At 36.9% G+C, this 72,089-nt stretch overlaps 4 protein-coding genes across 8 annotated transcripts; 3 read left to right on the top strand and 1 right to left on the bottom strand.

Annotated features, from left to right (window-relative positions):
* The first annotated feature begins 27,307 nt into the window (after nt 1-27,307).
* On the top strand, nt 27,308-31,572 carry LOC122007154 (mitogen-activated protein kinase 17-like). Its single transcript, XM_042562957.1, has 11 exons — nt 27,308-27,550; nt 27,635-28,034; nt 28,114-28,241; nt 28,955-29,014; nt 29,474-29,623; nt 29,998-30,153; nt 30,281-30,418; nt 30,498-30,571; nt 30,652-30,756; nt 30,976-31,195; nt 31,267-31,572. Exons 1-11 carry the CDS (start codon nt 27,533-27,535, stop codon nt 31,336-31,338), a joined length of 1,521 nt encoding a protein of 506 aa, XP_042418891.1. The 5' UTR covers nt 27,308-27,532; the 3' UTR covers nt 31,339-31,572.
* A 634-nt stretch (nt 31,573-32,206) lies between these two features.
* On the bottom strand, nt 32,207-33,152 carry LOC122007155 (myb-related protein Hv33-like). Its single transcript, XM_042562958.1, has 3 exons — nt 32,937-33,152; nt 32,731-32,860; nt 32,207-32,662 (listed from the first exon to the last, which is right to left on the bottom strand). The coding sequence occupies exons 1-3, from the start codon at nt 33,121-33,123 to the stop codon at nt 32,242-32,244; spliced, it is 738 nt and encodes a 245-aa protein (XP_042418892.1). The 5' UTR covers nt 33,124-33,152; the 3' UTR covers nt 32,207-32,241.
* A 10,581-nt stretch (nt 33,153-43,733) lies between these two features.
* On the top strand, nt 43,734-69,957 carry LOC122007150 (protein ENHANCED DOWNY MILDEW 2-like). Of its 5 annotated transcripts, none has more exons than XM_042562952.1 (21): nt 43,735-43,846; nt 44,233-44,286; nt 44,383-44,672; nt 44,761-44,857; nt 49,324-49,371; nt 49,475-49,653; nt 52,371-52,470; nt 52,563-52,661; nt 54,588-54,835; nt 54,922-55,005; nt 55,095-55,511; nt 55,768-55,921; nt 56,014-56,115; nt 57,611-57,703; nt 63,452-63,493; nt 64,515-64,625; nt 66,038-66,109; nt 68,052-68,170; nt 68,757-68,820; nt 68,908-69,445; nt 69,549-69,957. In XM_042562952.1, the coding sequence occupies exons 2-21, from the start codon at nt 44,254-44,256 to the stop codon at nt 69,770-69,772; spliced, it is 3,114 nt and encodes a 1,037-aa protein (XP_042418886.1). In that variant the 5' UTR covers nt 43,735-43,846; nt 44,233-44,253; the 3' UTR covers nt 69,773-69,957. The 5 variants fall into 5 exon arrangements, with proteins under 5 accessions (XP_042418884.1, XP_042418886.1, XP_042418885.1 ...); XM_042562953.1 differs by having other exon boundaries at nt 43,798-43,846; nt 44,242-44,286; XM_042562950.1 differs by having other exon boundaries at nt 43,734-43,846; nt 44,233-44,672.
* A 1,262-nt stretch (nt 69,958-71,219) lies between these two features.
* LOC122004737 (disease resistance protein Pik-1-like) lies at nt 71,220-71,645 on the top strand. The gene is made up of 2 exons (XM_042559578.1): nt 71,220-71,292; nt 71,335-71,645. Exons 1-2 carry the CDS (start codon nt 71,220-71,222, stop codon nt 71,643-71,645), a joined length of 384 nt encoding a protein of 127 aa, XP_042415512.1.
* The last annotated feature ends 444 nt before the right edge of the window (nt 71,646-72,089 follow it).

Here is a 72,089-nt window from a genome sequence, read left to right as displayed (position 1 = left end):
TTCAGTCTTTTTTTTTAAAAAAATACCTTCAACCATCTATTTTATTTTATTATTATTATTTTTTTTTGACAAAATTTGAGCTGTAAAGGATGATAACAAACATTACCAGTGCTTTTGTCCTCAGAACCGATAATTAATAATGATGTGGTATTGAGTATTGACCCTCGGATTGACACAGTCCCTGACCAATGATGATTGTTGTTGAATTATAAAGTGGTGTTTCTATAAGACTAAATAATTTTAGCTTACTACTTAGTTTTAAGAAGAGTTGTTTATGGATTCGTATTGTTTAGGTGATGATCTTGTCTGAATCGTCGAACCAAAGGATGCTGGGCACGTGGCGCGCTCCTAGTCGATGGAGTAGGCCTCCGAAGCTCCGGCGAACCTGCACAGAAGTCGGGCCGGGAAGGGATTCCCGACGGCGACCCTCCGACGCTCAAGTCAGGCGAAGCTCAATAGAAAGAAAGTGACTCCGAGACTCGTAGAATACGTACCTCCGGCGAAGAATGAGGGCCTTTATATAGGGCAGTGAAGAAGTGAGTGTACACCTACCGAGGTGTACACGTGTCCATGGCCCATACCCCAGTAAGGGCTTGTCAGTGAGCTTCCCTAACCCATACTGCTATAGTCTCAGCATGTCCTCGATGGGACGTCGGAATCCCTTGTCACAAGATTTGGAACATGGTCTACACGTGAAACATACCTGCTGTCAGAAAAAGACCTCCTTTGTCCTTTTCCCCTTTGCGCCAGATCTAGCGTCCGGGCGGACAGCTCCCTCAACATCCGGCCGAACATATGCGGTGGTTTACTTGGGAAGGTCCCCCACCACGTGCTTTGTGGAGACTATTAGCAGTGTTACCTTATGGCTTTGGTCGAGCGTACAGTCCGCTCGGCCCTGCGACCTTTTCCAATGAGCGCCGGAACCCTAATTTCGATAGGGCGCCTTTAACCATCAGCCGAACATCGTCCGGTCGGCCAGCCGATCGGACCCATCCCTCCGGACGTTCGATTCCACCGGACGGCCGGTCGGACGTCCGGTCGGGCCCGTCCCTTTCCGGATGGACAACTGCCGCTTTGACTTCCACGTGGCGTTGACTTCATAGGGCTGGGTCCCCTGTTCTCACTACCGGATCAGGTGATTTTAATGCATTGTTATTTTTTAAGAAAATTTACTTCTAATTATTTGATAGATGTGAGTCTTATATCTTTGTAATGGTTATCAAAATTATCTTCTAGTTAAAAGATGCTAAGGCAGAATTTATTTTGAAGAGATCTATTTCTCATGAAATATTTGAGCATATAATCGGATGTGGGTATGCTCGTGAAATTTGGCAAACTCTCGATTGATTATTCGATAAGAGGAATGAGACTCAGTTGCAAATGCTCGAAAACAAATTGGCAGCTGCGAAGCAAGATGGTATCTCGATTTCTGAGTATTTTCTCAAAGTAAAAAATTTATGTTCGGAAATTTCTCTTCTAAATCCCGAAGAGCGAATCTCAGAAGTAAGAAAGAAGCGATATATTATCCGTGGTCTTCAACCTGAGTATACTCCATTTATCACTTCGATTCAAGAATGGACTCAACAACCATCACTAGAAGATTTGAAAATCTTCTCTCGTATAGAAGTCGTTGGCCAAGCAAATGGCTACAACGAACATTAAAGATGAGTCTAAGAGTGCCTTATTTAGGCAAAGGTAAGATGGAAGAAGGTATTCCAGATTATTCTAAAGCATCTAAGAAGACGTTTAAATGTTACAAGTGCGGCAAACTCGGTCATATTAGAAAGAATTGTCAAGTTAAATTGAAGTCGGAAAATTACACAAATCTGGTCAATGTGGTTGAGAAGTCTGAACAGCCAAACAATCATGATTGGAAGAATTGATTTCTTACTGATATTGTTGATGGAAAAGCTCAACGGGGAAACATGCTTAATGGCTAAAGGAGCTTCTCACATAAAGCATTCAACCAACAATGAATGGCTTGTGGACTCTGGTGGTGGTCATCATCTTACCGGAGACGAATCAATTTTTTCGTGTTCTCGGTTACGTGATAGCGACAACGGTATTATCACCGCTGATAATACGGTTCATAAAATTCAGAAAGAAGGCACCGTTGTCATCGACAACAATCATGGAGAATCAATCACGCTAAAAAGTGTATATCACGCCCTAGGGATACAAAAGAATCTTTTCTTAGTCACAAATGCAGTGTATGCTGGAAATTTTGTGCTCTTCGGCCCACGCGATGTGAAGTTTCTTTGGAACGTCAAAGAAATTGAAGTCGACATTGTTCATACTGGTACACATGTGAATGATTTATTTGTTCTATCTGCATCAAATTCATACATTGAGAAGATGAGTAAAAATGATACTACCTCTTTTGTGGCATGCAAGACTTGGTCATCTAAACATGACTAAGCTGAAGGTTATGGTTCAAAGAAAATTAGTTGATGATCTGCCTTATTTATCAAAGTTTGAGGATGAAAGAATTTGTAAAGGCTATGTTTGGAAAGGCACATAGACTTCCTTTCGAGAGCTCAAATTCACGGTGCACAGTCCCTTTGGAACGAATCCACAGTGATTTGTTGAGTCCTACTCGAACCACTTCTTATTCTGGATCTAACTATATATTGTTATTTGTGGATGATTATACACAGTTCACATGGGTTTATTTTGTGAAACACAAATCAGAGGTATTTTCAAGATTTCTTGAATTCAAGGGAATTGTAGAAGGAGAATTGTGTAGAAAGATCAATATTTTATGGACAGATAACGGAGGGGAATTCTGTTCAAATGAATTTTTCTCATTTTGTCGAAAAAATGGCATTAAAAGAGAAATGTCTTGTCCGAAGACACTGTTAGGACCAAAAGTAGCTAGAGGGGGGGGGGGGGTTAATAGCTCGTCGCGTGCTCGTTGCTCGGCGTTGCTCGTTTCTTCTAAGATGTGCAGCGGAAAATACAGAAACAAATCACACAACGCTAACAAGGTTGGTTTACTTGGTATCCACCTCACAAGAGGTGACTAGTCCAAGGATCCACACCACGCACGCACCCTCCACTATGAAAACACTCCTTTTCGGTAACTACCGAGGGCGGAGAAGCCCTACAAGACTCTCAGTACAAGAAGAAAGGAAAGGGAAACAAAACACAAGCGCAAAGCTTACAATGAGTACAGAAAACCCTAACCCTAGCTTCTCTTCTTGCCTTTGATCCGCCTCTTGACTTGGAAAGCTTCCAAGATCCTTCAAGAACTGGCGATCTGATCTTTGAGAGCGCTGTGGAGAAGTTGGCGAGAGATCTGGAGTGAATCGGTGAAGAGATACCGCAGCCATCGCACGCCTGCAGCTTAAATCGACGCCAACGGTCGGAACCCGATCGATTCAAATGTTCCCAATCGATCGGGGAGGCTTTGGATCGATCCACGGATCGATCCAGAGCGCCTCTGTGCTCTAGGAAAAATGCCTGGATCGATCCACGGATCGATCCAGCGCTTATCGCGCGAAGCAGGCGCGTCCCAATCGATCCACTGATCGATTGGGACATCTGGATCGATCCACGGATCGATCCAGAGGCTTTCTGTTCGCTGGGAAAAGCCTGGACCGATCCACTGATCGATCCAGCTCCTGGATCGATCCCCTAATCGATCCAGTACTTGGTTTTTGCCCAAAACCAAGTTCCAAGACTCCCAAACCAACATCCGGTCATCCTTGACCTGTTGGTACATCATGCCTAGCATCTGGTCACTCCCTTGACCTGCCAGGACTTTCCTATTCAGATGTCTAGTCAATCCCTTTGACCTATCTGTATTTCCTCGTGCCAAGTATCCAGTCAATCCTTTGACCTACTTGGACTTCCCAACACCAGATGTCCGATCATCCTTGATCCATCTGGATTTTCCCTTGCCTGGCTTCACTCACCAGGACTTTCACCTAGCTTCACTCACTAGGGTTTTCCATCTGCCTAGCTTCACTCACTAGGTCTTTCACCTGGCTTCACTCACCAGGATTTTCCTTCTGCCTAACATCCCAATTAGGACTTCCCAGTCAAGTATTCGGTCAACCTTGACCTACTTGACTCTTCTTCAATTAACATCTTATTGTCAAACATCTAAACTCAAACCAAGACTCAGCTTGGTCAACCAGGTCAACCTTGACCTGAGGGATGTTGCACCAACAATCTCCCCCTTTTTGATGTTTGACAATACCACAATAACACTTACAATACCACATGTAAGTTAGGCTAATCCCATAGCCTCATTCTTCATGCCACTAGGTAATGAAGGCATAAGTTAAGCTCTTCATTCTCCCCCTAAGAGGGCAAACTCCCTCTTAGATAATGAAAGCCTAACTGACTCCCTTTCACTAGTCTTTTCATTCTCCCCCTATTGGCACACATCAAACTCCCCTGTAGGGCACACTCAACCCATCTTTAGGCACACATCAACCCATGCCTCAATTTCGGGTATACTTCAACAAATCCATTGTTGAAAGACTCTCCCCCTGAAGAGTTGCTCATCGTTGTTCACAACATCACTCGTTGTGATCAACACGATAAAGAAGGTCCCATACCCTTCATTTATCCTTAACTTCTCCCTCATTGTAGACAAATACTCAACCTTGAGCATTTTCTAACCACGTGAGTTCCTACTTGAAATAATGAGGATATCCACTCCCCATTTCAAGTTCAAAAGCTCATACAAGAGCATTTTCTTTAAAGAAGGTTAACCACATTCCAAGGTTCATGAAAAATAATTTTTCATGTCTTTAAAGAGTCCCTCCCCCTAAAGACATGGTGGTAACTTCTGTCATTGCACCAACAATGACTTGGAATCCCTAAACCTTTAGGAAACCCAAATTTAGAAGTTTTGAGGTTCAAATTTTCAAAATTTGAAACAAACCTCAACCTAAACTTCAACTTAGCCTTCCTTAACCAATCCATCCTTGTTTTCCACACGAAAACACCCGTTTTATGTATACAAATGTATTTTTAGGGGTTTGGAATGGTTACCTAGACTCAATTAGGTTTAGAGTGCTGAAATCAGACATTCCCAGCCAAAATCAGCATCCTGGATCGATTGGAGTTGGATTCCAATCGATTCAACCTATTTGAATCGATCCACTGATCGATTCAGGATGTGTGGATCGATCGGCTGATCGATCCAGCGAGCTTCTGCTCGCAAGAGTTGCCTTCTGAATCGATCCACGGATCGATTCAGGAACTCCAATCGATCCACGGATCGATCGGAGCCTCTGATAGTTGCTGAATTTCAAATCCAGCCAACTTCAGAAACCCCTAGAAAATTCTACAAAAATCCAAAAATCATGAAATTTTGTGTAGACATTATTTAGGGCATACTTAATCATGGAAAAATAGTTTTCTATGAAAATACATCATATTTTCAAAGATTGACACAAACTTGAAAACTTGCAAAAACTTTAGTGTTTTCTTCAAGTTTGTGTCTAACTATTCAATGGTGATTACTATCAAAAGACAGCCTTCACCAAGGTTTTCAAAAAACATTTAAAAACATTTTCAAAACCAATATCCCATCATGTTCCTTGGGCATAATGCACATGACTTGTACATTAGCTTTCCCAATGATGGGAAAACACATAACTATGTGTTTTGATGAACCTAAAACTCAAAAGAATGCACTAAATCAACATCTTGAGTTTTGTTCATCTTCCTAACATCTCACTTGTATCTAATGTACACTAAAACACGTACAAGTCACCTTATAGTCCTTGTGAGATGTGAGATTTTGGTTTTGCCCTAATCTGGGGATCATGCATGTCTATATAGGCATTTTAAAGATATTAGACATCCACCTAGGATGTCACTTATTAATAAGTGTTGTTAAACGCCATTAGTCCTTAATTACAAGGAAATAAACTAATGCATGATAATGTTATGGCATACATCAAAATAAAATAACTTTCAAAAGAAAGATTTCTATAACTACATGATGTATGAATGTCATGACATGGTATTTTTGGATTTTGCATAATAAACCATGAATGCAAAAATAGACATGATGTCATTGTTAGGACCAAAAGTAGCTAGAGGGGGGTGAATAGCTCGTCGCGTGCTCGGTGTGCTTCGTTGCTTGTTTCTTGAAGGATATGCAGCGGAAATACAAAGAAACAATCACACAACGCTAACACGGTTGGTTTACTTGGTATTCACCTCACAAGAGGTGACTAGTCCAAGGATCCACACCTACGCACACACCCTCCACTAAAGAAACTCTCCTTTATGGTAACTACCAAGGGCGGAGAAGCCCTACAAGACTTAATACAAGAAGAAGAAAGGGTAGTAAAGAAATACAAGCTTACAAGCTTACAATGAAAGCACAAACCCTAACCCTAGTTTCTTCTTCTTGCTTTGATCCGCCTCTTGACTTGGAAGAGCCTCCAAGAACCTTCAAGAACTGGCGATCTCGAGCTTGAGAAGAGTTGTGGAGGAGCTGGCGAAGATCTGAGTTGAATCGGTGAAGAGATGCCGAAGGAAATGAACGCCTGCGGCTTAAATCGACGCTAACGGTCGAATCCCGATCGATTGGAATGCTCCCAATCGATCGGGGAGGCTTTGGATCGATCCACGGATCGATCCAGAGCGCCTCTGTGCTCTGGAAAAACTTCTGGATCGATCCAGCGCTTATCGCGCGAAGCAGCAGCGTCCCAATCGATCCACTGATCGATTGGGACCTCTGGATCGATCCACGGATCGATCCAAAGGGGTTCTGTTCGCGGGGACTCACCGGATCGATCGGTGGATCGATCCAGACCTGCTGGATCAATCCACGGATCAATCCAAACTTGCTGGATCAATCCACGGATCAATCCAAACCTGGTTTTTGCCCAAAACCACGCCCAAAGCCCCCTAAACCAACATCTAGTCAACCATGACTTGTTGGTACATAAGACCTAGCATCCGGTCACCCTTGACCAGCTAGGACTCTCTCACCAAGTGTCTGGTCAATCCCTTTGACCCACTTGGACTTTTCTCTTCTTGCCAAGTATTCAGTCAATCCCTCTGACCTACTTGGACTTTTCTTCCACGTGCCAAGTATCCGGTCAATCCCTTTGACCTACTTGGACTCTCACCAGATGTCTGGTCAACCTTGACCCATCTGGATTTCTCATGCCTGGCTTCACTCACCAGGACTTTCCCAATTGCCTAGCTTCACTCACTAGGTCTTTCACCTGGCTTCACTCACCAGGATTTTCCTCCTGCCTAGCTTCACTCACTAGGACTTCCTTCTGCCTGGCTTCACTCACCAGGACTTCCTTCTGCCTGGCTTCACTCACCAGGACTTTCTTCTGCCTGGCTTCACTCACCAGGACTTTCAGTCAAATATCCAGTCAATCTTGACCTACTTGACTTTCTTCAATCAACCTTGCATTGTCAAACATCGAAACCCAAACCAAGACTCAAGCTTGGTCAACCAGGTCAACCTTGACCTGAGGGATGTTGCACCAACAATCTCCCCCTTTTTGATGTTTGATAATACCAACATTATCACTTACAATACCACATGTAAGTTAGGCTAATCCCATAGCCTAAACCTTCTTCATGCCACTAGGTAATGAATACATAAGTTAAGCCCTTCATTCTCCCCCTAAGAGGGCAAACTCCCTCTAGGTAATAAAAGCCTAACTTACTCCCTTTCATTCTCCCCCTATTGGCACACATCAAACCATGCCCCATTTTTGGGCACACATCAACAAATTCACTTGTTGAAAACTCTCCCCCTGAAGAGTTGCTCATCGTTGTTCACAACTTCACTCGTTGTGATCAACACGATAAGGAAGGTCCCATACCCTTCATTGTCCTAAACCCTGCATTCTCCCCAAATGTAGGCAAATGCCCATTCTTGAGCATTATCCACTTGAAACCACTTGAACAATGAGGATATCCACTCCCTATTAAGGTTCAAACACTCAACCTTGAGCATGTTCTTAACGGAAGGTTAACCACCTTCCAAGGTTCATGAAAAAAAAAAAAAATTAATTTTCATGTCTTTAAAGAGTCCCTCCCCCTAAAAACATGGTGGTAACTTTTGTCATTGCACCAACAATGACTTGGAATCCCCAAAACTTTAGAAAACCCAATTTTAGAAGTTTTGAGGTTCAAATATTCAAAATTTGAAACAAACCTCAACCTAAACTTCAACTTAGCCTTCCTTAACCAATCCATCCTTGTTTTCAACATGAAAACACCCTTTTTATGTATACAAATGTATTTTGAGGGGTTAGGAATGGTTACCTAGACTAAAATATGTTCAAAATGCTGAAAATAAGCTTTCCCAGCCAAAATCAGCATCTTCAATCGATTGGAGTTGGGTTCTAATCGATTGAACCCTGCTGAATCGATCCACTGATCGATTCAGTCTTCTTGGATCGATCGGCTGATCGATCCAGCGAGCTTCTGCTCGCGAGAATTGCCTTCTCAATCGATCGGCTGATCGATTGAGGCACTCCAATCGATCCACTGATCGATTGGAGGCCTGAAATTACTGAAATTCAATTTCAGCCAATTTCAGAAACCCTTAGAAAATTCTACAAAATTCTAAAAATTATGAAATTTCGTGTAGACATTATTTAGGGTATATACTATCAAGGAAAAATAGTTTTCTATGAAAATACTTCATATTTTCAAAGATTGACACAAACTTGAAAGTTTGTAAAAACTTTAGCGTTTTCTTCAAGTTTGTGTCTAACTATTCAATGGTGATTACTATCAAAAGATAGCCTTCACCAAGGTTTTCCAAAATCACTTTGAAAACATTTTCAAAACCAATATCCCACCATGTTCCTTGGGCTTAATGCACATGACTTGTACATTAGCTTTCCCAATGATGAGAAAACACATAACTATGTGTTTTGATGAACTTAAAACTCAAAAGAATGTACTAAATCAACATCTTGAGTTTTGTTCATCATCCTAATATCTCACTTGTATCTGATGTGCACTAAAACACATACAAGTCATCTTATAGTCCTCGTGAGATGTATATTTTGGTTTTGCCCTAATCTAGGGTTCATGCATATTTATCTAGGCATTTTGAGTGGTAAACATCCAACAAGGATGTTACTTGTTGATTCACTTGTTAAACAAATGCCACTTGTTTAACTAATGCCATATGTCCTTAATTTTAAGGAAATAAACATAATGCATGATAATGTTATGGCATACATCAAAATGAAATAGCTTTCAAAAGAAAGTTCCTATACTACATGATGTATGTATGACATGACATGGTATTTTTTGTATTTTTCATGATAAGTCATGAATGCAAAATACAAATAAAATATGATGTCATGGCATGTTATGGGCAAACAATCATGGCAAAGTTTAGCATGAATAAAAATATACTTAGATTACCTATCTAAGTATCCTTAATCACTTAGCTAACTCAAAATATACTACTTGTTTTTAACTTAAAAACGTTAAACCTAGATTGCCCTAAATGCTCCAAAGAAATGCCAAAACCTAAATTGACATTTCCATTTCTCTTGATTTGTTTATGCCACTTAAAAATTAAGCAAGTCCTCAATTGTGGGCATATTCCATTTTTCTTCAAGAGTAATCTCATAAATCAAGGCCCGGATTGCCTTAAATTTCCAAGAGAATACCAAAATCCCAACTTGGTATTTCTCAAGGTTTTCCTAATTTGTGTAATTTTAAGATAAAATCAATTTTTCACCACTAGGCACATTTTACTCTTTCAAGGAGTAAATAATAATTCCATTCCATTTTCAAAGGTTAACAAAAACCTTGAAAATGCTCCTTGAGTGTCAATTTCCTCAAAGTTGGGTTAACTACCCTTCTAATCGGAGTTGACACTCTCTAACCCATCTATGGGGTAGAGAAGATGCTCCTAGGAACCCAACACCTATTGGTGCTCCTTGGATGCTCTAGGTATTCACTAGGGATTACTTCCCTAGATACCTTCCTAGTGACTTTGTTGGGCTTCTTAAAAGCCTTGGTCACTTTTTCTAGGTTAACTCTAGGGATAGCCTCCCTTGTGACCTTGTTGGTGACTTTCTTAGACTTCTTAGAAGCCTTAGTCACTTTTATTGCAAAAACACTCTTAGGGATGACCTCCCTAGTATTTTTGACTTGACCACTAGACCTAGGGTTTGTTCCATAACTGTATGGAACTCTATGGTAAGAGGGAGCATCCTTCTTAACCTTTGGTTTGTATCCCAAACCTCTATGGCCATTGGATGACCTTTGTGCTCCTAGCCCTAGGTATTGCTCATTTTGCCCTTTTAGGATATTTTCCATCCTTTTTAGGGCCTTTTCCATTTTATCAAGTCTTGACCTCAAGACTTGATTTTCTATCATTAAATCCTTAGGTTTTGGTCCATGAGCATTTTTGATCTTGGGCATGTATCTATTTTCCTTAGTGTTCCCGCCCAAGTGTCTATCTACCTTCCTAACCTTAGGTTGGGTAGTTTTGGCATGTAGGGCCACATGCTTTTCCTTAAAGCCTTCATGCTTTCTATTCTTATGGTAAATTGCATTAAAATGATAAAAATTAGAACTATCATGCTTTTTACCATAATGTAAAGGGGTAGGCTCAATAAAAGATACCTTCTTCTTTACCTTGGAGGCTCCCCCTTGACTAGTGCCTCCTTGAGCCTTGACCACCTTCTTCCCCTTGGGGCATTGACTTCGGTAATGCCCCTTTTGATTGCAAGAGAAGCATATAATATGCTCCTTGCTCTTCTTTGTGTTGGGGATGATCTCCTTGGGCTTCACCTTGCCCTTTTGTGCCACTTGACCCTTCTTCTTGGCCAATTTAGGGCACTTGCTCTTGTAGTGCCCATGTTCCCTACATTCAAAGCATATAATATGATTTTTATTATTAATTAAAATATTTATACCTTTGCTTGTAGGGGTGGCATCTTTTCCTTTGGATCCGGAGGTAGAAGCTTCCTCTTGATCCAAACTTGATACTCCTCCATTTGATTTTGCTTGACTTGTGGAGGTGGACGCTTCTTCATCCTCTTCTTCTCTTGACCCGGATGTGGAGGATTCTCCTTCTTCTTGATCCGGTGTCAATGAAGATTGCTCCCCCTCAATCCTAGAGGTGGAGGCTTCTCCTTCTTCTTCATCCTCTTGTACATGAAACAAGGAATATACTACTTCCTTGCTCTTTTGATTGCACTCCTTTGAGGATGAAGCTTCCTCTTGGACTTCTTCTTCGGAAGTTGAGCATCTCTCAACTTCGGAGTCCTCCTCTTGATCTTGATCCATTGAGTCGCCCTCTTTGGATTCCTCTTGATTCGGTACAGTGGAGGGGATCTCATGGATTAATGCCAACTTGCTCCAAAGCTCCTTGGCATCCTTGAATTCTCCAACTTGAGCCAAAATATTGCTTGGCAATAAGTTGACCAAAAGCTTGGTCACTTTATCGTTTGCCTTGCTCCTTTGAACTTGCTCTTGACCCCATTTGCTTTTCTTGAGAGGCTTGCCCTTGGAGTTTGTTGGAGCTTCAAATCCTTCCATGAGAGCAAACCATTGCTCTATCTCTATCATAAGGAAATTTTCGATTCTTGATTTCCAAGAATCGAAACTCGTGGAAGTGTATGGTGGAGCCACCCTTGTGTCAAATCCAAGTCCATCTTGGAATTGCATCTTGAAGTTAAGCTTCTTGAAATCTTTGACTTTTGATGATTTTGCTTCAACTTCTTCACCCTCTAGCTCTTCTTGTTATGCTTGACCCTTCCGGCGATGATTCCGGTGAAGAGCGGCCTTGCTCTGATACCACTTGTTAGGACCAAAAGTAGCTAGAGGGGGGGGGGGGGGGGAATAGCTCGTCGCGTGCTCGGTGTGCTTCGTTGCTTGTTTCTTGAAGGATATGCAGCGGAAATACAAAGAAACAATCACACAACGCTAACACGGTTGGTTTACTTGGTATCCACCTCACAAGAGGTGACTAGTCCAAGGATCCACACCTACGCACACACCCTCCACTAAAGAAACTCTCCTTTATGGTAACTACCAAGGGCGGAGAAGCCCTACAAGACTTAATACAAGAAGAAGAAAGGGTAGTAAAGAAATACAAGCTTACAATGAAAGCACAAACCCTAACCCTAGTTTCTTCTTCTTGCTTTGATCCGCCTCTTGACTTGGAAGAGCCTCCAAGAACCTTCAAGAACTGGCGATCTCGAGCTTGAGAAGAGTTGTGGAGGAGCTGGCGAAGATCTGAGTTGAATCGGTGAAGAGATGCCGAAGGAAATGAACGCCTGCGGCTTAAATCGACGCTAACGGTCGAATCCCGATCGATTGGAATGCTCCCAATCGATCGGGGAGGCTTTGGATCGATCCACGGATCGATCCAGAGCGCCTCTGTGCTCTGGAAAAACTTCTGGATCGATCCACGGATCGATCCAGCGCTTATCGTGCGAAGCAGCAGCGTCCCAATCGATCCACTGATCGATTGGGACCTCTGGATCGATCCACGGATCGATCCAAAGGGGTTCTGTTCGCGGGGACTCACCGGATCGATCGGTGGATCGATCCAGCAGATCTGGATCAATCCAAACCTGCTGGATCAATCCACGGATCAATCCAAACTTGCTGGATCAATCCACGGATCAATCCAAACCTGGTTTTTGCCCAAAACCACGCCCAAAGCCCCCTAAACCAACATCTAGTCAACCATGACTTGTTGGTACATAAGACCTAGCATCCGGTCACCCTTGACCAGCTAGGACTCTCTCACCAAGTGTCTGGTCAATCCCTTTGACCCACTTGGACTTTTCTCTTCTTGCCAAGTATTCGGTCAATCCCTCTGACCTACTTGGACTTTTCTTCCACGTGCCAAGTATCCGGTCAATCCCTTTGACCTACTTGGACTCTCACCAGATGTCTGGTCAACCTTGACCCATCTGGATTTCTCATGTCTGGCTTTACTCACCAGGACTTTCCCAATTGCCTAGCTTCACTCACTAGGTCTTTCACCTGGCTTCACTCACCAGGATTTTCCTCCTGCCTAGCTTCACTCACTAGGACTTCCTTCTGCCTGGCTTCACTCACCAGGACTTCCTTCTGCCTGGCTTCACTCACCAGGACTTTCTTCTGCCTGGCTTCACTCACCAGGACTTTCAGTCAAGTATCCAGTCAATCTTGACCTACTTGACTTTCTTCAATCAACCTTGCATTGTCAAACATCGAAACCCAAACCAAGACTCAAGCTTGGTCAACCAGGTCAACCTTGACCTGAGGGATGTTGCACCAACAGTCATGGCATATTATGGGCAAACACTCATGGCAAGGTTTAGCATAAATAAAATACCTAGATCAACTATCTAAGTATCCTTAAAATCTTAGCTGAACTTACAACTTAAACCTAGATTGCCCTAAAGTGCTTCATGAAAATGCCAAAGTCTAAATTGGTATTTCTACTTCCCTTGATTAATTTATGCCAGTCGAAATTAAGCATATCCTCAAATGTTGGCATATTTCATTTTTCACAAGAGTAGCACTTTTAAATTAAGGCCCGGATTGCCTTAAATTTCCTAAGAACATACCAAACTCCCAACTTGGTAGTTCTTATGAATTTCCCAATATGTGCCATTTTAAGATAAAATCAGTTTTTCACCACTAGGCACATTTTACTCTTTCAAGGAGTAAATAATAATTTCATTTCATTTTCAAAGGTTAACAAAAACCTTGAAAATGCTCCTTGAGTGTCAATTTCCTCAAAGTTGGGTTAACTACCCTTCTAATCGGAGTTGACACTCTCTAACCCATCTATGGGGTAGAGAAGATGCTCCTAGGAACCCAACACCTATTGGTGCTCCTTGGATGCTCTAGGTACTCACTAGGGATAACTTCCCTAGATACCTTCCTAGTGACCTTGTTGGGCTTAGCTTCTTAGAAGCCTTGGTCACATTTTCTAGGTCAACTCTAGGGATAGCCTCCCTTGTGACCTTGTTAGTGACTTTCTTAGACTTCTTAGAGGTCTTAGTCACTTTGGTTGCAAAAATACTTCTAGGGATATATTCCCTTGTATCTTTGACTTGACCTCTAGACTTAGGGTTTGTTCCATAGCTATATGGAACCCTATGATAACTCGGCACATCCTTTTTAGCTTTGGGTTTGTATCCCAAACCTCTATGGCCATTGGATGACTTTTGTACCCCTAAACCTAGGCTATGCTCATTTTGCCCTAATAGGATATTTTCCATCCTTTTTAGGGTCTTTTCCATTTTATCAAGTCTTGACCTTAAGACTTGATTTTCCATCACTAAGTCCTTAGTTTTTGGTTTTCCATTAAGTCCATGAGCATTTTTGTTTCTAGGCTTGTAGCTACAATCCTTAGAGTTCTTGCCTAGACTTTTACCTACATTCCTAGCCTTAGGTGTAGTAGTTTTGGCATGTAGGGCCACATGCTTTTCCTTAAAGCCCTCATGCTTCCTATTCTTATGGTAAATCGCATTAAAATGATAAAAATTAGAACTATCATGCTTTTTACCATAATGTAAAGGAGTAGGCTCAATAAATGTTACCTTCTTCTTTACCTTGGAGGCTCCCCCTTGACTAATGCCTCCTTGAGCCTTGACCATCTTCTTCCCCTTGAGGCATTGACTCCGGTAATGCCCCTTTTGATTGCAAGAGAAGCATATGATATGCTCCTTGCTCTTCTTTGTTCCGGGAATGGTCTCCTCGGGCTTCTCCTTGCCCTTCTTCGTCACTTGACCCTTCTTCTTGGCCAAGTTGGGACACTTGCTCTTGTAGTGCCCACTTTCCCTACACTCAAAACATATTATATGATTTTTATTTTTAATTGAAACATTTATACCTTCTTGTGTAGGGATGACACTTGCTCCTCTATTTGCTATTTCTTGAATTTCGGAGGTGGCACCATCTTCTTCTTCTTCACTTGACCCGGATGTAGAAGCTTCTCCTTCTTCTTGATCCGGCGTCAAGGATTGCTTCCCCTCAATCCTAGAGGTGGAGGCTTCATCATCTTGAACATGAAACAAGGAGTATGCTCCTCCTTGTTCCCTTCGTTGCATTCCCTTGAGGATGAAGCTTCTTGGATTTCCTCTTCTTCGGAGGTTGAGCATCTCTCAACCTCGGAGTCCTCCTCTTGGTCTTGCTCCAAAGAGTCACCCTCTCTGGATTCTTCATGATCTTGTACAGTGGAGGGGATCTCTTCATGAAGCTTGGCCAATTTGCTCCATAGCTCCTTTGCATCTTCAAACTCTCCAATTTTGCAAAGGATGGTGCTTGGTAATAAATTGACCAAAAGCTTGGTCACTTTGTCATTTGCCTTGCACCTTTGGACTTGCTCCGGGCTCCATTTGCTTTTCTTTAGAACTTTGCCCTTTGAATTTCTTGGAGCCTTGAAGCCTTCCATTAGAGCAAACCATTGCTCTATCTCCATCATAAGAAAATTTTCGATTCTTGATTTCCAAGAATCGAAACTCGTAGAAGTGTATGGTGGAGCCACCCTTGTGTCAAATTCAAGCCCATCTTGGAATTGCATCTTGAAGTTGAGCTTGATAAAGTCTTGAACTTGAAGAATTTGCTCCAACTTCTTCACCCTCTAGCTTTTCTTGATATGCTTGACCCTTCCGGCGATGATTCCGGTGAAGAGCGGCCTCGCTCTGATACCACTTGTTAGGACCAAAAGTAGCTAGAGGGGGGGGGGGTGAATAGCTCGTCGCGTGCTCGTTGCTCGGCGTTGCTCGTTTCTTCTAAGATGTGCAGCGGAAAATACAGAAACAAATCACACAACGCTAATAAGGTTGGTTTACTTGGTATCCACCTCACAAGAGGTGACTAGTCCAAGGATCCACACCACGCACGCACCCTCCACTATGAAAACACTCCTTTTCGGTAACTACCGAGGGCGGAGAAGCCCTACAAGACTCTCAGTACAAGAAGAAAGGAAAGGGAAACAAAACAAAAGCGCAAAGCTTACAATGAGTACAGAAAACCCTAACCCTAGCTTCTCTTCTTGCCTTTGATCCGCCTCTTGACTTGGAAAGCTTCCAAGATCCTTCAAGAACTGGCGATCTGATCTTTGAGAGCGCTGTGGAGAAGTTGGCGAGAGATCTGGAGTGAATCGGTGAAGAGATACCGCAGCCATCGCACGCCTGCAGCTTAAATCGACGCCAACGGTCGGAACCCGATCGATTCAAATGTTCCCAATCGATCGGGGAGGCTTTGGATCGATCCACGGATTGATCTAGAGCGCCTCTGTGCTCTAGGAAAAACGCCTGGATCGATCCACGGATCGATCCAGCGCTTATCGCGCGAAGCAGGCGTGTCCCAATCGATCCACTGATCGATTGGGACATCTGGATCGATCCACGGATCGATCCAGAGGCTTTCTGTTCGCTGGGAAAAGCCTGGACCGATCCACTGATCGATCCAGCTCCTGGATCGATCCCCTGATCGATCCAGCACTTGGTTTTTGCCCAAAACCAAGTTCCAAGACTCCCAAACCAACATCCGGTCATCCTTGACCTGTTGGTACATCATGCCTAGCATCTGGTCACTCCCTTGACCTGCCAGGACTTTCCTATTCAGATGTCTGGTCAATCCCTTTGACCTATCTGTATTTCCTCGTGCCAAGTATCCAGTCAATCCTTTGACCTACTTGGACTTCCCAACACCAGATGTCCGATCATCCTTGATCCATCTGGATTTTCCCTTGCCTGGCTTCACTCACCAGGACTTTCACCTAGCTTCACTCACTAGGGTTTTCCATCTGCCTAGCTTCACTCACTAGGTCTTTCACCTGGCTTCACTCACCAGGATTTTCCTTCTGCCTAACATCCCAGTTAGGACTTCCCAGTCAAGTATTCGGTCAACCTTGACCTACTTGACTCTTCTTCAATTAACATCTTATTGTCAAACATCTAAACTCAAACCAAGACTCAGCTTGGTCAACCAGGTCAACCTTGACCTGAGGGATGTTGCACCAACAGACACCATAGCAAAATGACGTGGCTGAGCGAAAAATTAGACATCTTGTGGAGACCTACAAATGTTGGTTGCATGCAAAGAATTTGCCCAAAACATTGTGGGCAGAGGGCATGAAATGTGCAATTTAATTATGTGATTAACTGGGTGTCGCTTAGTCTGACCAATAACAAGACACCTTATGAATTGCTCTTTAGTGTAAAACCAAATGTGAAGTATCTTCGAGTATTTGGTTCAATCTGCTATATATGTTCATGAGTCTGATTCTCAAAGGAGTAAGTTGGATGCTAAGGCAATTAAATGCATTTTCGTCGATTACGATAAACAAAGAAAGGGCTGACGGTGTATGGATCCTCCATCTAATAAATGTGTTATATCTCGTGATGTTATCTTTGATGAGGTATCTTCCAATGATTCTAAAGATGCCTATAAGGAAGAAAATGATATAGTAACTTTGTCATTGTCCAATTTCTCAAAAGATTTGTCCGAAGAAAATCAAGGGGAAAGGGAGAACTTGTGTTCTACCTAAAATGATGGTCTCAAGAGGAGACAATCAACCAACGTCCGAGGCGAAATGCTATGCGTCGTCTCGTTATAGAGATGATAGTTTTATCACAAATTTTTCTTGCTTCTTTGCAAATTGTATTGACGATGAAGAACCTTCTTCTTATGATGAAGCTAAAGGAGTGAAAGAATGGGAAGCTGCTAGCTAGGAAGGAAGAAATGAATGCCCTGCAGAAAAATCAAACGTGAGACTTGGTTCCAAAACCTCCTGAAGTGCAACCTGTTTCGTGCAAATGGGTCTTTTGAATAAAAAGGAAGGATGACGGAAGCATAGATCGATTAATCAAAGCAAGGCTATTAGCTCGAGGTTTCTCTACAAAATACGAGGAAGATTACGAAGAAATATTTAGCCCTGTGGTGAAGATGATTTCAGTATGTACCGTTCTAGCATTAGCGGCTAGCCTTGGCTGGAAATTATGACAATTGGACGTTAAAAATGCTTTCTTATATGGAGAGCTTGATAGACATATTTATATGGAGCAACCACTTGGATTTATGTCTGAGTATCATTCAGATTTTGTGTGTAAGTTGAAGAAGACCCTCTATGGATTAAAGTATGCTCCACGAGCATGGTATGGAAAAATTGCAGAATATTTAAAATTCTGCAGTTACGCAACTTCTGAAGCAGATTCGAATCTATTTATCAAAAAAACGTCAAGGACTTATGGTGGTCATTCTATTGTATGTGAACGACATAATTCTAATGGGCAGCAATTATGCAGAGGTCACTAACCTTCAAGAAGAACTTTCGTTGCGTGTTGATATGAAAAAACTAGGGGAGCTTAGTAATTTTCTTGGGCTGCAAATTGAGAATTTGGATAAGGGAATTTTTGTGTCTCAATTCCGCTATGCTAAACGGCTCGTCAAGAAGTTTGGTTTGATTGATGGGAAGAAGCGGTCTACACCACTTGATGTGAGTACGAGACTTCGTTGTGACGAAGGAACGTGTTTATTGGACCCTCGTCCCTTTCATGAATTTGTGTGAAGTCTTATTTATTTGACAATAATAAGGCTAGATATTACTTTCTCTGTTGGTGTGGCCAGTCGATATATGCAAGAGCCAAGGAAACCACACTTTGAAGAGGCAAAGAAGATCTTAAAATATGTTAATTCTACTCTTAACATGGGCTTTATGTTATGAGAACGGTGTAGAGTTTTCCTTGCAGGGATTTGCAGATGCTGATTTGGGTGGAGACTTGGATGATCAGAGATCAACTTCTGGTTTTATATTTCTATGTGGAGCTACAAGTGTATCGTGGTGTAGCAAAAAGCAAGGTTCGGTATCTCTATCCACCACGACTGAAGCGGAGTACAAAGCTTCTGCTCATGCTACTCAACTGTGGCTTCGTAGACTCTTTGAGAATCTGCACGTGCCCATTGATCAACCCATTCCTATTCACGGAGATAATCTGAGTGCAATCAAGCTTACATCTAATCTTGTCTTCCATTCGAGGACGAAATATATTGAACTTGAGCATCATTTCATTCGTGAGAGAGTGCTCAATGGGATTTTTGATATGATCGCAGTTAAAAGTGAAGACAATATTATCGATATCTTTACAAAATCACTTCCGAAGGGTGCATTCGAAGATTTGCGATCAAAGCTAGGATTAGTTCTGAGAACATCACTTTAAGAGGGAGTGTTGAATTATAAAGTGATGTTTCTATAAGGCTAAACTAATTTTAGTCTACTACTTAGTTTTAAGAAATATTTATGGGTTCACACTGTTTAGGTGGTTTTAATGCATTGTTGTTTTAAAGAAAATTTACTTCCAATTAGTTGATAAGTGTGAATCTTTAAATACCTTTGTAATGGTTGTCAAACATCAATAGTTAAATAGATTGTAAGGTCAATTGCTATCGCTATCGGATATAAAATATACCGTTAGATATCTTATATTTTCACGTCATTGTACTAGGATAAAAATATCCTTAATAATTTATCTACTTATATTTAGCCAAGACCATGATACTGGATCATTGGTGAATATTATCATCTTTTAATTCTGTAATAATATGATATTATTATAATAGATTATGAGATTAATTTCTAGTATAAGTGAAATGTATTATTATTATCAGATCTCATTTAAAGGACGGTACTAAACGAAATCCTACCTGATTTATCTCTCTTTCAAATTGTATGGCATAGTCTAGAGGCCCGAGTAAATCAAACGAGTTGCTTTTTTTATAATCATCTACCAACTCTCTCGGTGAAATTATCCAAAATATAGTATTTGATATTATTAGGAAAAAATACCTTTAACCTCCTTTATTTTCTATCAAGTAATATTTTATCCCCTGTATTTTAAAAATAACATTTAATCCTATTTGACCAAAGTCAAATGTGAAAAAAAATTATAAAAGACAATTATGTCCAGTGACAAATCCAGGAATTTAAGAATGTAGGGGTGATCACGATCTGAGCTGAGCACAGTAAATTATTACACGGAACAAGGGGTGTTATCCTCCATCTTCACCAGTGGAATCCCATAATACTACGGGTCGCACCGGGGGCGACCGCCGATGCCGCCCCCTTGGATCCGCCCCTGATTATGTCTTTGTCTTTTTGATATTTTTTGATAATTTTAGAGGAAAAAATAATATTAAATTTATTGATAATTTACGTCTACTTCTATTTCCTTTGTTGTTATCATAATTAATTCTAGACAATTCAAGATCCTAATTGATATTTATACATGTGCATGACTATTAGTTTACTAATTAAAATCAATAAATTGTACGTATACTCCAACAATATATAAAGATTAATACTTAATTATATGAATAAAATAAAATTAAGTAGTTTAAGATGTATATTTTCGTCTCCAGTCTTTAAATACAATGTATAATAGTTATTTTCTTCACTTCTCCATAAATTTAAAATTTTATATCTGCCCCTATCCACAATTATATAAGGTTCTATGAAAAAACGTGAATGTATAATTTTCTTTTCTTTTGTGAAGACAATTTTTCTTTGTCTTTTTCAAGCTCTTTTACTTTCTCATGCATGTACGCGAGTCTCACATTTTAGTTTATCACTGACTTGACCATCAAATAGGATAACACTGACAATATCAATCCTTAGTTGACAAACATTGCTTTGTAGGGCACTAAGAGCGGATGCACCGACAAACTGACATCAACCGCAGATCTGAGTGAGTGACGAAGGACATCATCACTAGATGCTTCTATATATTTTTTATCCTTTTATATATATTTTTCACCCTGTGTACATCATCGATCCAATTAATTAATAATTAAAGAGCCGACCCTAAAGACATATGTAATTATTTTCCATATTAATTCAATGAGTGTTTTTCCTCTTAAAATTATCAAAAAATATAAAAACGTAAGGATATAATTATCTTTTACAAATTTTTTTTTGACTTTGGTCAAAGGGGCAGTTAAGTGTTATTTTTTAAGTACAGTGGGTAAAATGCAACTTGATATAAAATAGAGGGGTTAAAGGTATTTTATCAATTTAGGTTCAAATGCAATTCTTATCTAATCTCGAATACATTGCATAGATTTGACCTATACAATAAATTTTCTATTATATCAATTTAGATTTTATAACTGCTACAATTCACATTAAATTTGCTATAAAATCGTAATTGCTGTAATATTATAGTAACTAGAATTTTATAGCTGCTGCAACACATACTTATCCTATTCAATAACATTCACGTTTATAGCAGTTACAAACGGTAAGGTCATGCTCAGGCAATTAGCTTATAGATTCATGATTTAGTTACAAACGGTAAGGTCATGCTCAAGCAATTAGCTTATAGATTCATGATTTAATACGTGCAACATGAGATAATAATGTCGAATGGTATACTTGATAGTAACTATGTTATTTTACAAGATGGTGTTGGTCACGAGTAGGCCGACAAGAGAAGGGGAGGGGGTGAATTGTCTTGAAAAATAAGTTTTTAAAAAATATCTCTTGCTTTCAAACTAAGCAAGGATAGACAGTAAATTAAACAATTAAGAACTAATAATATAAAATAGTAAGAGACACTAGAAATTACTTGATTACAATCTAAATAGTTATTAATCCATGGTAAATGAAATGCTCACTAACTCTTTCGTTGAAGGAAGAAAAGCATCTTATAAACTTAAAAGCTTACACCTCCAAATTAGCAAAACTTATCCGATCAAAGTTGATCTGTCTAACACAGAGGCGCCTCCTTGAGTAGTTGTTATTGTGGTTGAGTTTTACGTGGAGGCGCCTCCGTTCCATCTGAGGCGCCTCCCCGCCTTTTCAGTTAAGGTGCCTCTAGTCCATGGAGGCGCCTCCGCGCCTTTCTACGGCAGAGGCAATCCAACCCACCCGAGACGCCTCCATTCCACCAAGGCACCTCGAGTCTTCAAGGCATAGCTCTTCATTCCCTAGGTCAACCTCCAAGTTGACCTTTTCCAAACTTTTGCTCCTGTGGTGATGCTTCTGACTGTTCGGAGTTGAGTTCGTCCGAACCCAACTTTGATCTTCTCTTCGAGCAGACTTTCTTCCTAGTTTCTTATCCATCGGATTGCCGCGTGTGTCCTTCTCGCTCTATCAGTGTACTCTTTTATAGCTTCTCGTCCGTCAAATGCATCGAACCAGTCGACTCACTTCCTGTGCCATCATTCTCGTCCATTGCGTCTTCCGCTCAACTTCTTGTGTTCCTAAGCTCTTGCACATTTCAACATGAGTCATCAAAAACAAACATGACCCAACTTATTAACTTGGTTGATCACATCAAAATCAACCTGGAGTACTTACAATCTCTCCTTTATAATATACGTCAACCCAAGTTAAAGTTAGGGTAAATAAAGAAAATTTAAAAAATAGTTATATCATGAATATTATATTTAAGTACAAAAGAAATGCAAGTAATATTTATTTTTAATAGTTTAATGATTACTCCCCTAAATTGGATAAACACTCTCCCCTTTTGTTTACATCAAAACTAGAAGTAAAATCTTAAAAAAATATTGAATGTTTTTCTAAGGGGGTGACATAGAATTTTCAGCAATCTACATTTTTATCAAAATTAATTTTTAAAAAGAGATTTTTTTTAATCTATTAATCCAATCATTTTGGAAAAATAATTAAAAATTATTTTAATATTTAAAAAATACTATTTTTTTAATAACAATCATGATTTATCAGAGTATGATAAAAAATTTCATTCACAAATTTTTTTTATTGTAGCCGTAATAAATATTTTTGAATCGATAGTATTATTTTTAAAAATAAAATTAAAAAAACTATTTTTAAGGTCTAAAAATCAAGTCTTTTAAGATTTTTTTTTCAGAGTTGATTTTTTTTTCCCAACATTCAAAATTCAATGGTAAACTCCCGAAAAATCAAGTCTTTTAAGATTAATGTCCTAAACAATTTTAAACCTTAAATTACATTTTTTTGATAAAAAAATTATAAAAAAATCAGAGAATTGTCGAAATTTTTTGATTTTTTTTCTCTAACAATAAACCTATATCACAAAAAAAAAATTTGAATTTTTAAAAAATAAATTTTGAAGAATTTTTATTCATTGAATTTTTTTTTTAAATAAATTTTTTAAAAATTATACAGGGTAAAAAAAATTTAGAAAAAAAATCGATTATTCGATAGAATCATTATATAGCATAGTAAAAAAAATTTAACTTAAATTATGAATAGTGAATGTATCAAACAATTAAGTTTTTCCAGCAATATTAAAATTAAACTAAATTTATATTTAAAGCATGCATAAAAATTAATTTAAACTAAGCAGGCTTTCAAAACCCAAAATAATTTTCTACCTATTAGATTTATCAAAACAATTGGTAGGATATATTTTTTTATCAACTTTTATAATTTAGCTCTTGTAAATATCTAAAATACTAATTAAGTTCTCTATAATTTTTAAACTTAGAAAATTTTGAATTTAGGCATTTAGAGTCTTTTTTCTAGTTGATATTTTAATTCTTCATTTTTAATTTTCAATTTATCATAATCTTCTAATAAACATGATTTTACTAACGTAACTTTTAATTTTGTATTTTCTGTTTTTAATAATTCATACTTTGTTTTTAATTTACACATACTTTTATGAAGTATTTTTATGAACTTGTACAACTTTTCAAGAGGTGAGGTACGTGCCTTACTTATATTGTTGTTCTTGTAGTTTGTTGATTCCTCTTTATTGTTGCTTTCTTCTGATGAATCTCTCCCTTCATCAATGTTAATTTTGGATGAGCTTTCAATATTTTCTTAGTGATCTGCCATCAGTGCTAATCCAAAGTAATTTTCTAGCTTGGATTCGGATGAGGGCTCGTCCTATGTTACTTTCAGGTTATTGTGCTTGGATATGTTTGGCAATTTGTCCTTTCATTTACTTTTCAGCTTTGAACATTTATTTTTGATATACCTTTCTTCTTGGCAGTTGCAGTACTGAACCTTTATTTACTTCGAAAAGGTCTTGTTGTCTGCTTCTTATCAAAATTGTCAGATTTTAAAAATTTAGAAAACTTTCTTACTAGAAAACTTCTTCGTCTTCGTCGAGTGATGATTGTGACTCCGACTCGATCTTTTTGGCTTTGAGTGTCAGGTTCTAAATAGGCATTTCTCCTTTATTCTGTAAATGCTTTTCCTTTTCTTCTTCATGTTGATCTTCGGATACTATAAAATCATATTTAATTAATAAAATAATTTTGAAATTAGTTTTGAAAAATACCTTTATCCGGTGTTTTCAGAGTGAGAACTCCCTCTTGAACTTTGACGGGTAGATACTTGGTCCGACCATTGTTTCCTTGCTTTAGTAGACTGTTAGTCCTTCTGAAGCAGTTGGATTCTTATACCAATTGTTGGTCCCAAATGTTGGTGCGGGAAGCACTAGATCATTGAACCTGTGTTTTGATAAATGGCAAAGGATTCAAAGTCTTGTTGTCTAACAAGTGTGAATGAGCTTGTAGGAAAGTCTTAAGTGTTTTTAGGCAAAAGTCCTAGTGGAATCTAGACAGATGGAAAATCTTAGGGGGTGGTAACCCTAGGTGGAAAGTCTTGGCAGGTCATGAACTTTGGGCGAAATCCTAGAGTCGAGGACTCTGGGTGAAAATCCTGGTGGTCGCGGACTAGGTGAAAGATTGGATGGGTCGGGGATTAGATGTCTAGCGGGAAAGTCCTGAAGTCTCCGCCGCTGAGCAAAAGTCCAGTCGGTCTGGAGGACTGGTCTGACAATAGGTAACTTCCCTTAAGAGGAGTAGGTGAGGATGCGCTCCCCGTTGAGGGAACAGTAGATGTCGATTTGACCTAAGGTTTCAGAGAAATCCGAAAGTTAGAACCAGACAGTCTGGAGACTGTCAAAAGTTATCTTTTATATTGCTTTATTATTTACTATTATTCTAACTTTGTTTTACAGAAGACTAACACCTTTTGTAGGGCTAGATTCGACCTTGATCAGTCGACCGAATGTCCGGATCGGTCAACCTAACCTCCAATCAGCAAGATCAAATTTCCAGCTAGTGGACCGGGTTCGGTCAGGGGATCGATCGACCGAAGCTCGGGTTCAGTGGACCGAATTGAGGATGATCAAGCCAAGTTGATCGGATCAGATAAGCCAGCGCGGTCAGCAGATCGGTTGACTGAACGGCGGGATCGGTTGACCGAACGAAGAATCTTATCCAAGCAGTAGAACCTAGACTGGAAGCCGGGTTGATTCAAGCAGGATCAGTCGACCAATTCGGGGGATCAGTCAACTGATTAGAGTCGGGTCAAACCTGATCCCGATATCAGTGGATCTGGATTAGGTCTGAAGTGGCTATAAAAAGGGTCTCGACCAGCACTTCGAACACAGAATTGAGAACTACTTGTGCTCTTGTGTGCTGCTTCGAAGTGCTTTGACAATGTGCAACCGCTGCTCCAACAATCGACTAACTTCTACTTACTATTTTATTGTTGGTAATAAAGTTTTTAATTATACTTAATATCTGTACTTATTTCTGAATCTATAGGGATAGCCTAATGAAAGTGATCAACGATCACGTGCCTTGGAGTAAGAGTCTTCATAGGCTCCGAACCAAGTAAAAGAAACCTTATTAGCATTGCTTTTGTTTTCTCTCTTTATTCCGCTGCATTATTTTGTATTTCCCAAAATGAGTGAAAAAGCCATGAGTGTTATTCACTCCCTCTAGCACGCATCAATCCTACACCAAATAGGTCGGGAAGGATGAATTGCCCTAAAATGTAAGTTTTAAAAAATATCTCTTGCTTTCAAATTTAGCAAGGATATGTAGTTAAATTAAACAATTAAGAAATAACAACATAAAAGAGTAAGAGAACACTAGAGATTACTTGATTACAACATAGGTGATTGTTAATCTAAGGTAAATAAAATGCTCACTAAAATCTCCTTTGTTGAAGACAGAGAAACCTCTTACAAACTTGAAAGATCAGAGAAAGAGTAAAGAAATAAAGTACAAGTTGTTATTTTTGAGCCAGAGGACATCCCCTCTTTTTATAATACTCAAAATACTTTTTACCGTTGACTAACGTGGCAGTGGAGACACCTCAATTAAGCTCGAGGCACTTCTCGATTAGTAAAACTTATCCGATTAAAGTTGATCTGTCCAACAACTCCGGATGCATGGAGGCGCCTCCATTCCATCTTAGGTGTCTCCTATGAGTAGTTGTTATTGTGGCTAAGTTTTGTGCGGAGGCGCCTCCGTTCCATTTGAGACGCCTCCCCGCCTTTTTAGCTGAGGCATCTCCAGTCCATAGAGGCGCCTCCATGCCTTTCTGCGATAGAGACATTCCAACCCACCCGAGGTGCCTCCATTCCACCAAGGCGCCTCGAATTTTCAAGACATAACTCTTCATTCCTGGGGTCAACCTCTGAGTTAACCTTTTCCAAACTTTTGCTCCTGTGAGTGATGCTTCTGACAATCCAGAGTCGAGTTTATCTGAATCCAATTCAGATCTTTTCCTCGAGCATGCTTCCTTCCTAGCTTCCTGTCACTCGAACTACCGCAAGAGCATCCTTTTCGCTCTACCAATGTACTCTTCCGCAACTTCTGGTCCTTCGAATGCATTGCACCCGTGGACTCCCCATGTAATCCTTCTCGTCTGTTATATTTTTTACTCGACTTCTTATATTCCTAAATTTCTGTACACTTAGCACAAGGTATAAAAAAATAAATATGACATAACTTAACTTAATTGATTATATCAAAATTAACCTGAAATACTTATAGATATTCTGTACACTTAGCACAAGGTATAAAAAAATAAATATGACATAACTTAACTTAATTGATTATATCAAAATTAACCTGAAATACTTATAGATATTCTGTACACTTAGCACAAGGTATAAAAAAATAAATATGACATAACTTAACTTAATTGATTATATCAAAATTAACCTGAAATACTTATAGCTATACGAATTGATGAGATATTTTTTTTATAAAAAAATTTCAAAAAGGTGCTCAGTTTTTTTAAAAAAAAGTTCACGTGTCATGGTATTTCTATCCTTCATCCAATTTGGAGTTGGACGATCCAATTTTACGAAAAAATTTTATTAATAAATTTAGAAAACACAGGCGAGTCACAGGATCCAGCACCACGAGTAATAATGCAGAATTTAAAAGTGAGCTCGGCTAAAAAAAAGAGAAATGATATTCATCTAGAATTTTCATCTAGAAAATTCATAAGGATAGATACATAAATGATGGGAAAATTCTAGATGAAAATTCTAAATGAATATCATAGCTAAAAAAAAATTAAATAATCCACTCTACAACGATTGTAGAGGATGATCAGGGATTTCATATTCACTCGCTCTTCCGCAACCATCGCCCTTTTCCCTGGAGACGCCGCCTCGTGGATGGCCTCCGTCGCTTCTTCCCACACCGCCCCCGCTCCCGCCCATCCATTGCTGCCTTAATCAAACAGAGCGATCAGAAACACACAACGAGAAAGAAAAAAAAAAAAGAAAGAAGAAGAGGAGGAAGAACTGTTCCAAGGGCAGTGGAGAACGCCATGCAACAGCAAAAGAAGGTTTTTTAATTTCTCGAGCTCTCTAAATTTCGTCTGCAAGTGTTAAAGTTGTAATCTTGATGCTCCTCCATTCGGGCGTCGCAGGAACTCGACTTCTTCACGGAGTACGGCGAAGCGAGCAGGTACAACGTGCAGGAGGTCGTCGGAAAGGGCAGCTATGGGGTCGTGGGCGCCGCGGACGACTCCCTCACCGGAGAGAAGGTGGCGATCAAGAAGATCAATGACGTCTTCGAGCACGTCTCCGACGCCACTCGCATCCTGCGGGAAATCAAGCTCCTGAGGCTGCTGCGCCACCCGGACATCGTGCAAATCAAGCACATAATGCTTCCGCCGTCGAGAAGGGAGTTCAAGGACATCTACGTTGTGTTCGAGTTGATGGAATCCGACCTCCATCAGGTCATCAAGGCAAACGACGACCTCACTCCCGAGCACCATCGCTTCTTCCTGTACCAGCTTCTTCGATCGCTCAAGTACATCCACGCAGGTCGAAACCTCATCATCTTCTACTGGCAATGCAATTTGACACTACAATCACCAGATTTTCTTGTTTTCTTGGAGGGCAGCCAACGTTTTTCATAGAGATTTGAAGCCCAAGAACATCCTGGCCAATGCAGACTGCAAGCTGAAAATCTGTGATTTTGGCCTCGCCAGAGTAGCTTTCAATGATGCTCCAACTGCCATATTTTGGACAGTATGCACATTCACTCTTCCTATGATTAAGGATTTTGTGCCATAATGAAGTCAATAATACACGAAGGTATAGTAGGGGATCGAACCCAATAGTGTAGGAGAATCCATATAACTTACTCCATTTAGTAGGATAAAGGCTTAGTTATTGTTGCTGTCGTTCAGGGTTAAGGACTATGAACGAGGCAAGTTTTGTTTTGTTCAATCTTATTTGATAAGGTAGCTAGGTCAGGTCAAGTCTAACCTAAAATGAACCAACCCGTTAAAATGGTTGCTCAAGCTTGGCTAAGTTTCTTTTTAATGAGCTTGAGCTTGGTTTGTTTAGATGTTGTCAAGCTCTCAATTTGAGTTTGTTTGATTGTTTAAAACTTTACTTTTTAAAGCTTATTTGGTTAATTAGTGAGCTTGATATTAAAAGCTTGTTTTTTTGTTTTGAGAGTTTGCTTGTCTATTTACAAGTTTGAATTGATCTTTGTTGATAAATATAACTCACAAACATTGCTCATGTGTATTGTTCATCTTTGTTCATTAACGTTAACAAGTTGAACACATGCGTTCAAGCTCGTCCATTTAGTTTAATAAGTTGTTCAAGCTTGTTTATTTAATTAACCTTGTGTATTTGAACGTTTGGTTCGCCTACAACCCTATTGTTGTTATTGTAATGAGGTCAATAATGGCTTAATTTGATGTTGCTAACTGGGTTTCTTTTCCCTGTAGGACTATGTAGCAACAAGGTGGTATCGTGCTCCTGAATTATGTGGCTCATTTTTCTCCAAAGTAAGATCTTTGTTGATGAACATGGCTCGCCTAGTGTCGATGTGTTCTTCCTTTGGTGACTCGTTGTGGTATTTAACTAATAAGGACACAAATATACACTTATGATGATTGTTAGCTTCATTGTCGCAATAGTTTGGTGGGGTTCACTTATGATGTCTTTGAGTTTTGGCTCTCAATCCAAACTATACAATTTTGCCATTTACCTACACTCACATGCTTCAACATATGGTAAGATTATAATGTTTCAGACCTTTAATCCCCTTCTACTTAGTTTATTTATTTCTGAAAAAAAAAAGATTTTAGCAATTAGATAGTCAATTTTTATCAGACCACACCGTGCCAATACCCAAGATACTTCAAATCTACTGATGGCTTTAACTTCGAAATTGTTCCCTTATCCTTATTTGATCGAAATGAACTGTGTCTACTGATTGTAAACTACAAATTTCATGGTTTCAGTACACGCCTGCTATCGATATTTGGAGCATAGGATGCATATTTGCCGAAATGCTGACAGGGAGACCTCTGTTCCCCGGCAAGAATGTGGTGCACCAGTTGGATATTATGACTGATTTCCTTGGCACACCTTCAGCTGAATCTATTTCTAAGGTTCGGTCTTCATTCACCTCTGTTCGAGTAACCTCGCCTTTGATTATTATGCAACAATTGTAAGCTGCTATGGTGCAAATCGTTTGATGATACCCTTGACGGTTAGCTTAGTGACCTTGATACATGACTAACAAAGTAACAAAAACAAGAACTTATATGGTTATGTTATTTTAACCGAAATTAAGATTGTATGAATCTAAACTTCGAAACAGTGTGATGCATCATCAGTGTAGTCTTTTAGCAATGATCATATCTCGACCCACAAAAATCCTAAGTGCGTTCTTCTCAGTAGTTATAATTTATATCATGAATGACTACTGCAATGCAACATAAAGATCAATCGTCTTTCATTAGCATTGTTATCTGATATGCAGATTCGAAATGAGAAAGCTAAAAGGTACTTAAGCAGTATGCGAAAGAAACAACCGGTCCCTTTTCAGAAAAAGTTTCCGGGAGTGGATCGTTCGGCTTTGCGTTTACTTGAACGCCTTCTATCATTTGATCCTAAAGATCGGCCTACTGCTGAAGAGGTAAGATATATTCAGTTAACTCAGTTCGTATTTACCTTGGTGAATTCTCTTCCAAATAAAGATGAAATGAATAATTTCCTAACTGTGTGAATTGAACATTTATATATTCTTTCTCTTGTCCATTCAGGCACTTGCTGATCCTTATTTTCGAGGCCTAGCAAATATCGAACTTGAGCCTTCAACACAACCTATATCAAAACTTGAGTTCGAGTTTGAAAGGAGGAAATTGACAAAAGACGATGTGCGGGAGCTAATCTATCGAGAGGTATAACACCAAACATATTGCTTGTTTGTGTCCTTACAACTATTGCTCTAATAACAATAGATTATACATCGTCAAGCAGATTTTGGAGTATCATCCTCAAATGTTACAGGAGTATCTATGCGGCGGAGATCAGACTAACTTTATGTACCCGAGGTCATTTTAAGTTCCTTTACATTTTTTATGCTCGTTTCCTATCAATCTCCATTTCATCTAAATCTCTTGTTTTCCTTCAGTGGAGTGGATCGCTTTAAGCGCCAATTTGCCCATTTTGAAGACCACAATAACAGTAAAGATGGTAGACGCACCCCTGAACTGCGACCAAATGCTTCCTTACCGAGGTATATTGGCATCCTTCACAATAATCTACGAGTTAACATTTAGTTTCAGGAGATGGCTTCATTTAGTTGAATTCAATTCGCGTATTAGGGGATTTTCACTAGATCATCCTAGTTTTATCTTGAAATTAAAATGATGATCGATTTGTATCGGCTTAGTAGTTCTTCCTACAACTATATGATTGTTTCTTTTATAGTCTAAGCACTCATTATGTTATGTAGGGAGAAGACTAGTATGCATAAACTTGAGGCTTTCGATATTGAGAATAAATATGAAGAACAAAGTGTTGAATATGTCGGCCAAATCACCACTGAACGAAACGGTGAGAGGTCAAATCATCCTGATGCAAGCAGATCATTAGTCGGCGTTCGTAGCTTGCTGAAGAGCGAAAGCATTGGGGCTTCCCGGTGTTTTGTAGTCGGCTTAGAGAAGGATAATGAAGTAAGTCTCTCTCAAGTAAGTTTATCAAAGCTCTTTATCTTAAAAATAACACTTACATGACATTCATTCAGGAGGAATCAAGTGAGATGACGAATCAAGTGGCCGATAAGTTGCCCCATAAGTTAACAAACTTACATTGTTGATAAGTCTAACGGGTACACGAGATACTCTCTTGTAAACCAAGGTGGAGCTGCTTCTTCTTCTTCTTATCGACATACACTAATATAACTCCCGTCGAGTTATATATATATATCTATATATATAAATATTTTTTTAAATTGTATGTTTCTTCTCAATATGATGGAAGATCTGTGCTTTTTTCGCACTATTTTAGATGTATGTGCTTGATCAATCGACTGATTGCTCTTTGCGGTTACCATTTGGTTCGACTTAAATTGTCAACAAATTCTTTAAAAGATCATTAGCCGTCCATCTTCCTCCGAAAGCAAATTATAATTTAACTTAATGGTGTTTTTCATGAGAATTCTTCAGTTAAACTGGGATTTAAACTTCACTCTTCCCTTCATTCATTGATCGCGTAGTGCAAATTTCAGTACTCTTTCTGTTTCGATCGACGTGGGTTGTGGAGCAAAGATCATTGGCCGCTCATCATTGGATTTATTAGACGACGTTGAGACCATGGCAAATCCGTTGTTGCATTTAGGTTCATTATCTTTATTATTTGTTTTTAGTTATTGTTATTAAATTTCGATGTTAATTAAATCCCGTACACAGATTTGTTGAGTTCCTATAGTTTTGCAGAACTTGTATACGATTCATGATGAGTAAAACATCCATCATGAGGTTGGATAATTATAAATAGACATGACCCTCGCTCGGATCTGTAATTGGCTCAACGAGCCAGTTATCCGTTGACTCGGTTACAATCAAAATTAACTCTTACAATATTTTGAATATTATGATCATTTTGAGCGTATTGAAATGATTTTAATTGAGTTGAATCGGTTTATTAATAAAGGTATTTCAGGATGAAAAATTATTTGAACTTTTTTGTTAAAAAAACAATTCATCCTTTTAATTATTTTTTACCGAGATTTTCCTTCTAACCAGCACCAAAACTGTGCTTCCACCTCACTGTCAATGGCCCAGGCCAGGGCCTCATCACCAAGCACATCCCAACCACTGTTGTTTCCTGAACCATCCAAGAAGCTACTGCATTCACCAAACCCCGAACTGCCCAAGCATTCGTTCCGAATCGACAAGTTCTCGCTGCTGTTCTTCGGCAAATCCACAGAGTCCCAATTACAGTTCTGGGTGTCAATCAGCAGGAGAGGGTCGAGGACTGGCCCAAGAGCAGCATCTGCATTTGACTCGTGTTGTGCTTTCGCATGGCCGCGTGCCAGGTTCTGGGTGCTTGTTTCGATCCTCTTCTTGAGGCTTGAGTTCCACAGATTCTTGATCTCGTTGTCGGTCCGTCCCGACAACTGAGCTGCAATCCGTGACCACCTGTTCAATGCCGAGCACAATCACCGTGTTAAAAAGGATTCAAATTTGGGACAATTTGGCGTGGTTACCTGTTTCCGAGAACTTGTTGTAGGCTTATGACTAAGTCCTCCTCTTGCGGCGAAAATTTGCCTCTTTTGAGATCAGGCCTGAGGTAGTTGATCCACCTGAGCCTGCAACTCTTTCCGCAGCGCTGGAGTCCTGCGACAATCACAAAAGCAAAGCGCTGAACCGATCGGTGCGTCGAAATATTCGTGAAGAAATATACAAGCAATGCCTGCTAGTTTCGGCACAAAGCTCCAACGGCCCACTCCATGAGTGATGACATGAGTGTAAAGCTTCTCGTCTTCCTCCGGAGACCACAAGCCCTTCTTTAGCTTCTTGTTGGAGCAAGAATGCCTTCCCATTTCCTCTAAAGGAGAGTGGAATTGTGTTTGTTGAGAAAAGCTTGGATGCTCTCTCATGGCGGAGGATTAGTACTTAAGGTGCACCAAATGGTAGGAACACATAGAGAATAAATTATTTTTGAAAAGGGTTTGGTTGGCGTAACGAGTCTAATGTAATAGAAGAAATTTCTATAGTTGATTTCACTTAGTGAAATAAAAATTTAGCTGGTAGAGTATTCACATCAGTTTTTTTATAAATATCTTTAAAATTTAAGATAAATCATCCACTTCTAAATTTAGAGAATGGATAGCTGATGTAAAAATTTTGTTTTACGTAAAATCTAAAATTTAATATAAATTCTATGTTTAGTGAAATTGATATGGATGCTCTTATTGTTGTTATAATTAGGGTTAGAAATTAGATGGGATAGAGTCCAAGACAGTTCTAAGTAAGATCCGTCTTTGCTAGTTGTATTCAAGTTTTTGTTAGTAATTGATAGGGATTCGATTGGATCGAATTTAGATGAAACTCTTCTACTATAAAATTAGTGTATGGATTTATGATTGCAAACAAAATACAAGGATAAGAGATTTCCAACTCATGAATTTGACTTTAAGGCCATTTTAAAATTTCATTAGGTGGACCTATACGTTTTGCAATTATCAAAAGCTCTTTGTTCTTATGAAGAAGTGATAAGAATGGTGCATAAATATATATATTCAATAAAGGATTAGTAGTTCTTTAATGGCCAATTGGGATACTGTGAAACCCTAGCTAGTTTGTAGGGTCACTTTAAGTCACATGTTTAGGATTCTTGTCTATGGATTTTGTTTAGAAGACCTCGTGGCCTAAACTAGACCGACCTATGATCGATCCTCCTTCAAGGATATATGAGGTTGTAAATGAAGAGGACATTAATAATCTGTTTATGACGTATGATCCTGTCTGAAAATAGAAAGGTAGAAAATTAGAGATGTGATGGCTTCACTGATCGGTTATAGACTTTGCTCCACTCTGTAAAACAAGTAATGTTAGTACTGAGTTAGGGAAGGGGTCCCCGGAGCTAGCCTTCCGACGCTCAAGTCAGTCACCCAAATAGTGGAAAAAAGTGGAGCAACAGTAACGCTACCGCAAATAGTGAATAACGCGTACCTCCGTCGATACTTGGACCCCCTTTATATAGAGCTAATCCTGGTGGGCGACGTGCAAGCTTCTCGAGACATGCACACGTTCTCCAATATGTCTTTTGAAAGGACTTGTCAGGAAAGTGCTCATGACATCATTCCTTAACAGGGCATGCATATCCTTGATGAGACAGTAGAAACTTCCGTCGTACGATCCGTCTGTTGTCCATGACTGGTGTCAGCGACACTATCTCCCAAAAGGATATCGAGAGATACGACAGTAGTCTCGTTGCTTGGCCGAGCGAGGTGGCCGTTCGGCCGGGACCAACGACTGAGCGAGGTGGCCGCTTGGTCGGGACCAACGGTCGAGCGGGGTGGCCACTTGGTCGGGATCCCTCAGCTTTGTCGACATTAGTCGCTCTCCTTGCGGTGACTGGTTGTAGTGGCTTGTCCCTTCCGATCAGACAAGCTCTTCGATCTCTTCAGTGTCTTGCTGTTATGCACTGAGCGTCTGATTATCTTATCATATTATTCCGACTTGGACGGGTGATCTGCTCGAACATGTCTCCCGTCGTTCGGGTACTGATTGTCCCGATCGGTCGTCACGCCCTCCGTTCGACCCTTTGACACCCTAGCGTTGACCATCTTAACTTTGATCTCCACCTTGATAATTGATCTCGTGTCAGATGGACCTCCCTATATCGCTGCATCAACATAAATTTACCATCTAAAGATTCCTCTTCTACCATTATAATCATGTATGTATGATATAGTTGTTTTCTATTACTCTTACTTGAAAATAATGCCTTTTTTTTTAAAAAAAAATTGTTTTGTTCAAATCGAATATACTTCTATCAGTAAATTTGATGTTCAATGGGATAAAATTTATTTATATTCATTCAACTAGTGAGCACGATTCAATAATATTCTCCTGAATAAACATATTTATTAACTTATATAAAATTTAATTATAAAAAATAATATATATATATATATATATATATATATATATATATATATATATATATTTTGAATTTAATATTTAGAATATGTTAAAATACAAAAATAGTTCAATTAAAAACTCGAACAGACCAATATGACAAGTTTGAACTAGATTGATAAATAAAATAAAAATTAAATTTGATTTGACTCGGTTTTTATATATATATATATATATATTTAATTGATATTAGATATCAAATTTACGATGATGAATTTTAAAAATAATCAATTCGATCCTATAAAAATTTACCAACCGATATTAGGATCTAGTTCTTAGGGTTTAGGGTATAACTTTACTTAAGTCCATTAAATATTGGATGATGTACATCAATAGCAATAAAAAAAAAACCATTCGGTCCATCCATAAATGGATTTATCAAATCAACAGACAAGTTAGATAAGATTTGAGAATAAGTTTAAATAAGTTTGAGTTCGGTTCAATGGTGGCAAAAGATAAATACGCTCGTCCCCAACGTCCCCGCCAATCCGTCCCAGGGCCAACACGGAAGTTTGAGTTCAGTTCAAGCAACAAGTTAGATAAGTTTGAATAAGTTTAATTTAAATAATAAAATTGAATACACATAATCTCGACTCAACTCGACTCGACTAGGTTCATTTACTTAAGTCCATTAAATATTGCTTGACGTAGATCGGTAGCGATAAAAAAAAAAATGATTCCATGCATCCATCTATTGATTTATCAAATCAACAGACAATGCCTAATTGAAGCTCTAAACTTAAGTTAATTAAGATGTTCATCGAGTCTTGCCGTTGCCCCCACCTTAAAGAAACCCACCATCAACCAGTGGCCAGTGTCGGCACTCCTTTTGCTTCATTAGCGTGATTATTAATTATCCTGATTAACTGGTCAAAGTGCCGACACTAATCCATCCATGCAACAAGAATGAGAGCAATTTAGCCCCACGGGACACGACAGGATGGTAAGGGATAAGTAACGTTGGTTCAATTTTCACTTGACGCATTTCATTCATATGTTTGTGGTGTTTAAATCATCCGTGATGTTAGGTTGTCCGTTAAGATTTATATATATTTTTTAAATTTATTTTGATGGTCGATGAAAAATTCTTTAAAGCAATATCATTTAATGCCTGATCCATTTCATGAAGTGATAAGATTAAGTAGGGGAGCTGATGATGAGCAGTAGTCCCACCAAACAACTTAATTTAATTTCTGATTAAATGAATGCATACATCAGTCTCTCTCAGTTTTCATTGCTTCAGTTGGACTTAGTAGAGCCAATCGTGTAGCAAGTAGTCGATAACAATATTTGTCACCTCAATGATTTTTGTTTTTTAGCTAGTATTAGATATCTAACCCAGACTAATCTTGAACATAACCGATCCATTCTCATATAAAGTTTTTATGGAATCAAGATAAATTTAAAAATACTCACACCGGGAGATTCGACAACTGAAAGTCTCAGATTTACCATCCCATTAAAAGAAAATGCCCTTGTATGTGTCGTCACTAGGAATCAAACAATATAAATACTTCGGATACTATATTGTTGGATCGAAATAGACGAGAGAGGAGGGTAAATCTCATTTGTTAAAAACTCTTTTCTTTTAGTAAATCAAATCAAATCAAATCAAAATAGTAGTGGAATTAATAAAGACATGCAGAAAAAGCACTACTCTGAAACTCGCGATCCTTGATCATTTTACGATTGGAAATCTACTAAAGTTCTCCCCTCAAAAAATTTTTGGAGAAAGAGCAAAACTCGTACAAGAATGAGGAAGATAGTAACACGCTACTAGTCCCCTTGAATGTAAATGCAAGTAAATGAAATATTATACCGACAACTAGAGTTGAAATGGTAGCATAGGTTGTTGGAGAGTACCTCTCGGTGTAGTAGCAACGGAATTGATAAAGATATGCAGAAATACAAAAGCATTGGACACGAGTTATTTTTACTTGGTTTGTAGTGCAGCGACAACTATTCTAAAGCATACGATCCTTGATCGCTTTACAATGAAAAATCCACTATAGTTCTCCTCTCCAAAAACTTTTGGAGAAAGAGAAAAACTCATACAAGAATGAGGAAGATTGTAGCATACTACTAGCCTCATTGAATGCAAATGCAAGTAAAATGAAAGATTATACCGACAACTAGAGGTGAAATTGTAGCGTAAGTTGTCAAAGAGCCTCTCAGTGTAGTAGCAGCTGAGCCTCGGATCTCAAAGCTTCTTTAATAGGCATGGTTCGGTCGACTAGAAATCGTTCAATTGAGTGATCTCTATCAGTCAACTGAACCTCTATAAGGCGATTGATCTCCACTCTCTTACTTGCTTGCTCCGATCTGATTTGATCAATCCTGGGAAATTCGGGTTTTCGGTCAACTTAACCTTGTTTAGTCGGTTGAAGCCCTAGGATTTCCTTTCCTGCATGATCTGATCTGAGCTTCACACTTACCATCTTTGTTTATCAACTCAGTCAACTGAACTTATATTTCCTTCGTTGCACTTAACTGACTTTTTAGGTCGACAAAAAAGCTTTTTAGGTCGATTGAAAAATCTTTTTGGTTATCCAAAAACCAATTTTCATGCATCACAAATATTAGTCTAAATATAAGTAATTTAGTTGGATGAAGCCCTATGCTTTCCTTTCATGCATGATCTAATTTGATATTCTGCAATGACCATCTTTGTTCATCGACTTAGTCGACTGAATTTCTATTTTCTTCTTTGCACCTATCTGAGTTTTTAAGTCAACTAAAAAACTTTTTAGGTTGATTGAAAACTCTTTTTTATTATCCAAAAGCCAATTTTCTGCATCACATTGATTAGTCTAAATACAAGTAATTTAGTCGGCTACAACCCTAGGGTTTCCTTTCCTGTGTGTTCCAATATGATATTCTACACTTACCATCTTTGTTCATCGACTCAGTCGATCGAACTTCTATTTCCTTCTTTGCACCTATCTGAGTTTTTAGGTAGACTGAAACACTTTTTAGGTCAATCGAAAAATCTTTTTAGTTACCCAAAAGCTAATTTTCCTGCATTGCAAAGATTAGTCCAAATACAAGTAATAATAATGTGGGGGAGTGACATTGAGTGATGTGGGGGAGGACTCCATTTTTCAATAGCTTTTGTGTGTCTGGATGTGATGCAAGAGGATCCGAAGATTTTTTTTTCATTTCTTTTGTATCTTAGGGTTTTAGGTCTATTTAAACAATTATTTAGTTGATGTTAAGAAAGTTTTTTTTATACGAGTAATATTTTTGGTCGTGTTATTTGCTTCCCTTTTCTCTATTTTCCTTGTATTCTTCTTAAGCAACAGGTTTTAGAAGATTATTTTGGTCATTCATGTTCGAACCAATGAAATCAATACAGCTCGTAGGATAATCTCTATTCTGTCAGACATCAATTGGTATCAGAGCTCAACATTTGCTATAGAGAAACTTCATCAATTTCAATGGTGGGTCGTCGTGGTCGTGGTCGTAATGGACATGCTCCGAATGAGAAAGTACAATATCATGATCATAACATGATGATTGAGGATTTATAGGGACAAATCACAAAATTAACTCAGCGTTTGACAATGTTAGATTTTGAAGATCGTAAGATCTTTTATCATGATTCTGGTTTCGCTTTCAAAAACTCATATCACAATTGTGTTCAGTTCCAAGAACATCATGGTCTAGAGGAGCATCATGTAGACTTCTATTTTTGGATTCTGCCCAAGTTTTTTGGTATGTTATAGGCAGAGGAATTTGTTTATTGGCTTAACAAAGTAGAGAATTTTTTTATTATCAGGAAGTGCCTGATTATATGAAAGTTAAAATGGTTGTGATCAAACTCAAAGGTTGAGCGTCAACGTGGTTGGTGTTGGTGTAATCATGTATCGGATGAGAAGTTTCAATGATTGATAATTATTTAAGTCTATATTAATACATTAGATCTAATTTTAGTTATAAGTTTGTATGATAAGAGAAATCCAAGAAGGTTGAGGGTCGGCTTCTTGGCAAGAAGAAATCCTTGTAGGTCAGAAGACCGGATGTAAGGTAAGAAAAGTCCAAGAAGGTTGAGGGTGAGATTCTTGGCAAGAAGAGGTTCATACAGGTCGAAAGATCGAATGTAAGACAAGAGAAGTCCAAGAAGATTAAGAACTAGATTCTTGGCAAAAGGTGGAAATCCAAACAGATTGTGAGACCAGATGTAAGAGTAGATGAAGACCTGGAGATGAGAAAGCAACATGCAAAAAGTCTAAGGAACAGGAGGTTCATCTGAAATGAGATAATTAGAATTGATTGAGATATCAAAGGGGAGTGTGTGCTCAAGGATTAGGGGGTGAAAACCCCTATTATAGGGTTCACCAATCGATTGGTGTGCTAAAACCCTAAAGCTAAGTTTCCGGGGTTGCCATTATTGACAATTGATTGGTGTAAACCTAGAATTCACGATTTAGCCAAATGATGTATCAATCGATTGGCACAGATTATCAATCGATTAGTAATCAAATTCGAGCACACAGAAAGTGTTGGGTTGCAAGTTTGCAAATAAAGTCGCACATTGAAAATACATGAAAAAAATCATAAGTTTATAAGGGAAAGATATCTCCATTGATATGAGCCCTTTTAGGTAGAGCCCAAAAGTAAAACTATGAGAGTTTAGGCCTAAAGTAGATAATATCATGTTATTGTAGAGATATCTAAATTTATTTTGGTCCTAATAATTGGTATCAAAGCTCAGACTGCCAGAAGGTCTAACCGCCGACTGTGCACAAGAGCTATAGTCTAATTGAGCTATGTGAGTAAAATATTGACCTCGAACAAAGAAAGTGGAGGCTTTTATGTTCGAATCAAGAGGACCAGACACCAGGCAAGAAGTCCTAGTTGTGACTAGGTAAGGAAGTTCTAGTAGGTCGGATGGATCGAGGGGCAGGAAGTCCTTTGTTTGAGGGGAGATTGTTGGGTTGCAAGTCTATATGAGGTCTTTTGAATAAAGCTCAAGAGCAAAACCATGAGAGCTTAGACCCAAAGTGAATAATATCATGTCATTGTGGAAATATCTAATTCCTTTTGATCATGACAGAAAGCTTCTAAATCGATTCACCAATTGATTAGGCCATGCAAATCAATCGGTGCAATTAATTAGGAGGTTTTCTTCGAGAGAATAAAAAGCTCACAAATTGATTCATTGATCAATTGGGGCACTGTCAATCGATTAGTGGGAGGTTTTCTTCGCTAGAATAGAAAGCCCCCAAAATAATTGACTAATCGATTAAGGTGACAAATCGATTGGTGATTAACACCAATCGATTGAGATTTAAAATGAATTAATCTCAACTATCGATCTAGAGTCAGTGACCATTCAACGGATAGTCAATGTCAAAGGATTATTAATTGATTGGGGGCTTCTTCTAATGATTGGTGGCTACAAAAAGTAGAGAAATAGCCTGGTTTAGAGGAGTTTAAAAGGAGAACTTAAGGCAGAAAACAAGACACTGTTCCATTGCTCTATTGTGCTCTTTGTGCCTAAGATCAAGCTCTCATTTGCAACACTCTCTTAAGCAACTCAAAGGAGAATCGTGTTTCATCTGTAATATCTTCTACTTCAACTTTGTGATGTGTTTTTCCTTGAGTGAGAGTTGTAAACCCTAATATTGTTGTAAGAGGTTTCTTCACCTTCGGTATTATTTTAAAAATGAGAGTTCATAGTGAAAACTGTGATTGTTGGTGTCGACCCTTGGATTAGTCACCTTAAGAAGGTAGATACCAAGTAAATCAAGGTATTAACATTGTAATGTCCTTAGCTTCAAATATCCACTACAAATCAAAAAGAATAATCGAAGAGAGTTATTCATCTCCCCTTAACTCTCAAGTGTCTTTACAATTGGAAATTGGAGCCGTTGCGACGATCACATGACAGATAAGGTAAAATTAAGATCACTAATTGGAGAATATGAAAAAAAGACGAAGAATCATTTTATTCCAAGTTCCAACGTCTTCTAGTTGAACTAAACTCGCTTCGAGAGCGATGGAAAACCTCAAAATTTTTCCTGAAAACAAAAGATGCTGACGATGAGATAAGAGTTGATGTTGAAGACTTCTTCATTGCCCTGGCCTACCATCATACCCATGAGCCCCTCCCTCAAGCCCCAAACCTTCCCATCTTTCCCCACCAAACCCTAACCCCCAACCCTTTGCACTCCACGCCTCCTTTACCCCATGTCAACGACAAGATCGACCTCCGCAGCTCCTCCTGCCGCTGCTATCAAAACCATGGATTAGTCCTCATCGACGACAACCCCAATCCCTTCTCCTCCATCCTCCGTGATGATGACGAAGAGGGGATAGACCCAGGCGAAGTGCTAATGGAAGCCTAAAAGCTCACTTTGTCTGACAGCAATCATCAGCCTAGTTCTTCTATCGACAAAGCCCCAATTTCCATCATCTTTCCTGCACCCCAATTTATTCAGCATTCATATGAGACTATTATACAATCTTCAGCCTCTTCAATTTTCAATGAAGTGATCCAAACCATCTTTTCTCAACCCAGCATATTTGCTGCAAGTCTGCCAATCTCCATGGTGGAAGATGTTGTTGGGCTCACCCTTCTCAATTTTGGATAAATGTTCACTCCAATACATTTTTCAAGGATCACAATCTCGATGTTGTGGACTACATTACATCAATTTCAAAGCACTCCAAGAGTAGAATTCCTAACGGAATGCTCGGAAGGCCCAAGACAAAGCTCTTTTTTCAATTCTTAAATGTGGATGATGTGTAAATTAACCTTCCTCGAATCAAACTTATAACGCTCTTCTCACTAATCTTTCTACTATCAAGTCATTATATAATTGAGTTACATTTAAGATGATAGAGTATATATTTAAGTAGGGACAAAGCCAAATGACGAGAGCAATGGCGATGGCTGACCCCTCATTTTTTTTTAGTACAAGAGGTGCATGGTTATAGAATATGGAAGGCAAATGGGGGCAATATGAGCAGATCCTTTGGACCACATTTTGCGGTCCAGAGAATGAACCATTACACTGATTAATTGATTTGAATGGACCCCACCTGTTTAGCAGGTGAGATCCATACAAATCAATCAAAAAACTTTTGTGGTGCATCTTCTGATCCGCAAAATTCTGACCAGAGGATCATGTCGCAATGACATGACCATCCTCTTCAGCATAAATACATATCTTTTACTCTCTCAATATGAAATTTCTAACTTCTTCCTAGTATTTAGTTGACTAATAAATATCTCAATTAAATTACTTGAGATTATGATATATACACATGTTAATTGAGAAAAAGAGAGATTTAGTTTGTAATGACAAAATTTATTTAAATATATATATGATGATAAGATAATAGAGTAGAATGATTAATATAATCCAATCTTGTTTAGTGGGATAAAAATTTATTTGTTATTATTGTTAGAGTATAATTGAATATAATTGATAATTGTTTTAGTTTTAGTTAGGATTTTTTCTTTTACTTGGATTACAAGTATTTTTTAAATATATATAATTTTAAAAAATTTAATGTTTGTTGCAAGGTAAAATTATGATTATATTAAAAAAATCTAAGAAAAATATACTTATAATCAAAGGAAGTCAAGCCGTTTTGCACCTTAGCTCTCTCTTAGTGTTTTTCCTTTTCTTCTCTTCAGCACCACCATTTGCTCTCGTTCATACTTGTTCAAGTTATTCGGACTAATTATTGTAATGTGAATTCCAAATTGCATCGACACATGAATTTGGTTGATACCTGACTGAACTACCACTTGAACATTAGCAACATATCGACACCGGCCTCGCGCTTACATCAAAGGTCAATTGCTATACGATAAGTTATCGTCTCGGATGATTAGTCGGGGTTGTCAACCAAGAACGCCAATATGGTAGTGACCTAGCATTTGATAGATTACTTCAATTTTAGAGTGAAAACAAGAGACATGACCGGCATGAGTATTTAGTAACTCATAGTTCCTATTTATTTGATAGAATTGATCTTTGTAGAGCGATTTGAATTTCTCATCCTCGATGTCTGGTTGTAGCTTCTATTGATTCATCACTTGCCATTCCTCATACTTGAGCTGGAATTTAGTCATGCGTGCTCCCAAGACATAATATAGATAGTGGATGCATGACATATCTGGCGTAATAGTTAGCGATCGATTATCTGAAATTGACGATCTGAAGTTTATCTCACCATGCACCTAACGTCTGTGTACCTGTATGTACCTCTCTCAATATTCATAGGACCGGTACTAAGAGAATCATTAATGTAGTGGAATTTAATCGTGCGTTTGGATTCGATATGGTCTACCTGCCGAGTTCAAACTAATATTTTAATAAATTAACAATAATGCTGTAAATATGAAATATTTTTAAATAACAAAATATGATTTTTAGTCAGTTTAATTGGGTTGATTTTTTATTTAATATAAAAATTTATGATTTGGTCTACTGGTTTATTACGTTAAATCCGAACCATCGAGCCACCGGTTCGTTTAATGGGCCGATGACCCAAAACTTTACGGTTTGGTTCTGACACCGCGGTTCAAGGGCATCGGACGAGCAACGGTTTTATCGTCTACTGTATAAAAGGAATGAATTTGCTCGTCGCCGATTTCTGGAGCAGTTCGCGCCTCGCCGAGGTTTCCGCTGATTGCTGCGTCGCCTAATCTGCTTCCTCGTAGGGTTTTCTCCGTTTTTACTCTGGTTGTGCTTTTTTTGCTTCTCACGTCTCATTTTCCTATCTCATTCGTAGTTGGATGTTTATCGCATGCTCGAGTCGTTTCCTCTTGCCGGTTTTAGGGTTCAGTCATTTTATTCTGTGATTCTTAGAACAAAGGATTGTTGGTCCGGGAATTTATAAGATGCCTGACATATTCATTGTACTTGCTCTTTTCTTGTAAATTAAAGAAGAGATTTTGGAACAGGTTCTCAGTTTGCTAGGGCACACTTGGGAAAGTGAAAATATCGAGTTTTTTTTCCTTGTTCAATTGATTTTTATTCACACGTTTAGACCTGTATTTTATTTATTTTTTGGTTGATTTTTTTTTTTCATGATGTTCCAAGGGGTTACAGTTGCTGTGGATAATGTTGTCTCTTGAAGACTCCGATGATGAGGAGGTTGCCCCGCAATCCATTGCAAATTACTATTTTGTAGATGACGATGAGTCACCTATTTCGTTCTCAGTTTTACCCCTCCATTTCGATGACGGGCAGAAGCAGGATGTTGCCGACAATGCCGTTTTCTTGCACGGAACAACTGATGGTGGCCTTCAGAAAGTCTACAAACGAGTTATTGGCTGGAAGCTGGTATTTGAAGATGTGGAACCCAAGATTATGGTCCTTTCCAAAGACAAAAAGTGGATAAGTCTTGTGAAACCTAGAAACAGTTATTATGAGGACACCATTAGGACAATAATGATCACTGTGCATTTGCTTCATTTTCTGAGGAAAAACCCACAAGCTACAAAAAGGAGCCTTCGGAAACATTTACGCACTGTTTTCAGGTAGGTTATTTTTTTCTAAATTCAATTAAATGTTGTTAACTGTGTTGTTTTTTTTCCTCATTTTTCCTGAGATTTTTGTTTTATGCAGCACATTTGATGTTAGACCTTCTCACAATGATGTCAGGGAACATGTTTTTCTAATGAAACTATTTAGTGCGAGGGATGAAACTTTAGCAAATTCAGAGGTACAAATTATATATTAGTCTTTTATCTATGTATTGGTTTTGTAATGAGAGCATCCACTGTCTGTCTCTGATGGTAGTACCTTTTTATGGTAGAAGATAATGATTAACATAGGTGGATGGCGAGGATTGGGTAATCATAGATCCATTGACAGAGCATATTCAATGTCAGCTAATAAATTCTATAGTTAAAAAAATTGAATTGAGTAGAATGAAAGGTGTAAAAGGTAGAGAGAGACAAAATAAACTTTAGTAAAGGTAATAAAAAATGACGTATATGATCTGGATATTATCAGTGATATAACAAATCTTAATTGACAGAAAGAATTCACATATTTATCCCCAAATAATTAGGACAAACATATATTCATATCAGTGATAATCCTAGCATCTCATGTTAAGTTATTTATGTGGGTTAATTTTTTGAGCAATAAGATCCAATTAAGAGGTACACAGGGAAATTTAGAACACTTTTGGTTTCATATCTTCATTTAACTATGTGATATTTTGATGGTGTGTTCTCCTATTTGGTTAATGTTTGAAAGAAGACGGTGCAAAGATATTTTTTTATTGAAGAACATGTTGTTAGACATAACTATTAGTCCATTTGGTATCTTATTCCTTGGTAATATTCCATTTGGCATTAGAGTTTTTAATTGGGTTACAACTACCAGATTTTATCTGTCATCATAGTAGGTCCATCCCAACTATTCGGGGTTGGCTATATCAATCTTATCACTCCATTGAGCTCTAGGAATACTATTCAATTAAATTATCTTTTATTATGCCATCTCGAGTTTTCATTAATCTCCCTTTATCAATTATACCTCTCTATCAATCACACCTTTCATTCTAATCAATTCAACTTGTCCGATTATAAAATCTATTGATCGCCTCTAAATATGTCAATATTCCATACCATCTCAACTTATTTTCTTTCTAATCAATTCAACTTGTCCGATTATAAAATCTATTGATCGCCTCTCTCTCTCTCTCTCTCTCTTTATATATATATATATATACACACACACCTTTTGTTAATATTTATCTTTTGTAGTATGCTGCACATGCATCTCAACTTATTTTGTCTATAATCAGTTGTTTTCATATCTTACTGGCTAGTTATTCTGAATGATTTATACTAGGTTTCACATCATGGCTTTTGCATAATTTTTGTTCCCTAATTTGACATTCATCTTATGAAAACTATGGGAGAGGTACAACCACATAGTTCAATATACAAAAGTTGTTTCTATTCAGAATATGAAAATGGCATCCTATCACAACTAGATCTTGTTGATTGCAATTTTTTCACAACTGTTGAAATGGATTTTTTTCCACTGCGGATGTTACTCAAACAAGCTCAAATGTATTCTTATTTGGTTCTTCCTTTCACAATTTACTGAAATAGTTGTTTAAGTATATTCTTACCAGCGATTGAAATACCGTTTCGTGCCGCTCGGCACGGACAGTTTTATTGTTTTGCTGGCGAACCGAAACCGGTACGTCATGCACGAGCGTCTCAAGGTGGCAAAAGGCGAATACGCTCGCCCCCAGCGTCCCCGCCAGCCCATCCAAGGGCCAACACGGAGGAGGTAAATCACGGGCGGCTACTAGCCTTGGGAATAGTGACTAGCACATAAGGGAGACATTTACCTTGGTTATGCCGAAATTTGAACCCCAGACCTCATGGTGACAACACCTTATGTGCTAGCCACTAGACCATCCCGAGGGGACATGCACGAGCGTCTCAAGCAGCAGGGAGGCGTCATTGAACGCCTCGGGTGCTGCCACCGCCAGTGGCGTCGGGGGGGGGGTCAGCATCGCGGGCGATGGCATCCGTGGGGGCGTCACGATGCTTCTAGGGGAGCCGAAAGCGCCGTGGGACGATTCCGATGCCGCCAGAGGGGGCGTCGGACGCCTCCGTTGCCATCGCGGACATCGAGGGGCACACGGGGGTCGGGAGAGCGGGCTTACTATTCAAAACTAATATTACACTTTAATAAATCAAACAATTTCTAAGTGTGATATTTTAAAAAGGCTTTCATAAACCCTAATTAAATTATCCCAATAAAATATAAAAAATATATTTAATTTTTTTTAAAATTAATAAATTTCATTAAATAATATTCTGAAATTGTTTTTAATGTTTTAAATTTTATTTAAAATTTTTAATTTTTTTAATAAAATTGTAATAAATCAAATTTATATTCTGATACTTTTAAATTTTTTTAATTTTTTTTACTATTTTAATATTTAATTGATATTCTAATTTTTTTACTATTTTAAATATATATTATTTAAATTATTAAATAAATAAATAGTTAATTTATATAATTATTTTATATAAAATAGTATTTTATATTAATTTATATAATTATGATTATTTAATCTGGACATTGGAGAACTATAAAGGTTATGTATCAATTTTAATTTGAGTTATTGTTAGATCAATTTTCTTTAAAGAAAGTTATATTTAATTATTTTTTATATTAAGTTGTTTAATAATGAAGAACTTATATAAAATCAATATACAACTTATTTTTAAATTATACATAATAAATATATTTATCTAATAATTACTATATATAAATAAAAAATACCGAAACTATATCGGCATGACACAATATGACACCGAAATCGTATCGTTCCGGTCTGGACCAAAATCTCGGCACGGATCGAGATTTTAAACCTTGGTTCTTACCTTCCAATACGTTTGGTTAAGACAACAAAGATTTGAACATACAAAAGCCAGATTACTAGAGTAGTTGTATCTTGGGCATTCTTTCAGTAATAATTGTGGTGTTCTTGATGATTTTTCTTATATGTCTACTTCAATTTTGTGTTTGTTATGACTTTAAGGAGTTTAACCTCAACACTGGAGGGTTTTATAGCTAGTTTGGATTCAGGTTGGAGAATATATCTGAAATTCGAACCTAGGGAAGTCAAGGAGGCAGTTGGACTTAGGTAGAATGGAGTGTTATTTGGTGTAGGTGATGGTTGTTGACTTGAATTTGCTCAAGGCTAGTTTTAGCTAGCACATAAGTTGATTAAGTCTTGTTGCTTTGGTCAACTTGGATGTTTTGGAAATACAATTGATGTAGGTTTATGAGCTACTAATGATCAAGCAAGTGATGGGTTTGTTCAATGGTTTTAGTAGCCAAATTCATTTAAGTAGGTTGTTGTTGTCTAATGCCTACATAAGACGTGTAATATTGTATCTAGGATGTGATGTGAGTGTGAATTAATTCTTCTTGAGTTCTTCCCTCAGGGCTCCTCCTCCACTCTTTATTCTCCCTCCTCTCCTCTCTCTTTCTGCATTCTCTCTACTTGTCTTGAATCACCGCTTTTTCTCTCTCTACTCTCCATTCGCAACTTCTGATCTTCTACGTTGTTCTCTTACAATTCTAACTTCAATATGCTTTTTATTGAATGTGCATGATTTAACAACAACAAATTCATTGTCACTAGAGAAGATTGGTAAAATGTTCAAACCACCATTATTTGTTCCATGAGCATAATCCATCATTCATTTAAAAGATGATCACCTAATAACTTTGTAAACCTAAAACAATTTTCATTAAGAGAACTAAATTTAAAGGCAACATTCAAAGCCTTTTATTCACTCATAATTAAAAAACTTTTAATTGTAATTAAAAAGATGAGTGTTAACAAATCCATTTATGATTTAACGTGAAGCAAACCTCTGGATAGCATTTTAGAAAAACCCATTGGTGACACCTCAGATGTGTCCTTTAATAATGAAACCTTAGATGGTCAGTTAGATGATGATATTTTAGAAAAACCCTTTAATGCAAGCTTTGAAAATCCTCCAAATCCTCCTGCTGACTTGATCATTTTAGAAAATAATCAACTAGATTCTAACTATAATTTAGATTCACAAAGCATAACTTAGTCATGTTACCCAAAGAGGCCAAAACGACACATGGGTGTTTCATCAATTTCTTTCAATGTTTTGTGTGATTTGAGAGATTAATTTTGGTGCATCAATTTAGTATGTGAGTGTGTTCATGCTACATCATTTGCACTTGCTATCAATGCGTATTTTTGGAAGAGTTTTTTCCCCTCAAATCATTTAGTTTACACAAATATTTTTGGTTAAATAGTATCTTATTGTTTTGGGAAATTTTCATTTTATCCCCTTAAGTTTACCCTCTTTCAAAACATCTGCTGGAATATCAATATCATTAAAATATCCTGAAGTTTTCAAACTATTGTCATTCGTCCTCAACCAACGTTGTTAATTCATCTAATGAAATAGTGATGTAACAGATATGTTGCGTGTGTCATGTCACTTTTTATGTGTTTGAAATGGCAAGAGTTTTAAAACTCAGGTGTTTTGGTGATTGTAAAACTCAGAGGGTCATTTTGAAAAAGAGTATAAACTACAAGGGTTAATGAGATTTTTGTTATTATTTAGAGTTCTCTTGATGCTCATATTTGAACAGTTGTTTCAAGGGTTCATCATGGACAAGCCGAGGAAAAGGTTTAGTGAGGTTGGTGCTGATCATGGTTTTATTTGGATAAACTATTTCCCTTTGTATTAGTTTTAGAGTGATCTCAAATCACATTAATTCATTGGCAAAATGAAACTTTCAGGATGATCAAGATGCTTCTGATGTGAAGCAATCGTTTATTGTTGATGATGATGAGGATGAAGGCCCAAGAGAGGTGGATGAAGGTCCAAGAGATGATGCTGTGAATGAAGAACAAGATGATAACTCTGATTTATATGATTCAGTCTGCGCAATTTGTGACGATGGTGGTAACATTTTGTGGTATTATTCAGTTTTGTTCCCTTTTTCTTTAAAAAAATTATTAATGCTCATTTAAATGTTGTCATGATAACAAAGAAATAAAATATTTCAAAATGTCTAAATAATTTGTGTCACTTTTCTATGATTCAGCTCCCTTGATTCCTATTGCAAGTTGCTCATTATATCATATGAAATTAATCCTCTCCATTTTTAGTTTTAATGCAATATTCTTACTCCATTGTCTTTTATTGCTATTGTTATATATCAAGAACAGTTTTTTTTTTTAATTTAATAAATACAGATCTTGAAACATAGTCAGTGACTTATTGAATTGTTTGGAGTTTGAAATCTTCTACTGTATACTAAGTATTTTGTCTCTTGTGCTGTCATATCAATCTTTATCTTATCATGCTCAACATCCCTTAACATGCTACAACAAAGGACAAGATGAATGAGATAATGATGTTATTTTTTAGTTTATACAGGATAGTAAACTGTATCATTTTAGATGGAACACAGCATCTGAACTTAAGTATATATTTGTCATCTCCTTCCTTCTTTAATCTCCCTGTTACTATACATTGGACCATATGCAAGATATATTGTTTCAATCAAAGATAGAAATTGTGGCACAGTTTGAAAAGTTGAAGCTTCTTGAATGAGATGGTTCTTGTTAACGTTTTGAGATGAAAAAAAAGAGAGGTGATCCAATTGTTTGATTCCACACAAAATAGGTTGAGCAAATTGAGAGGAGGGATGGTAGGAGACAAAGTACATCACGTTATCAAGAAGCTTATACATGGCAGTCCTTGTTCTATTAGAAAGTTCTATATGAGTGTTTTTCCCTCCATATATGCTGTTACTTTTCTTGATTGAAATTTCAAGCCAAGAGTGCTAGCTTGGTCTAGTGGGAGATAGCTAGAAGAATGCTTAATGCTGATCATTTTTATGAAAACAAAACTGAAGCTTTTTTGCATGGATAGAGTGGCACATAATTATCATTTTTTACTTGATAGAAAAATTCTACTAGATGGTGAATTGATTTTAAGTGAGAGATCCTGACATCGGTGTTTGAACTTGTTATCCATTCTTTAGTTCTGCTCACAATATGGCACCAAGGCATAATTCATATTGCATGCTTTTGTGGGTGCATGCTGTGATAGGGTGTTGATTACCCTAAGTTAGGACCGCTAAAGAGGGAGGGAGTGAATAGTGCACCTGCAAAGCAAAATTATTTTTTCTTGCTGTGTTTTAAACAAGGACAAACACACATTTGTTAAAACATAAGCAAATATAAGAGCATACACACATACCAAGAGACACAATGATTTATGTGGTGCAGAACTCTTGCTAGTCCACAGCCTATGCACATGAATTCCACTAGCTTTCTCTTCTTTGGTAAAATGTCAGAATGGAGAAACCTCTTATTACAACATGTGAAATAATACAAGAAACTAAAGACACTAAAAGCTTAAGAAAGAGGAATGCAATTTTTGTATTCTGTGTGATCGTGCTATGCCTCGTGCCTTTTGATCTTACCTATAATCTCTCTCTTTATGAGGTGCTTTGTTATTCACTGCAGTTGATGTGGTGTAGTTCTGGTTGACTAAAACCCTTTCTGATCAACCGCATGGGTTTGATTTGTTCTGTTAGCTTCATCCACTAAAGTGTCTCGTCTATCGATAGTTGTTATTGTGGTAGCTTCTAGTCGACTATACACCCTTTCTGGTTGATCGAACATTCGGTTAATCTAGATTTCTAATTGCATCGCCCGTGTTTGATCTGGATCACACGATTGATTGAATTGACACCTTTTCAGTTGAATGGAAGCCTTCTCCGATCAATTGATCACCTTGCTTGGATCTACTAACTGAGTCGTCTTGGATCTGAAAAACATTATTAGTCGACTAAAGTTCCGATGGATTGGATAACCTTTGACTCAAGTCTACTAAGGTCGAGTCCGCCTAAATTGAGTTCTACATTGCCCAATTACAGGTTGACTCAACTCATCTCTCAACAACTTACCTATGCAACCTTCCACCTTCCACATTCCACCTAGCTTCTCGTCCCTTGGATGCACCTTCAACTCACTTGTCTTGCTTTCTTTTCACTCCACCGTTGTACTCTTTCACTAAGCCTCGCATCTCTTGGATGCACCAAGCCCTCTAGCGTACTTTCTGTGCTTCCTTCTAACTCTATTGTTGTACTCTTCCGTTAAGCCTCTCGTCGCTCAGATGCACCAAGCTCCACGTTTCCCTTTCGGTGTCATCCTTCTCGTATGCTCACGTCTTTTGCTCTAGGTACATCCATCTCTGATTTTCCTTATCCTCTGGTCCCTTAGATGCCCTATACCATCTTTTTTTTTTGTACTTCAACAGACTTATGAGTTATTGAGTGATCCTGTGTGTATTCCTAAGTCCCAATACAATAAACACACATTAGATAACAATGCATGACCTAACTTAAATCCTTTTATCTAAACATCAAAATCGTAGTCAAATAACTTGGGGTTCCAATCATCTCCCCTTCAACCATCGGGGTACTAACATGCTTATCATTTTTTCTTGTAAGCAATTGCTCTATGAGTCACACATGCAAAAAAGCATTGTATACCAATTATCAGTTTTGGGTAGATTTAATTAAAGATTGGTCCAACATGATGCATTCCTATGTTTGAAATTTCTAGATTTCTCTATCTTATTTTGTCTTTGGAGAGCATGATTTAAACTATAATGCAGTTGTGATGGACCTTGTTTGCGTTCCTTTCATGCCTACAAGTCAGCTGGAAAAAATTCATTGTGTAGATCTCTCGGCTTCGCAACGGCAGCAGATGTTGAAGTACTGTTAAGGGACTTTTCAGGAATTCTGTTAATGGACTGCTCTCTTCTTCCTATGGTTTTCTTATAATTTTATTGTAAAATTTTACACAGTTGATTCAGAACTTCTTATGCAACAACTGCTTATATAAGCAGCATCAATGCTTTTGCTGTGGCAAACTAGGCTCATCTGACAAGACAAATGGTGCCGAGGTAATATGGTATCTTATAAAAGATTTATTTTTTTTTCCATTATACTTTTATGTTTGAACAATTTTGGTTCCAGTCTGATATTGCTATTCCCTATAAGTTGAATGAGATGTTGATCTGTATATTGGGATCTCGTTGTTGCCATTTCTTTGTTCCATACCTATTATGCAGCTTCCAATTGCATGCAAACAAGGTATTTCAATTTTTATTGAGGTCTAAAACAGCAGAGCTTGTTTAATTTATGACACGAGATTTGAGCAATAGCTATCCTTTTACTAGCTAACTAGTTGGATTTTATGACACACTAAGCTTAGTATGCTTTGAACATCTAATTGATGTGAGAAGTTAGTGAAATGCAAAGATCCCAATTCCCAAGTGTGAGTGACTTGCAGGATATTTTTTCCTTTTCCACATAATGTCTCTGGAATTTAATTATTTCTAAATGCCCCCACCAATTTATGAATGCTAAATCTTTTACTCATTAAATCTTGCTAGTTCTTTTTTGGTGGGTTGGGGGAACTTAATTTAAAAAAATTGTGTGATTACATGGAATGCCAATACACTACAATTGGTGCACAGTTTACCACCCAAAAATGTCTATTTCATTATATATATTTATGTATAATCTAGTTGATATGTTTAAACTAAGCTGATGTTTATAGATAAGAATGTTCGTCCATTGTTAATTAACTCAATTATCACAGATGTAGCTAGACTCTCTTCCCTATATAGTTTGGATTCCATGGATTCATACCATAAGATCCTGCAATTTAATTTCACTATTATTACTCACAAATAAAGTGAAAAATTGGACACTTGTTTCTCAAATTTGAAATAAATCTTCAGCGACCATCTAACTCCAAAATATGTTTAAACATGTGAATATTAGAACGGAAAAAACTTTATCCTCATAAGTGAAGCAGCATACAAGTTCATGACAAAGGCTTAAGCAAAACATCACCTTAGGTTCTAAATCATCAATCTATTCTATCATCATCAAACATCATATTTCCAAGTTCCAAAATATACTAGATATCATACAAATTTCTGTATAACAATTAATAATAAGCTTCAAATAGGTCATGGCTGTCAACATTCAGCATTTTCATCATCTTCCATATGTTTATTATAACTCTTTAATTCATCCTTCATCCTTTGCGTTGATAATATCATATTTTCTCTTCTTATTCTAAATCAGTGTCATGAAATTTATTAAGTTAACAATCTTCGTCATCCTCAAGGTCGTTTCCACCGCCACTTGATTGCTCTTGGTTTCTGTCTTCTACCTCCTTATGTTGAGTAGGATATGCTATGTCTCAAACAAAATACTCTGCCACTACCTGTAGGTGTAATGCATGATGCTTTTAGGCTGTAATATTAAATATTTGACTTGAATCCACATTACTTATTCAATTTAACTTCTAGGGAACACCTCTAATTCCGTATGGATCATCCTATTTTCACTGAGTCTACTTGGTATTTACCAATTCATTTCAACTTCTGATCTGGTTATCTTCTTGTGACTTTGTTTGGTCTTCTTCATATCTATTCTGTCCCTTCTGTCTTGTGTTTATCAAGAGAGTTCCAAATGCTGGCATGAATAGGTAGCTCTAAGTGCATTATTTATTATGTTTCTCTGGATATTGTCAATCTCACATTCTATTATATTGCTACTTGTCTCAAATGCATGGCTTTTGTATATCACTTACTAATAATAATTCATTCAAAGGGTAGCCCAGTGCACAGAGCTCCCGCCATGTGGGGTCCAGGGGAAGGATCCATTGTATGTAGACTTACCTTGCTTTTTGCAAGAGGCTGTTTTCGGATTTGAACCCATGACCTTTTGATCACAAAGCAACAATTTTACCGTTGGCTCCCCTTCTACTAATAATAATTCATTATTTTCTTTTTTTTGATTTGCTTGTCTAGGTATATGCTTGTGTTTCTGCAACATGCGGTCACTTTTACCACCCAAAGTGTGTTGCAGAATGGGTTTTTCCTCATAGTGAAAGTGAAGCCTCTGAGTTTCGAACAAAAATAATAGCTGGGGAGTTCTTTACATGCCCTGTTCACAAGTGTGTTGTTTGCAAACAAGGAGAAAACAAGGAGGTTAAAGATTTGCGATTTGCAATGTGCAGAAGATGTCCGAAATCTTATCACAGAAAGTGCTTGCCAAGGTAACTCTGTGTTTTATGCTATAAAGATGAATCATGAAGGAGCTAAGAGAATGCATTTTATTTTCTTTACTAACTGAAAATTGCAGGGAGATAGCATTCAAAAACAATGAGGGTATTGAACAAAGGGCTTGGGATGATCTTCATCCTAATCGAATCTTGATATTTTGCCTGTATGTCTGTTTTTGTGTTTTTTTCCTGGTTCAAGAATTTTTGTAAGTTCTGTTATTTTACTGTTCTTTTCCCTTTTTTTCCTCTCCAGAAAACACCACATCAAGGAAGGACTGGGAACTCCAATTAGAAATCATATTATATTTCCTCAAAATCCAGAGACTGAAAAACGTTTAGATTTGCCAAAAAGAAAAGTTAAAGCATCGGCAGAAAAGAAAAGTATCATTTCTAGTGAGTTGACAAAAAACCAGGTAACTTTAAAGCCAGTCAAAGTGGCTAGTTCAGAGGGAAATCGCTCCAAGGAAAAAGTTGCAAGGATAGTTGTTTCTCAGAAGAAAGAGCAGGAATCAATTGCCAGTCCACGGCATGAACGGGGCAAATATGAGAAAATTATTGCGGGCGGTAAGATTCCTGTAGAAGAGTCAAGGGGCATAGCACCGGCCCCTTCTTCCATAGTTGCAAAAAGACCAAGTTCATTCCCTAGTATAGATAATGAAGCAAAAGCACGGTAAGCCTTTGTTTTCCTTTTGGCCAAAGAATTGTTTCAAAACTCTTCATAATGTCATGATGCTATTTCAAGTGAGTTTTTTTTATACAGCTAATTCTGGTGGTGAAGGAATTCCCTTTGCCTGAGTCATTTTTTTTCATATAATAAATTACAAAGTATCTATCTACTTCATTCCACATAACATAATTCGAAATGTAGCTCTAATTATTGTCAACCTAGTGGCTGATATTTTTCTAATATGAATACCATTGTGAAGGGCTTCAGAGATATTCAAACAGGTTTCAGCTTCTTTAAGCATGGAAGATATAATTAGAAAATATCCAAGGCCATCTACTCATTCATATGGCAGTGGTACAAGACACAATATTGATAAGAGCATTACACTAGGCAAGGTTGAGGGTTCTGTTGAGGTACATAATTGACCATAAAAATATCTGAGTCAAATTCATTCTTTTACCATTTTTTATTTTTCAAATTAATGTGGTTAGGATTCTGTTTGTAGGCTATTCGAACAGTATTACAAAAGTTGGAGAAAGGAGGTTCTGTGGAGGATGCTAAAGCTATATGTGAACCTGAGATACTAAGGCAGATGATCAAATGGAGGGTATTTACATCAACTTAACATTATATGCTTTGTATTCAGTATTTTCAATGTGATATAGATCGCAATCAATTGATTGATACCGCACAAAAGATCTATAATTTCATCTTGAAGCCTGTATTTGTCCAAACTATTTGAGGTATGCTATATGTATGATGGATTTTATCCCTCCCTTGAGCTTGATACGTTGCTACTAGAAATATTCAATTTAATTAAATTATTTTTATTATGTTAGGGTGATTTTTCTTTGGTATTCTTCTACTTCTTAGCTCTTCCTTCCTTTTGGATTGATTCAACTCATTTAACTAAAGATATTGTGGGTCATTTTTGAATATGTCCCTATATCATCTCAAATAAATTTCTCTTGTTTTTTCATTTGTCAAAGATACTTCTCATTATTCTCCAATAATTGTTGTTAATGGCGTTATATTTCCTTTTTCGACAACCTCACAACAGCCATAATAAGCAATTTCATTTCTTCATTAAAATTTCAAATGTAGTTTCTGTAACTCAAGAGTCTAATACATAAACTATTGTAGATTGCATGACAACTTCATAAAATTTTCCTTTTAGCTTAAGGGGTACACAACCATCCAAGAATGAAGATTCCAAAAGCCTCTATATTTTTAACTATTCACTCTTTGTCCCTATTAACGATGCCTTTATCGAATAATGAATGTGAGATATCTAAAATTGTCGCCTTGAAAATTTTCATTTGCATTCATCTCATCTTTGTTTTTTTTTCTCAAACATACATTTCATATATCCAATGTTCATTTTACTTAATACTTAATGCATTTAATTTTGATTAGTGCTAATGTAAAAAGTACTTGATAGTTAAAACATTTAGCCTTTTTTGCTACTCTCTCTCTCTCTTGTTTTTTTTATGACATTATCATCATTAATTTTATTTTATCATCATATCATTCCATCTCCTTTCACTTTGTACCCTTTCTCATGTTAGAACTGTTTTCTCTAGAGAAATCTTAGCCAATTTGTTTGGCCCTTGCAGCTTCATTGGATTCCAATCAATTCCTCTGGACGTGAGTTGATTTTGGCAGTTTCCTAGGATTCTTGTGTACCACATAACAGTGTCCTAAGTTGCCTGATTCTCAACCAAAATAGGATCCTTCTTTTCTGATTTCTATCCATCTTAGCTGATCCTTATTGGGATTGTTTGATTATGACAATCTTGGATCTTTTGGATTTTCCCCATTAAGAATGCTTTCTCTTGCATTTTTTTTACTGTAATTAATTTTGTTCACGAATGTTTATGTACTCTGGCATTGCCATACGTCAATATTTGTGACAAACTTTATCTATCCTGGGTGGGTCTGATTCTATTGTATCTATTATGGAAGGCATTGTTACTCTTTTATCATCAAATAAGTTGGTTGCAGTGGCAATGATTCTATAGGAGCATTATTTAAGCTTCAGCTGCAGAGATTGAGAGCCTGATTAATAAAGATGATCTTGACGTTTGGTCTCTTTCTTTCAGGAAAGGCTTAGAGTTTATCTTGCACCTTTTCTCCATGGAATGCGCTATACATCTTTTGGCCGTCATTTCACAAATGTAGACAAGCTTAAACAGGTAAGTAATTTACAATAGTTGTGCTTTGGTGCAGTTAATTGCATCTGATACATGATACAATAGCTTCTTTGCATTACTCTTATCTTCATATCTACATCTATTTTAAATGCTTATTTTTACTACATGATTTGGAACTATCACAAATGTTCCAAGCCGGGATAAAGGAGGAGGGATACGTGAGATTATCAGCTAACGTTAAACTATGTCAATGTTCAATGAATGAATTCATTAAATTATTGTGTTAATGTTAAATTGTTCCATGGAAGGAATGCATTGCAAGTCTGACTAACATCTCGGCAATGACTGCTACATCTCCAAAACTCAGTTGTGACTGCTACATCTCCAAAACTCAACTATAGTGGTAAATATGTAAGAGTTCGCATTGCAAGATCTGACAGTAAGGACCACTACATCTCTATGATAACTTGGTGTAGTGTTAAATAGGTCTGAGTTCTCACACCATAATTTGGATAAGAACAAATATAATACGAAAACTAATAGTCTAAGATTTGCAACATGGAATAGGAACTCTCACTAGTAAAGCAATGGAGGTAATAGATATGATCATTAGGAGAAAAATTAGTATTTTGTGTGTACAAGAGACAAAATGGGTTGGCGAGAAAACAAAAATAATAGAGAACTCGAGTTTTATGTTATGGTACATTAGAAAGAGTAAAACAAAAAATAAAGTGGGTCTTTTTGTAAATAGTTTATTAAAGGATGAAGAGTAGTTATAAAGGGGGATAGAATTATAGTTCTCAAGATAGTAGTGGCGAAAGAAACTATAAACGTAATTAACATATATGCAACTCAAGTAGGATTAGATGAAGCTACCAAATCAAGGTTTTGAGAGTTGGGACGATCTAGATGAAGTATTAGAAAACATTCCGTCAAATGAAATAATTTTAATAGGAGGTGATCTAAATAAGTAAGCATGTTGGAGTGAAAAATAAAGAATATGAGAGGGTGCATGAGGTTATGGGTTTGGAACGAGAAATGAAGGTAAAACTATATTGGATTTTACGATGGTATATGACCTTATACTAGATAATACATTTTTTAAGAAAAGAAAAGAAAAGAACATTTGGTTACTTTCAAAAGTGGGAATAATGAGATTGGAACGAGAAATGAAGGGAAAACTATATTGGATTTTACGATGGTATATGACCTTATACTAGATAATACATTTTTTTAAGAAAAGAGAACACTTGGTTACTTTCTAAAGTGGGAATAATAAATTGCAAATTGACTTTCTTATGGTTAGGAAGAGGGATTGAAAGATTTGTGAAGATTACAAAGTCTTTTTTGGAGAAAATTTAACTATCCAACATAGGTTAGTAGAGTTGGATATATGCCTCAATTATAGTATTAATAGAAGGAATATACACGACTCCTATAATTAAGTGGTGGAATATGCATTAAGTGAGTCAAAGTTGAAATTATAGTATCAATAGAGGGTAAGAGTATTAAGCATTTGGTGAAATATGCGGTGATTTTAATATGACATAGGATAAGATGGTATCAAAGTTGAAAGTAGTAGTCAAGAGTGTATTTGGTGAGTCAAATAGGCATGCACCACCAATTAAGGAATCTTAGTGGTGGAATGAGAAAGTACAAAAAAAAAGGAAGGAAAAAACAAATAACCTATAAGAAATTATATATTTGTAAGAATGAGGAAAATTTTAAAAAATGTACCGAGGCTAAGAAAGCAGTGAGGCTAAAAAATAGTGAATGAAGTAAAGAATGAAATTTTTGAACGGTTATATCAAAAATTGAATACAAAAGAATGGGAAAGAGACATTTATTGAATACAAGAGATTTTATCTAAATAAGGTGTATTAAAAATAAATGCAATAGGGTATAAATGGAGAAATAAAAGAGCAGTGGAAGTGATATTTTTATCAACTTTTTAATGAAGGTTTAGGTAACCAAATTAAGTTAGGTAATTTAAGCAAGTTAAATGAGTATAGAAATTTAAATTTTTATTGTAGAATTCAAATTTCATAAGTAGAACAAGTTTTAAATGGGATGCAAAATGAAAAAGTCGTTGGACCAGATGATGTTCTGTAGATGTATGGAAGTGTCTAGGTAAACAAGGTGTTGAATAATTTACAAAATTATTTAACATAATATTGAAAATGAAAAAAATGTCTGATCAATGGAGGATAAGTACTCTAGTTATCTTATAAAAGAATAAATGAGACGTATTAAATTATATAAATTATAGGAGTATTAAACTAATGAGTCATACCATGAAACTTTAGGAAAAAGAAAAGAAAAAAGATTAAGGAGATCTCGGTAACTAAAAATCAATTTGAGTTTATGCCTCGAAGGTCGAGAATAGAAGTTATATATTTTCCCAAGCAACTAATTGAAAAGTATCAAGAGCAAAAGTAAGATTGACGCATAGTATTTATTGACTTAAAAAAAGCTTATGATAGAGTCCAAAGAGAAATTATACGGAGAATCTTAGAAAAGAGAGGTATTAGCAGTATATGTTAAACTAATTAAGGATATGTATGAGGATCTAACGACTAGAGTAAAGACTTAAAACGGATTAACTGAAGCATTTTCAATAAATATAGGGTTACATCAAGGATCAACTTCCTTGTATTTTTACACTAATCCTTGACAAACTCACATGACACATTCAAAACATAGTACCGTGGTACATGTTGTTTGTAGATGATTTTGTTTTGGTAGATGAGACATGTGAAGGTAGGGGTGTTAATTTAGGTGGGTTGAGTGGGTTCGGGTTGAGTTGATGATCAATTACCAAAAAAATATCAATCCGAATATGAACTCAACCCGAAAATCCTAAACCCGAACTTGGATAACTCGAATAACTCGCCCTACTCGAAAAAATCTTTATATTATTTTCTTATAATTCTTCACTTTTATCTCAATATTTTATCATTGTTATACTACATTCTGTTATTTATGTACATAAAACATCGTAATTTTCATAACAAAATTTGATTTAAACAAAAAAATCTTAAATCCTAAATTTAGGTCAACCGAGGTCAACTCAAACTTGACCTGAAACTAAATCAACCCTAAAACTCCTAACCCGAACTCAACCTGAATCCGAAAATCCTCAACCCAAAAGCCCCAACTCAAACCTGATTTTTTTCGAGTCGACTCGGGTAGGGTTTACTTGTAGGATTCATTTTTGACACTCGTATAAAGGAGTAAATGGTAAACTAGAATTTTGGTGGAAAACACTAAAAGTGAAAGATTTTAGGCTAAGTAGAAGATAGACAGAATATATGAAATTTAAGTTTAGCTATATTAGACGAAGGGGAGCCTTGGCGCAACGGTAAAGTTGTTGTCATGTGACCAAAAGGTTACGGGTTCGAATCCTGAAAACAGCCTCTTGCAAAAAGCAAGGTAAGGCTGCGTACAATGGATCCTTCCCCGGGACCCCGCATGGCGGGAGCTTCGTGCACCGGGCTGCCCTTTTTAAGTTTAGCTATATTAGACGCAATTGTTAAGATAGGAGATAACAAGCCTAGAATAGAGAACTTTCAGTATTTAAGATCATTTTTGCAAAATAATGGAGGGATTGATAGAGATGCCTTCCATAGAATACAAGCAGGATGATAACAATAAAGGCGAGTGTCGAGTGTTTTATGCCATTATAAAGTACCTTTAAAACTTAAATGGAAGTTCTACAAAACGACGTTTAGACTTGCTATGTTATATGACACTGAATAATAGACTATGACTCGAACACATAAGTAGAAGCTAAAAGTTGCAGTGATAAGGATGTTAAGGCGGATGTGTCGACATACAAGGATGGACAAAATAAGAAATGAGAGGATTTGAGAGAAAGTTGGAGTTGTATCTATTGAGGAAAAATTTCGAGAGATATGTTTAAGATGGTACAGATATGTACTTAAACGATCAATAAATGCTCTGATTAGGCGATGTAAAACTATGACAAATACGCACATCAAATGATGAAGAGGAAGATAAAAAAAGATTTGGTTAGCAAAAATAAAATAAGATAAAATTTATTTAAGTATAGATAATAATATACTAGGGTATAGTAGTCCAATGACGTAGAAGGATCCATATAACCAACTCCACCTAGTGGGATAAAGCTTAGTTGTTGTATTTTTACTGCATGGATACCATTTCCTGTCAAGCTCTATCGAAAGGAATAAAGCTAGATTTTTTTCGGTCAAATAATGTATATCTTCATAAAACTAGATTGTTTATGAATATATAAATGTTAACAAAATTTTAAGAAATACATGAATCAATAAAAATAGATTATTTTTTTCTTGTTTCTAAGAAACACTATTAACCTTTGCGTAAGAATATCTTTTTTCTTTCCTAGACCCCGTATTAGCAGGAGCTTCGTGCACCGTCTTTTTTTTCTCTTAAGGAGTCAAAATAAGACTAATAATTTTTTTTTTTTGTAAACTTTTTTATTTTCATGATGCAAGGAAAAAACTAATTTTTAGTGAATCAAATAGATCTTAAAGGTTGCGTAGTATCATTGAACAACAACAACAAATCTTAAATAGTATAATTGAACAATAATAACAGTCAAAGCCTTTATCGCACTAATTAGAATTAGCTATGTGGATTCTCCTACGCCATTAGTCTTAATCCCCTAGTATATCCTGATCTATATTTAAATAAATTTTCTTTTATTTTATTATTACTAACTAAGTTTCTTTGGTCTCCCTCTTCCTCTATTAATGTGACTATTTATGATGGTCTTACATTGTCTAACTAGGACATTTATTGGATGCCTAAGTACATGTATATATATCTTAAACTTGTCTCTTCTTGAAGTTTTCCCTTATTCGACATTAGCCCGACTTTCTAATGTTCTCGTTTATTATCTCCATCTTTATATGTCCACACATTCAATTTAACATCCTCTTCTTTGCAATTCTAATCTTTTGCTCGTAGCATCATAAAGTGATATTTTATTCTTCTACATTTAGATAAATATATTATATTGTATTCCTTCATCTACCTATTAATTGGCATGTTTGGTTTGATTATGAATTTCTATCTAATTGACATATGTAAATATTAAGTTAAATGACTACATCAATTGATGAGATGGTGTTATTGGTTTTTTTTTTGTCTCCCACTATTAAATTACCGCAAAGGAGCATAAAAGTATGTGTGTATATATTTCATAATACAGATTTTATTTTAACATATTAATTCTAACATCATAGTGGGAATACAAAATTTTTGTTTTGCCTTAAGTAGTTGACTCCGCTAATGGGATTAGGCTTCTTGTTGTTGTTGTATACATTGCATTTTGTATGTGTGCGATCAAATCATGTATTTTGTTACTATGTTTTATTATGTATAATTTTTATAGGAACTTATAATTTTTACACTATATAACTAGTTATTATTCTGAGATTATCACCTCCTTGGAGAAAATCACATTTCCTTTTTCTTTGAGCAAGTTATTACAAGAAAAATATTATCTGGTCAATATTCTATTGTAAATTTAGTACAGCTAATACCTGAGATTATTAATGCTAACTAATAACATTGGAGTTAATCCTTATGGGTTTGTGTACGTGTGCAGTTTTAGTGACTCAGATCAATAATTAACTTCCTACCTTTGTAACGCAAAATATCTACATCTCTGATTTTTTTATATGCCATTAAGTGTATAATTACTGAGTTTCCTTCCTATGTTATTTACTTCATTATGTCAATGGTACTTTCTTTTGTCCTCATAAACCTGCTCTTTCCATGTAGATTGTAGATAAAATGCAGTGGTATGTTCAGGATGGTGATACGGTAAGTTTCTTGTTGGTCGCTGTAGTTATGAAGACAGTATTTTATTAATTCTTAGTTTACCTTTATTTCATTCAGAAAGATGTAATCAATCTTGAAGTTAGCTTGTGGATTTGAGCAAGATTTTATATGCTGGTGGCTTAAATTTTGCTCTAGAATTGTCAATGTAGTGACACGTTGTATAGATTGTTATTACATGCTCATAGAAGGAGAGATCCACCACCTTTAAATGATTACATTTGGATAATTTTACTTCTCTACTTTAATATGACTATACTTTTGATGCGGGTTCCCTTCATGGGGAAAGTTATCATGCCGTTGTTGCAACTTGATATAAGAACTGTTTTGAATAGAACCTATACATAGAGGAAACAAGTAATTAAGTAATGAGTAAAATAGTTCAGCAAGTTATGATAAACTAGTCTAGCACTCCTTGAGTTGGAGATAGATATTGATTGTGCTCACTCTGATTATATAGATTAGTTAAATGAAAACTTTTTAAATGCATGAAATTATCATCATCATATGCTTCTTCGGTACAGTGGGCTGTAAAATCTTCTTAGAAAGAAATACCTCGCGAATATAGTGACAACCTGGCTACATCAACCAGGCTGTCATGGAACCCCAATTCTAGCATGGCCTGTGGCATGTCTCCCCTCCTTGACAACTTTCCCTTGAGCTAGGCTCTTATTCTGTAGGCTTTATGGAGACCTAATTTTTAAGGATATAGTGATAATAATTTTAAAAATAAAACTGAATCTGACTGTAATATGTACACCTTTGTTTGTATGACTCCATCTGTTGAAGTTTCTGCTATGTATAAATTATATTGGTTGCACCTTTAGTTTAATTTGTTTTATGAGAAGATGATCTTCCCTATAATCCTTGTCCTTCTAGCCACAGCTACAAAATTGTGAAGACTAATATGGATTGCATTCTGATGGCTTAATTTATTATTGCAGCATAGAATGATAGATCCCCTCCTAAAACAAGTCACCTCTTGAATGTGTATGTTTATCTCCAGGTGGTTGATTTCTGCTGTGGTGCTAATGATTTCAGCATTTTAATGAAAGAAAAGCTTGATTCTGCTGGAAAGAAATGCAATTTCAAGAACTATGATATCATACAACCGAAGGTAAGAACTGAAAAATAAAAATGTCTTCTTCAGTTTTCTTTTTGATCTTTGTAATATGTACCTGTTCTGATATTGATCCTACCCATGTTTATCAATAATTGTAGGCATGTCATTTCATGTTTGATTCGCCAAATCTCAAAGATTTTCAGAGACTTATTGAGAAACCTCTGCTTTCATAAACTATAGTAGTTATGGGTCCTAAATATATCTTTGCTTGGCTACGTGTGCTGGGCAATTTTACTCTCAAGTGATTTTGTTCTCTTTTTGTTAAATGTTGTATATCCTGCATTTTCATTTTTTAGTTAAATAACATTCATCAATTTTATTGTTTGTTTCATGCAGCAAGTTATTTGTAAGCTGGGCAAATGTAATGTAGCTTGAGAAATTGTTCTGGCATAGGTCTAGTTAGCACTACACACAACTGGACTAGGTTTAAAGTCAGGTTTTATTGTGCAATCCCAAGATGGAGAAATCCATGGAATGCATCTTACAAAAATAGATAGATTTTCTTATTTGCCTACCCTTGCATGTGCACATGCTGTGTGTTGGTAATTGCCTTTTGTAGTGCTGATGGAGAAATAATTTTCTTTTTAGGATATAACAGGCGTACCATTCTAATGTGACAGCTTATATGTCACATTAGAAATATAGAAGTCTCTCAGTAGCTTACTATAATCTATCAGAATAAGAAAAGTGAAATTTAACCTTCAGACTTACTATGCATAATAATAAAGAAACTATGTTAGACCCAACCAGCCAACCAGTTGGGTCTGTTAACATCAGAACTTACTGAATTGTGATGAACTAGAAAGAATGTATGGTTCATTGATAATCATTATTCTGTTCTTCAGAATTTATGGTTCATTTTGCTATGTTGATCAATTTGAACTTCTTTGCACCTATAATATGTTCTGAGGCGGAAAAGATAATGAGAAAATAAGGACAGGGAGGATGCAGTGATTGATAGAAAATTTTCATAATCTAATTGATCACAATTAAGATTCTTTTACCTTGTGCAAAATTCCAGCATACATTGGTTTCTAGTTTGGAGTAACATTTAGAATTGTGCTGCTGCCCATTCTAAACCTTGGTGACCTCAAAGTTGTTCCGGCATTTGTTTGATTTGCTTGCACTGAGTCATGGAATAAAGCTCTTTGCTTGGAGAGAGGAGATTGTTTTTGCAATTTGACGAAACTAGTTCAGATTGAATGCAATTTAAAAATGCCCTGTTTGGATTAATTTGGTTAGGAATGGCTACAGAACACTTTTCAAGTCAATATTACAAAAGTAGATTCTTCTCTTTCATTTTCTTTATGTAGTGGAATCGAATATCTATTCGTATAAATATGGATGTACGACATTGCTATGTTTAGTTTCTTGTACGACTTACCAATGATGTTTGTTTTTCACAGAATGATTTCAATTTTGAAAGAAGAGACTGGATGACTGTGAAACCACATGAATTGCCAACTGGATCAAAATTGGTAAGATATTTCACAAGTTTAGAAGAATATAATTATGTTTTTGTAATTAAAAGAAAACTATTACACCACGTATAGGATTTGATCAAATACCCAAAAAATAAATACTTCATTTGGGAACTAGCACTCTCTCAAGTTAGAGTATCGTTATTATCTATGTCCAACTTGTTAAAAACTAATGGAAAAATAAACTGACATAACAATGGAATATTATTGTAATGGTCGAGGGTTTTCATGATGCAATGATCTAGATCTTCAAAAGAGTTGATTGCCAGACATGATGAAAAATCTTCTTGAATTTATTTCTTCTTCCTTTATTTGCTCAAATTAAGGATACCCTAGGATTCTGAAGTTTTTATAGACAAAGTGATAAATCATGAAGGGTTGCAAGAAAAATACTTATCTTTGTGATGGAGTTAATATTGTTGGAAAAATATTCCTCAAGAGAATGAGGATGATGCTAGAAGAGAGACATTGACAATAAGAGAGATTACTAATAAAGGTATTTTAGATAAAAATTACATTGGAGTTTCAACATCTACTCTAAGTAGGGGTGGGTAAAAAATTAGACATATCCAGCCTGTATTGAATTAAAAAAAGAACCGAACCAAACCAAACCAAAACTTGAGGTTTTCTTGGGTTTTAATGGTGTTTTGTTTGGATTTTGAAGATGCGAAATATATTCTGGCTTTGGGTTAGGTCTTTCAGTTTTTATATAAAACTAGAAGAAACTGACTCAAGCCAGTTAGTTATTTATGCAATTATACATATGAATATATAATTATATATTATATAGTTATTACTTATAAAGTGGTAATGAAGACAAAAATAATAATAAATAATCTGTGCATTAATTGTATTTTATCCTCACCATAAAGTGACAATTTTTATAAAACCTAAAATTTTGCAAGTATAAAACCTAAAATTCCCAAAAGAAAACGTTCATAAATTCTGAAAAATTCAGAAACCTGAAAAGGCTGAAATCAGAACCTGCCTGAATATTTTTAGTTAGGAGTTTTTTCTATAAGGTCGGGCTTTGGTTCATGCATTTTTTATGCTCGAAATGAAACTGGTTCAGGTCCAAGAAGGTATCCTTTTATAGTGAGTCAGTTGAGGCTATTTGCGCACATGAAGGGTTCACTTTCAGAGCATCACTTGGGTGGCGGTCCAACTTGATATTGGCCCTTAGTTCCTTTCCTGTTAGGGTGCGTAAGATTGTGACAACCAATCATATTAGGTGTTGGATTAGAAGTTATCATGAAGGAACAGGTAGCTATTGTAAGTTGAGATGTGCGTGCTAATCTAAGGCAAAGATGAGCTTGTGGGTGGGGCACAGGAAGTAGTGTGGATGCGGTAGGGTTATAGGGGCTGCTTTGAGTTCTCAATCGGATATGTAGCTGTTTCCTGGTGACAAAGTGCATAAACACATGATTGCTAGGATTACTCCTAGTTTGTGGCCTCGTGCAATGATCATACGAACAAGTTTGTGCTTGAGAGGGGCGTGCTATGTCAGGGCTTCATGGTGTTTGCTAAATTAGCTAACAGAGAGGGTAGAGAGAAATGACACTTTCTCATTGTTGAAGGAAAAGGGGAGTGAGAAAGAGTGACTGTTGGGGAAAAAAGTGGAGAAGGGAGAAGTCTGGATTTTGAAGAGGGGAAGGGAGGCTATGTCGTCATATCAGACTCACCTGTCTCCCTCTTAAAGCATTGAGAAGATTTTCCTAAACCTAGAAGAGTCTACTTATTCTCATACTAAGTGAGAGGGATAAAATACTGTTTTTGTTATAATAAGAGAATTATCAAGTAATAATGTTATAATACCCAAAGTAAATACTCCTAATTAAAAACACATCATATGTCTGTCGAGTATAGCAACATATACTTCAAATTTCAGCAAAAGCTGTATTACTTTCCATTTGTTAAGTTCCTTAAATCTTTGAAACAGATCATGGGTCTCAACCCCCCTTTTGGTGTTAAAGCAGCTCTTGCCAATAAGTTCATAGATCATGCACTAAAGTTCAAGCCGAAGCTGGTTATTCTTATAGTTCCGAAGGAGACTGAAAGGTACATTTGTTAATGGGCAAAAATCAGAAGGGAACCCCTTATTTTTGTAAATTGTTAAAAGGATCCCACATATTGAAAATATATCAGAAGGGCACCCCATCCCTTTTTTCATCCAAAATATCCATGTTCCAGCACTGTTGTAGCGGTGTTGGTTAAAACTGCTACGAGCAATTTTGGTCAAACTGTTATACACTGTTTTACGTAGGTCAAAACTGGTACAACGTGTAATAGTTTTGACTAAAATTGCTTCAAGTTTGAACTGTGAGCAATTTTGACCAAGTTGAAATAAGTATATTGTTGATACAACAATGTTGCATGTGTAGTGATTTTGACTTAATTAAAGTAATTTTGCTCTACACTGTAATAGTTTTGACCAAACGTGCTAAAATAGTGCTGGAATAATGCCCATATTGGGATGAAGTATAGGATGAAACACTTATTGATGTTATTTTGAAACAGGGTTGCTCTTTTGAATTTTGCCCATCTTTAATCCTTATTATCTTGTTTCAATTTTTACTTTTTTGGTATCATCTTCTTTCGGTGAGTAAATTTCTGGTGTAATGTTTCATTTTCTCCTTATTAACAGACTTGATAAGAAACAAAGTAAATATGATTTAATATGGGAAGATAGTCAGAGTCTCTCAGGCAAGGTATGTAGACATCTGGATTGTCTGGTGTCAAGTATGAGAATGCCTTATATGACCTTGAGTGACCTGTATCTAATCTTTCTTCTTCAGTCATTCTACTTGCCCGGCTCTGTCGATGTGAATGATAATCAATTGGAACAATGGAATTTGAGTCCACCTCCATTGAATCTGTGGAGCCGTGACGATTGGACAGTGAAGCACAAAAGAATAGCTGCACGCCAGGGACACATAGTTGAAGACCAGGGGCCTCCATTCAGAAAAGGAATTTTATCAGAGAAGCCAGTAGATAGTCTTCCAGCAGAGGACCATACGGAAGCTGAAATTTTGGTGAAGGATGCCACTTTAGAAGAGAAAAAAGCTAGAGATGAAAACCATAAAAGCTCTGATGGTACCAAGAGAAAGATCTCTCCCGGACATGCGAGCACTATTTCTCGTAAAAGGAGAAGAAAGAAAAAGGGTCAGGTGCAGGAAGAGAGGAAGAACGATGTTGAGCTATCAGACATTAGCATCTTGCCCGATCAGAATAGAAATACACCAAGTCATCTTCCGTTGGAACCATCATCTGTAGCTCCACAGGAAAGAGACTCACATTTTACTACTGGAGTAGAGTTTTCTTTTAAAGCGGGAGGTAATGACATTTCCGAAAATCTTGTGAATGACAACATTAATGATATTGCTAGGAAGTACACATTCTCATCTATACACTCCCCCTTCCTATGGCCAATTCTCAGGTGGCCCTGCGTCGTCAGTGATGGATCGGTATGCTCCACATCTTGATATGACAAAGTATGCAATGCCCATTAGTCAGGTCCCGTTCGGCCAGTGTCCTGGAAGAAGTGATCCATATGACAACATCCATGGAGCAAGGAGGGACCAAGCTAACTTCCCTCGATTTCCATCTGGACCACATTCATCTTCCTCCAGTCGAGGCAATTCTTGTGGTTGGATAGACTAATCACAGAAGTTTTGACAGATGCTGTTCGTTGTCCAGTGGCCGGCAAAAAAGAGACAGTTATCCATTTTTGTCTGCAAGATCCACGCACTTTCTTGCTCTTAAAAATGTCATATGAGCTATAGTTGTGATTAACACTTTTTACGACGTCCGGAATTCATATTAGCATTCACATGGTGGTTTGCACACTTGTCATGGTTCTTAACACGTAGCTTAAGCCGGTTAGAACGCTTAGACACAAACATTGTTGTGATACTCTCTTCACGCAAATGAAACCTAGACCTTGATCATTTCAGGTTGTTAAATAGGTACAATTTGGTGAGTCACAGGAGTGCATTTGGTGTTAGAATCAATTCCCTTCGTATCTTCGTATATACTATTTCAAGCAAAGAATTAAACATTAAAGAAAAAGGGAATAATTTTGTAACTATTGTATTGGGAATATTTGATAACATCACAGAGACTGGTATATACAAGCAGGTGGTTCAAAATGTGTCTATGCAAACCGAGGAGGAAGAATAACTTATCATGACCATGACCGGGCTCGGCTAAGGCATAGGCCATTAATATTATTGGGGCAATTAAATAATTACGTAGACATTAAAAAAGTTAAATTAGGTCATTAATATTAATTAATGATAGCATTTTATCAATTAATTCATTATTCCTATTATCTTTATTTTATCATCATTACAATTAGTTAAGATTTTATTTTATTTAATCTTATTTCCTATTAATTGCACTTAGCCAAGATTTTATTCTATTTAATTAAATATCTTATAAAACTAATAAACACTTTTTCTTCCTCGATAATAACATGAATCAGAGATTTTTTTTATCCAATTAACGTAAAGTAAAATACTCCATCACAAAAAAAATTCAAAATTAAAATTAATAAAATTTTATTTACGTTCCAAAATGTCTCAAAAAGATTAAATGATTTAACAATGTTAAAAAAATTATCTAAATATTAGTGAGAAAACTATATTTTATATAAAAATAATATTTTATTTTTTAAAAAATAAATTATTTTTTTAAAATTGGTCATTCTTAATCTCAAATTCAAATGAAAAAAAACTTGAGAAAAAATTTAAAAATATATTAAAGAGTTTATTATTATTATTATTATTATTGCTTAGGGCCTCGGAAAATTTTGAGACAGGCCTGATCATGACACAATTTGAAGGAGGTAACAAATAGACAATGTGAGGGAATATTCCCCGATGAATTTATGTCATTTTTTGATCTTGTGCGATTGCTTCTTAAAATATTCAAGAAAATCTTCAGGGTGAATCTTTATAATCTAATTATTATTATTATATTTTTCCATATATTCTTTTAACAATCTTTATAAATAGGCTTGTTAAGATGACAATTAACGACAAGAAAGTAATCGTTTTCTCTGACCATTTTACATTCTTCCAAACAGCCAAAATCAAGGATGGTTAAGATGGTGATGAGGTTGCCGACGTCGGATGCAAAGAAGCGAACCAAAGCACTACAGACAGCCTCAGGATTTCCCGGTAATTAATTAATTATTTTGTTAATATTCATTAGTTTCGCAGTCGTTAAATGCCGATCGATTGTGGTTCCGGTAGGCGTTGTGTCGGTGTCGTGGGACAAAGACCGGCTGATTGTGGTGGGGGAGGGGATCGACTCGGTCAAGCTCATCGTCATCTTGCGGAAGAAGATAGGCCCCGTCGGCGTCGAGCTCCTCAGCGTCGGCCCCTACTGGAAGGACGACGACGCGATCACCTGGTCGCCGCCGCCGCCGGTGAGCTATAATTATCCGTACCAATCCCCCGCGCAACCGTACTATCATCCATACCCGTACAAGGTGCGCAGTGATGAGCAAGAGAACTGCAGCGTCATGTAGAGATTTGTGTCATGGATTAATTAGCATGCACGATCGAGTTTTATAAGATCGTGGGTTTGCTTGATTATATTGTAGTATCATTGTAATATATTCCGTATTAATTAAATAAATAAATCTACAAAAATTAAGCTTTTCTTATTTTTAATCATTTATCCATTAATATGCCACGTTATTATTCTTTTAAACAAATCCAATAATATTAATGGTTAAAGGTGAAATGATATATTTTAATAATTTAAAATGTTAAAAAGGCATGTATTTAAAATCAGATCAGTTTTCAATCGACCGTAGTGTAATGAAATGCTTGTTGTAGGCGATCTAAAAGTTTAGTATTCTGTCGTTATACGACTCTTTTAGAGAAATTTTTTTTATAAATGTGCTATTGTTGGGATGAAATTGTGGGTATCTAGGTGATAATTTGATAAGCAATCCTCCTCTTGATAA

Source organism: Zingiber officinale, chromosome 7B (genome assembly GCF_018446385.1).
Source record: "Zingiber officinale cultivar Zhangliang chromosome 7B, Zo_v1.1, whole genome shotgun sequence".
Lineage (NCBI taxonomy): Eukaryota > Viridiplantae > Streptophyta > Magnoliopsida > Zingiberales > Zingiberaceae > Zingiber > Zingiber officinale.
Note: the sequence above shows the minus strand (reverse complement) of the source record. Positions and strands in the feature narration are given on the sequence as shown.

Bases quoted from the DNA above. Each gene is read 5' to 3' on its own strand.
- LOC122007154 (XM_042562957.1), top strand. The intron at 29,624-29,997 runs GTTCGGTCTTCA...TCTGATATGCAG, and splicing joins CAGCTGAATCTATTTCTAAG to ATTCGAAATGAGAAAGCTAA. The intron at 30,419-30,497 runs GTATAACACCAA...ATCGTCAAGCAG, and splicing joins GGGAGCTAATCTATCGAGAG to ATTTTGGAGTATCATCCTCA.
- LOC122004737 (XM_042559578.1), top strand. From the start codon at position 71,220: ATGGTGATGAGGTTGCCGACGTCGGATGCAAAGAAGCGAACCAAAGCA. The intron at 71,293-71,334 runs GTAATTAATTAA...TTAGTTTCGCAG, and splicing joins GACAGCCTCAGGATTTCCCG to TCGTTAAATGCCGATCGATT.
- LOC122007150 (XM_042562950.1), top strand. From the start codon at position 44,254: ATGTTGTCTCTTGAAGACTCCGATGATGAGGAGGTTGCCCCGCAATCC. The intron at 68,821-68,907 runs GTATGTAGACAT...TTTCTTCTTCAG, and splicing joins GTCAGAGTCTCTCAGGCAAG to TCATTCTACTTGCCCGGCTC. The intron at 69,446-69,548 runs GTAATGACATTT...GCCAATTCTCAG, and splicing joins GTTTTCTTTTAAAGCGGGAG to GTGGCCCTGCGTCGTCAGTG.
- LOC122007155 (XM_042562958.1), bottom strand. From the start codon at position 33,123: ATGAGAGAGCATCCAAGCTTTTCTCAACAAACACAATTCCACTCTCCT. The intron at 32,861-32,936 runs GCATTGCTTGTA...TGATTGTCGCAG, and splicing joins CTTTGTGCCGAAACTAGCAG to GACTCCAGCGCTGCGGAAAG. The intron at 32,663-32,730 runs GTAACCACGCCA...GGCATTGAACAG, and splicing joins CAACAAGTTCTCGGAAACAG to GTGGTCACGGATTGCAGCTC.